The 72,089-nt window shown below is 44.2% G+C and overlaps 1 protein-coding gene across 4 annotated transcripts; it reads left to right on the forward strand.

Moving 5' to 3' along the window:
* Nucleotides 1-2,606: 2,606 nt before the first annotated feature.
* On the forward strand, nt 2,607-54,722 carry LOC147428848 (uncharacterized). 4 transcript variants are annotated; one of them, XM_086495464.1, is made up of 4 exons: nt 2,680-2,761; nt 2,928-3,073; nt 53,145-53,907; nt 53,991-54,722. In XM_086495464.1, exons 2-4 carry the CDS (start codon nt 3,071-3,073, stop codon nt 54,386-54,388), a joined length of 1,164 nt encoding a protein of 387 aa, XP_086351590.1. In that variant the 5' UTR covers nt 2,680-2,761; nt 2,928-3,070; the 3' UTR covers nt 54,389-54,722. The 4 variants fall into 4 exon arrangements, with proteins under 4 accessions (XP_086351591.1, XP_086351590.1, XP_086351589.1 ...); XM_086495465.1 differs by lacking the exon at nt 2,928-3,073 and having other exon boundaries at nt 2,607-2,761; XM_086495463.1 differs by lacking the exon at nt 2,680-2,761 and having other exon boundaries at nt 2,922-2,987.
* The last annotated feature ends 17,367 nt before the right edge of the window (nt 54,723-72,089 follow it).

Consider the following 72,089-nt stretch of genomic DNA (forward strand, 5'->3'; position numbering starts at 1 on the left):
AAGGTCACAAGGAACACAAAGATTGTATTGTAACAAAGTCTCTCTTGATGGGAGAATCTATAATACAAACGTCTTTTGGAGGGGGGACCGGCTCCAAGTAAATCCAGTCCTCATCTATTGTCATGTTCTCTAATACTCTCTCTTGCAAAAGTATTGTTTATGCCAAGTTAATTAAGTACTATGTTTATGTTGCTACCATCAATTAAGTTCACCCTCCAAGTTCTCAAAGTAATCTCACAAAAATGCTCACTCTAATTCTCTTAATTCCGCTATTCTCAAAGTTCATAGGCCATTCCCATTACATAATTTCTCTATAAATCGCCTATAGTAGGAACACATGCCTATAAAGCTTCTTAGCTCATGTAAGCTCTTTGCTTGTGGTTAGTTTTTTATCACTCCAATTTTGTAAGGATCCATACAAATTCCTTCTTTAGAGATAATACGACCCAAGTATCATCGTATCTCATTGAGAAAGAATTTACTTTTCTTTCCATTTACATAGGGCTTGTTAGCACACAACTCTTCAAAAACCGCCTTCAGGTGTTCTTTGTGCTCTTCCAAAGTCTTGGAGTAGATGATTATATGGTCAAAGAATACTCTCTATGGTCAATGATTTTGAAAGAGTCTTTCCATTAAAGATTGCAGGAGCATTGGTAAGGACAAAGGCATTATCAGGTATTCATACAACCCAAGTTATGTACGAAATGTGGTCTTTGTGTATGTCATGTCCTCTATGCGAGGAACGAGGAACCGATTGTCTATTGTGCTATTATTTAGTGCATGGTAGTCCACACACATACAATAGGACCCATCCTTCTTTTGCACTAGAAGCACAACAAGCAAAAAGGAGTTCACCTTGGATGTACCATTCCCTTTGCTATGAAATCATTCACTTGGGAGAGAAGCTCCTCGTGTTGTGCATGAGAAACACAATAAGAAGGTCTATTAGAAAGAGCAATTTTAAGCACTAGCTTGACCTTATGGTTATCATCCCCTCTGGAGGGACGTAATTCACTAGGGATAGAGTTTCAAAAGCAATCACTATATGATTCAAGGACAAAAAATTGAGGTTTAACCTTCAACTCTATGAGAAATACATGAAGGGTGATACAAAGAGGGAGATTCAACTGTCTCTCTATAAATTGGGTTGACAAATATGGCATTTGCTCAAGTGTGTGCCGTCGTGGTGGTTGAGTACGTATTGAGCAAAATTTATATGGTTTTTGTTCTTGTTTGGGGATAGCAACATTTGTGTCAGCTTTCTTTTGTATATATTATGTTTCAATCAATAAAATATAGTTGGAATATCTATTTGTTGCTTCACATGTGCTTGTTTCAATTTCTCTAGCTTAATACTTCTCACAACTAGAGGCCCCATACCTTCCCACCCCCTAAGTAATATTTAGTCCCCAACATCGTGTTCTCCCACATGCTATCCTCTCTCTCTCTCTCTCTCTCTCTCTCTCTTTGTTGTATACTTCAACTTGGTTTCATAACTCTATGCATGCTATCCGAGATTTGCACTGCAAACTCCCTTAGGCCTAACACCATCCCTTACTTTGATTGCACCCTCCTTATCTTTGTAGCGTCAGTGTTGATCTATTTGCAGGATGGTTTATAAAGGCCTTTAGTCCATCCTTTTTGCCTTACATTTGTTAAATATTTGGGCTATCATCTTTTTATCAACATCCTGTAGTTAAGTTTAAGCAAAGACCAAAGAGGCATCACTAGCTAGAGAAGGAGATTTTGGGGGTGGGGGGGACCTCGTGATTATTTGACACCACTTGTGTCAGGTGGGATCAATGGTCGCTATTAATTAGGGACGGCGGGATTGGTTTTGCACCATCCGATGGCAAATTAATCCCCAAGTGATCTTAATGTGATCACAATCGAAGTGACCCCAAGGAAACTCAATGTGAACATCAAGTGATCGCCAAGTGATCCCCGTGTGATTCCTAATTGAGATGTGATCACCCTGTGAACCTACCTATTCCAAAGTGATCATTGTATGACCCCAACCATTCTAAAGTGATCTCCAAGTGATCACCGTGTGACCCCAACCATTCCATAGCGATCTCCAAGTGAACATCGTATGATCCCCACCCCGTCGCTTTTGCCATATCATACTATGTTCTCACCCTCTTTTCAAGTGGCACGATATAGCTTAATGGGAGAGCCGACATCTCTAGTGTTGGAGGTGGTGGGTTCAAATCGTGGGGGCAGACTGATCGAAATCTTTTTATTATTGGGAATAAACGGATGGTCCACATCTTTAGAGATCCTAGATCGTCGATCCCATGTGACAAGGTGGTGTCAAATAGTTCCGTGGGTGGGGGGGGAGGGATTTCAAGCGCAAAGAATAAAGTATGAGAGGGAACATCCTCCCAATGTGGCTTCCAAAGATGGGTCCAAGACTGAGATATGCTTTATAGGACCAAACCACATCTCAACAACACTCCCCTCAGAAACATGCAAGTTTCACTTAACACCCGAGTAAGCGAAGTCTTGATTTTTGGCAGGAGGAGACTACGACGCTAACAACGCTAACAACGTTACTTTTGGGGAGTGGTCTGAACGCGCCCTAAGGAAGCAACAAGAAAATTTTGCAAACGCAGCAGAAGTCCATAGACTTGGCGGGGCTTTAAAGGTGTAGGCACCTACCACGGTCATTTAAGTGGATAATCTACTGACTTGTAAGTTCTCTAGGTTTGGAGTCATGGTGTTTAGTCGCAGATCCTGCTAATCTTCCCGGCTGCGCTCGGTAAGCTCCTCGAGGTTTTATCACGGCGATGTTTGTGTGCATCTGTGTATTTTCGGCGGTGTGTGCATGTGAGAGAGAGAGAGAGAGAGAGAGAGAGAGAGAGAGAGAGGGAGAGAGAGAGAGACCGTTTCTGTTTTGTTTGGTAGCAAAAGTAATATCTTTTCAGGCCATGGGTTTTTGATCGCTCACGATGCATTGCCTTGCTGATCATTGGAGCTTTGGAGCTGTGCGTCCTTTTTCTGTCAAATTAATAGGCTGCTTCAAATCTCTTCTTTCTTAGAAGCCGGATGTATTCTCCCTTTTACAGGAATGGTGTGTAGACATGCTATTACCTGATGTTGTCTAATTAGCTCACATCAGCAATTGCTCAGTTCTCCTGAATGATTTTTGCATCGTGCATAGCTCGTGGGTTGGCACGTTACATAATGTTTCATCAGTTGCTGCATTCCATAACTTGAGGGCATTCCAGATGAAGGGCTACCGCATTTTGAAGTTCTTGGTCTAGAGTGATGCTGTACCTTGGTGCACATGCATGCTACTTTTGAAACAAGGACTACCGCCATCAAAAGTGCCTTCGTGCGAAAAATTTTCAAGGTTGATTTTGTCAAAGAGACTTTACTTGTTTGGCAATTTTGTATGATGAGAGCTGAGACTACTTTGCGCACTGTTCTTTGGCTGTGTTGGGAAGCCAAGTAACTAGTATTTCGTGATTACATGGCCGGGTTTGAAATTGTCACATGCCTTTACTCTTGCTTTGTAAGCCAGCGTTGTTGACCAACAGTTTGATAAAGGTCCGGGTAGTAACCCTAACAACCTTTCCCCTCAGCTAGACAAATTGACTTTGGGAACATCACGTGCAATGGGAAAAATCTAGTCTTGTACCAAAAGAGAGTTCGAGACAATGAGAAGTAGCGGAAGATACGATTAGCCCAAATTGACATGATGTGCAATGTGAAAAATCTAGCCTTGTACAAAGAGAGGATTCAAGACAAGCGAGAGGTAGTGGAAGATGCGAATATAGGCTACCCGTGAAGAACACAAAGGTAATGTGCTAAGCATGCTGAGTGGTGCATTTTGCACGGCTTAGTTTTGTGTCATCGCGAAACGCATTTCACTAGCCTTGAAATGTGAAATGGCCAAAACGTTTCACTGTGTCTCTGAAACGCTTGGAGGTGAAACACTTGAAAGGTAAACAAAAATTTCACATGAAACTTAAACATGCCTTTATATTTGGTCTTCACATGCAGTGTGCCAACCTTGGCTTTAATATTGAACAGTCTTAAGAATTACTCTACTATTTAAAAAATTCCTAAAAACTCTCTTTTCTCCCTTCTAAGAGGTTTTCTAGAAGCATTGTATTTCCCTTTGTTTCTTTTTATGCCTTTTTGCTATGGATGCCTAGAAGATGTAACCAAGATGTATTTAATCTATCCTATAGTTTGCTTCTAAAGAACATTAACACAATCTCTCTCTCTCTCTCTCTCTCTCTCCCCCTTCTCTCTCTCTAGATTTAAGCTTTGCTTATTTGAAATAGGTTGCTAGTAGCTGAATTGCAGAACTTGGAAACATGTTGACTTGTTGGGGTGCAATATGTACATAGTTACCTTTGCAAGCTTGAAATTCAGAGATGTTAACTTTGTTGAAAAAAATCTTTTATATATCTGTTATGTCCCGCTGGGGATCTAGCCTAGACGCCGTCGGGATGGGCATCCAGTGTCCGGGCGGATGTAGTGTGAACTTGGTCAGTGTGGCCAGCCATTATCATAAAAGGGAGGCCAAGGTCTCATTTGCATTTATTGACCCCCACTAGCAGAGTGCCAATGGTTAGCCCGCGAGGCTAGGCGTGCGCAAGGTCACCTCGAGGAGGTGAGGCCGAGTGGTATGGGACTCTCGGTCTTACAGTTGCACGTCTATGTCTTCGGACGCTGTCCCCAAATCGAGGGAGCTGTTGAATGGTGGCTATGGTCTGGTGTTTCATCCGACGCGTGTTTATAGGCGGTTTGTGTAGCCGGGAGATCCACCCCGCGTGTTCCTTTCATGGTTTCAGAGCCGGCTTAGCTACGGAATAGATAGTGTGCACACCTATAGAGTAGTTCGAGTCGGATAATGATTGTTTCATGCAGTTTTTGATGAAATGGTTGTTTAATTAATTGCTTTTCTTCTCATGAGCGGGTGTGCATGTGAAATTTAATGTGCTTTTCGTTGATTTTGATAAAATTTTGCAATTTAGCAAGTGGAAGTGCTGAAAATCAGAGGATTTCTATTAATTTGACTGGTTTTCGATGAAAATCAATGTATTTCTCATTAACTTGCTGATTTTAGAGTAAATTCAGTGTATTGTACTTTTTAAAATCTCTCTGTAATGCCCTTCTCTGTGCGAAGCATAGAGAGAGAGAGAGAGAGAGAGAGAGAGAGAGAGAGAGAGAGAGAGAGAGAGAGAGAGAGAGAGAGAGAGAGAGAGAGAGAGAGTAGTACCTCTCAACGGAGAGAGCATGGAAGCAAGGGAGTTCTTGCGCTAGGAGGGAGTCCTTGCTTTGCGTGGAACAATAGCAGAGAGAGATCGCAGGATTTGTGTTGACGTGGAGGTTGCTTCCAACGTGGGCACTTCTTTCGCGTGTTAGCCACAAGCGGGCACAAGCCTTGACTCCTCTTTTCTCCATGCGTCACTTACTCTTGTTGCTTGCGTTCGATTTCTTTTTTCGCAGGTAGGTATGCGTCTAGTTTTTAAACTCATTTAAGAGTTTTTTTATATATTAAGTGTCCCTTTAATTGTAAAGTGGCCAGGACACATAAAGGTTTTTTTTGATAAGTATGAAACTTGCAGGTTATTAAAACTCACTTATGAAGATTGCAAAAACATATAGAGAACTCATTTTCAAGGCCTCTGCTTCTCTCCCTATGCTATCTACTCGCGCTTCCGCCATCACCTGCTTACCTTCGGACGCTTACGGCGGCGCATAGCGCTCTTGGGAGTTCAACTTTTCGCGATTGAAAAGTGTAGAAAAGACCTAGTTTCGCGTGAAATTTTCAGTTTTTTACACATTTTGCCATGGATTCCTTCAGCTTGGATGCGCAACGTGACGACACGCCAGGTAACATTCAAATTCTATTCATGCATGCTCTATACACATGGATTATGGACACTTGCTAGAGCTTCGACCAATGTGTTATCGCTCTGGAAAACGTGAACGTTCAAACGAACATTCGCTTGGTCTCTCTCGAAGGAGCCGTGCAAGGGCTTAATTCTTGGCTTACCGCTCTGAAAAATACGGCTCAGTCTACGACTGCGCGTATTTTCAAGGGCGAAATCGGGAAACCCATCTCCAACAATTGCGGACGCAGAGTGCTGCTTTTGGGCATTCACAAGGTGGTCCAACTGCCACGATTATGTACAAAACTACAAATTTCTCAGGGGAGAAGAAGGAATGTACGGAACTGGCCGTAAACAATTGGCTTCACCAGTGGACCACATATTTCAACCTCCATGGGGAGCATGACGAACTGAGGATTCAGATGATTCCTCTTTATTTACGCAGCAAGGCGCTTATCTGGTGGCGTGATATGACAGAGAAGCTTACAATATGGGCTGACTTTTGTGTGAAATTCAAGAAGAATTTACCTAAAGAAGTCCTTTGAAAGCTTACGCCAAATTGCTTTATTGGATTCTTTCGCAAGTTTATCAAGGATTACTCTAAAGTTGCTACTTTGCTCACGCAACTTCTAAAAGGAGGGGTGAAAGGACCGAACGGGTGAAAGGACCGAAGACTTCGGATCCTCACCGTAAAGGTAATCCCCCTGTTGTCTGGAATGAGCGTCTCGACGAGAGCTTTCGGACACTAAAGCACTTGGTGACTATCGCGCCAATATTGCACATTGTGGATCCTAGCAAATTGTTTGTGGTTGAAACGGATGCTAGCGATTATGCCATTTGTACGGCGTTATACTAGGATGGACGTCATGTTGCGTTTGAAAGTAAGAGAAGGAGCTTTACGTCATAGTCCACGCCTTGAGGAAATGGCGGCACTACTTGTATGGCTCTAAGTTTGTTGCATGGACAGACCATCACTCTTTGTGCTATGTCTGTGATCAGGGTGATCTCAGAGGCCGAAAGGCTAGATGGGTTGAACTTATGCAATATTTTGACTTTGAGATCCGTTATTGGAAAGGATCCAGCAATTGAGTTGCCGATAAACTCCTGAGGTTAATGCTTTGTCTATGGTTGAAATCTCAACGGATTTCTATCTCTCTCTCCGAGGGCTATGTCGTTCCCATAGCTATTTTGACAAGATATGGAACGAGGTCGAAGCAGGGCATGACTCGTGTACGGGCTTGGGTGGTTCGGAGACCCAAGTGAGTCGTGCTGGAGAGACGAGACAGCGACAATATTCCATTAGAGGTGGACTATTGTTCAGAAATGGAAAAGTCTGCATGCCGGAAATCGATAAGGTTCGACAAAGGATATTGTTTGAATGCCACGATGTTCTTAGCGTTGGACACCTAGGCATCCAAAGAAGTTTGGCTTTGGTCAAGCGATATTTCTATTGGCCAAGGATGCGCTCTTACATAGAGAGCTATGTGAAGAGATGCACTCAATGTCAGGTCAATAAGGCAGAGCGCCTTAAGAAAGCTGGCCTGCTACATCCATTGGAAATCCCAAATGCCAAGTAACAAAGTATTTCCATGGACTTCATCGTTGGTTTGCCAAATACTAGTTGGAGAAATGACGCCATTTGGGTTGTGGTCGATAGACGTATAAAAATGGCGAAATTTATACCAACGAAGTCGACAATAAAAAGCCATGAGTTGGCGGTTTTATTTGTCGATCAGCTTTACAAGCTGTATGGTCTGCCAGAGGATATCGTCAGTGATCGAGATACTAAGTTCACTGGTTGATTTAGGCGAGATGTGTTTGCTCATCTTCAGACGAAGTTGAGTATGTTGTCTTTTGACCATCCTGAGTCCGACGGACAATTAGAGAGGATGAACCAAATGTTAAGAGGACATGTTGAAAGCTTGTCTCTCACAGGCAGTCTGATTGGGAAAGGTATCTTCCACAATTAGAGTTTGCCTATAATAGTAGCAAGCTTTTTGTTATTGGATTTAGTCCAAATTCATACTGATGTATGGATTTGAGCCTAAATATCCGATTGCTATTGGCTTAGAGAAAGTCAAGGAACGCCAAGCTCGTGATTTTTTGTATGACATGCAAGAAATGTCCGAATTGGCTAAGGATAGTATAAGAACGGCTCGTGATTGAGTCACTACTTATGCTAATCAAAAGAGATCGCCAAGGACTCTAGATGTGGGACAATGGGTCTATTTGAAGATACCTAAGCATTCCAAGACCATGCGAACGGGAAAGCATTAAAAGCTTTCGGCTAGATATTGTGGTCCATTCTTGGTCACAAAGAAAATTGGCCAAGTTGCCTATAAACTCGCTCTTCCTTCGGATGTTAGTGTACATCCAGTATTTCATGTCAGTCGCCTTAAAGAAAAATTAGGCGAAGCCGACGTTGTTGTGCCTATTGAGAAAAATGTATGGCAAGATTTGCAAACTCAGAGGTGGTTTTAGATCATCGTACCCTGTCACTTGTGCCAAAAGGTTTATGATGAGCACCTAATTAAATGGAAGGGTCAACCTAAAAGGTTTGCTACTTGGGAATCGGTTAGAGCTTTGAAAGCTTAGTATCCACTTCATTGATGAGGACATCAATGGTTCTTAAGGGGGGAAGTATGTTATGTTTCGCTCACAGGAGAGGGGATCTAGCCTAGTGTCGTCAGAATGGGCGTCCAGTGTTCGTGCGGACGTAGTGTGAACTCGGCCAACGTGGTCGGCCATTATTATAAAAGGGAGGCCATGGCCTTATTTGCAGTTATCGACCCCCACTGGCATAGTGCCAGTGGTTAGCCCGTGAGGTTAGGAGTGCACGAGGTTACCTCGAGGAGGTGAGGCCGAGGGGTATGGGACGCTCGGTCTTACAGGTGCACGTCTATGTCCTCGAACGTTGGCCCCAACATGGGGGAGCTGTCGGATGGTGGCTATGGTCAGGTGGTTCGTTCGACGCATGTCTGTAGGCGGTCTGTGTAGCCGAGAGATCCACCCCGTGTGTTCGTTTCAGTATCCTTGAGTGCATGCATGCATTTGTGTTTGAATGTACATATGGGTATATAGATTTATGTAGATGCATACACATCTGTACTCTAATACATGTATATGCATCTCTCCATACATATGTATATATGTTTGCATGTTCATATATGTCCGTGTATATGTATGCGTGTGTGTTTATACATATAGGTGTATATATATGTGCATATTATGTGTGGGTTTATACATATAGGTGTATATGTATGTGTGTATACAGACCTACTCACGTATGCCCTTTTCTGTTAGATGTTTCAGTAAGTGAATTATGCATCTCAAGTGAATTCCTAGTGCGATCCTATTTATTTATTTTGTCATTTCTAGGTATTTTTTACCTATTTGACATGAGAATTGGGTTGGGCAATTCAATTAAGGGGGATTCAAAGGCCCCTAGTCCCCATTGCTATAATTATCTAATTCATTGTTGTGTGTGTTGGTTCGATGAATCTCTCTCTCTCTCTCTCTCTCTCTCTCTCTCTCTCTCTCTTCTCTCTCTCTCTCTCTCTCTCTCTCTCTCTCTCTATATATATATATATATATATAGATAGATACATATCCGACCTTGTTTGCATATCAGTCCACTCTACATCAGATTTTTGGGTCCAGAGACCAGCGACAGTTCGGCCGTTTCCTCGTAGAGGCACAACAACATTGGACTCCCTTCTATAGGCAGCATCAGGGGTGAGAGACGAGTGCTAGACACAGCTCATGGATTTTTTCCAGAGGACCATAGCAGCACCATCACTTTCGACCACCCAGAGAGGAGTGACTCTACAACAGGTTGAGGAGGTCCGAGCTCACAAACGCCAACGCACCCATGGACGTAGGGCATCGGGCACCCCGCCTACAGGAGAGAGAGATCCAGGAGATCCAAGAGCACTACTACAGATCCTTGGAGGAGCGACGTACTCGGGCTTTTGCAGATCCAGTCGCCATCTTACGCGGATTGTTCGCACCCTACCCACCCATGCATCATGTATTACACCTTGACTATGGGACTGGATGGAGCTAGAGATAGGATAGCATCTCACGTCCTTTACATCTATCTATATATATATATATATATATATATATATATATATATATATAGAGAGAGAGAGAGAGAGAGAGAGAGAGAGAGAGAGAGAGAGAGAGAGAGAGAGATTTTTTAATGTCTATAAAAAGGCCGAAGTCGGCCTATGAGACAAATCAAAGTACATGAGGTGGGTGTCCTCTGTGTATCCATAAAGAATAAAAGGTACAAAAGTAAGAATAAGCTATCCTGTGTAATGACTAGGGGAGGAGGGGGGGTAGGTGGTACAAGAGGGTGGGGGTGGAGCTCCAAGAAGACTAGGGGGAAAGATGCAATCCTATATGCTTCCACGTCCTTTACATTGACATGACATCAAAGCAAGTTGGCTTGTGATCGTGGGAGATGCGCGTGAAGGAGAAGAGGAGTTCAAGCACGACAGCGGGTTTGGAATTGGCGAGCACGATCACTTGGAGCAAGAACGTGGAGAGAACTTGAAGAAGGTTATTTTCATCTAGATTTACACTTGAGAGTTTTTTCATGATCTCAATAGTTCTTCCCATGTGACCTTGAACTTGAGATGGCTCTCCCTTGTTTGAATGCTAGCGACAAACTTATCGGAGACAACTATGCTCATTGAAATTGATCACGCAATTGTGTCTATAACGGTGTGTACAATGTAGAGGGTGGTACTATTTCAATTACCTGTTAACTTTACACAGAGCACTGAGAAGGAAAGAGAACACAGATGCGTCCAGCGACTAGAATGTCAGTGCGGACACGAGACCGACACCCTGAAGGCCCCAAAGACTGGCGCCCCTTTCGGTATTTCTTTATTCGATTTAAGGTAGATGATCCGACCACTTAGTACAAGCTTTCACAAAGCTGTCCAAACTTGGCGAGGGCTGAAAATGCAGGTTTTCGACCCGATTTTGGCAAAATAATGACGCAAAAACCCGTGCAGGTCAAAAGTACCTGTCTAGGGCGGATTCCCTCGCTATCTGGAAGCTTTTTGGTGAGCTGTCACAGAAATTCAGCGTGCTGTAATTTTTTGTTTTTCCATGTTGGGTGCCCAAAAGCTTGTACACGCATCCCAAGGCTCTCACGAGGCTCCCCTGGTGTTCCCTTGCAGTTTAGGTGCGAAACCCTAAACCTGCAGAAAAACATAGCAGGCTGTAATTTCCTGTTTCGGATCGTTTTTAGCGGAGCGAACACACCTATGCGTGGGCCTTGATCTCCGGAGTCATGATAGAAACTCAGTACGCTGAACTTTGTGTTGATGTATGCTCATGTGTGTGTGCGTGTGGTGTGTGCTGTGTTTGGGAGCATATGTTAGTACCTAGTTCTACACCCACTATTGGGCACTGACGACGTTAGTGGGGATGTCGTGGTATTTAGTCAATACTATGCATGATGGAGCTGATGGTTATATTGTCTTGTGGGTGACTACCATGGGTCTATATCTTGCACTTTCCTTTAAGGGTGAATCCGGGCTCATCCCGGATTCATCCAAGTATATAGAGTTTTCAGGAACTCTGCGTACCTATGGGGGATTAGCAATTAGCTAATCTGATTCCCGTTCAGAAGGCTCTTGCCTTGGCAAACGTGCATAAACCCCAGAACTGTACATATTCATCTGAGTAGCCCAACTAGTGGGGCATTACCATATGTGCCAAAAGGGGGAGAGAGCTGCACGAGAGCAAGTCATCGCGCTACATGAGACAGAGGAGAAGACAAGCGTTTCAATAAAGCTGTAGAGTTTCACCCACTACTCACACACACATTGTAGGTCACTTAATGAACCAAAAACCAGCCCCAGCCTCAAAATGGGCGCCCCCGTTTGCTGAGGTGTCCTGTAGGTTGCTCGCCTTCTGCCAAGTGTCCAGTTTGCCCCTTTTGAGTTAATTCCCTAGTTCCCACTGACTTATAAAGTTGTGACTTTCCGAGTGGGCCAGACTTCATTTGGCGCACACAGGCTTCCATACTCATCAGAATTCAGTGCTAATTGGCTCGACCAATCCGAGACTGACCGACCGAGACTCCCGATGTGAGAAACCTATTCGGCTGCAGCCGTTTCACACTGGCCATGCAATGTCCTTTTCAACGGTTCTGCAGAAATTAAGTAAAATAAAAATATATAGTATTTATTTACGGAAGGCAACATGAAAAATACACCTCTTGGTGACACACCTCACCCTTGAAATACTGCAAGCGACCTCGCTTACATGCCAATAATACATGCGGTATCTCCTGATATCACATATATTTTATGATGGGAATCCAAGGTATACATGCTTTCGAAAATGTAGCGTTGGACAATTAAACAATCACACCAACCTGGCTACGACACATATATCAAGCATAGAAGTCTACTAGTGTACTCTTGAGCACAAACTTCTCTAGCTAAGTTATGTATGGAAAGAGTAGATACAATTGCTTAACTACTCTGCTGAGCATCATGAACCATTCTCTTGCCTTGCTCCAAAAAGGCTACATCAAGTCACTGTGGGTTCCATCTGAAAGGCTTCAAGATACAATTGCAATAGCTGAGGTGAATCAATCAATTTAGACTCTTCCATCCATTTGGCATCCAACGATGGATAGTTCTTGAACTTCACCAAATAGCGTCTTGCAACCTTTCCTCTAACCTTTATTTCTTTATGTGCCAATATCTGTGCGGGAACAAGGATCTCATCCAATTCTTCCACTTCGGGTTGTTCCTCATCAAGCATATTCTCTTGCACATCACCAATGAAGGGTCTTAGAAGGCTGACATGAAAAGCATTATGTATTTTCCAGCCTTCTGGTAGCTTCAACATGTAAGCTATATCGTTGATCTTTTTCGAAATCTAAAAAGGACCATAATATCGCATACTGAGCTTAGGAAACAAACATTCCTTGCCTTTCCTTTTCCTTAACCTAGCCTTTTCAAAGCGCAAAAGCACCCAATCACCAAGTGAAAATACAAGTTCACGACGGTGACGATCAACAGCTTTCTTTTGCTTAGCCTGAGTCTTTTCAAGAGCAATCTTTATCTTCTTGTATGTTTCATCCACATCTTGTACATACTTGTCTGCCTCAAATATCTTGTCCTTAGTCTGCAAAATGGGCGGGACTTTCTTCCCTCCTTCCACTATCTCAAATGGTGCCTTACCTGTTGACGTATGCACAGTGTTATTGTAAGCATATTCAACCAATGGGAGATAGTGTTCCCAAGTTGCCTTGTGCCCTGACACATAGCATTTGAGCAGATCCACGACAATAGAATTTGCCTCTTCTGACTGTCCATCAGTTTACGAATGAAACGAAGAAGAGAACTTTAGCGTAGTACCCATGTAATGGAATTAGCCTTTTAGCTTCAGTTGGAGCGGAAAGTGAATAACATATTGAGCATTTCCTTGAGCATTTCTTTGTGTTTAGATGGAGAGTGAGAAGGAGAGTGCTTGGATGGAGAGAGCAACACTAACACGTTACTTCATTAACATGGCATGAACAATACTTGTAAAAGAGAGTGAGAGTTTAGAGAAATTGACACCAATAGAGGACCGGATTAGTTGGAGCCGGCCCCCCCTCCAATAGGCATTTGTATTATAGATTCTTCCATGATAGAAGGCTTGTTTAAAATACAATTGATTGTGTTCCTTGAGACCTTCTTGATGAGGTGAAGATGGCAAGCTTCACTCACCAAGTATAGCATGGTAACAACAATAAACATGATTATCATGAACTTGAAGAATGCCCAGCCTCAATCCCAAGACCTCAAACACCATGAAAGGTGAGGAGAGCTGGCAGGGAGTGAGGAAGAAGAGAGAAGTAGAAGTAGCTCTACGAGAAAGCAATAACCCCTTGCACATAATCACTCATAGCTCTTGTAGCATAGCTTAGCATAGTGATAATGGAGATAAGAGAGATTGATAAGTAAGCATAAGCATTCTCTTGTGTGGATTTGCTACCATAGCCAAGAGCTTGTTGTAGTAGGCACTCAACTTCTCAAGCTTGGAGAAGAAGATGCAGTTCTTGCTTCACAAGAGTGTGTGAAGAGAAGTATGAGAGAGAGAGAGGGCTTGTGGGATGCTCAAATGAGAGAGAGAGAAAGGTAGCTTGGTCGATCCCCCCTTTCCTAGGCTTCCCTTTAAGCTCATTGGGCCATGTAGCCCTCTAGGCAATGAGAGCTTGGCTCCCTTTGGGGCAAGTTGTGTAGTCTCTTGACAAGTGTTCTTCTTTCCCTCTTGTGAGGTTAAGCTAGCACCCCCATTGCTTAAGCACATCCCTTGCTTGCTTAAGCAGTGTGCCTCTACACCTGACATGTGGCCCCTTTCCTCTCATGAGAGTATGGGCCCTTGGTGAGGTGCACACATACTACTCACATCCCTCCTTTGTAGGGCTCGCCCTCTTCTTTGTAGCAAGTTCTTTGAACTTGGTAAGCAGGTAGTCCCCTTGCTTAAGCACAGCCCTTGCTTAAGCAAGTTGCCCCCTTGCCTGCTTGGACCTTAATTGACTAAAGTTTAAAAATTAAAGACTATGTCTTAAGGCTTTTAACACTTACCTTTGGAGGCTTTAATGAAGTCAACCCTAACGTCTTTTGCTCTATTGGCCAGCCTTGCTCTTTGATAGACCATTTCTCATTTGGGCCCCTTTACCATTGTCTGCTCTTTAGTCCATTTCATTCTCCCAAAGTAGAGTGACGAATTCTACTTGGTGTTTGAGAGACGTTGTCATCAATAACATTATTCTAAGCATGCATACTATTTAAATTTGTGCACAATTAAAAAGAGAACTAGTCTTATAAGACAAAAACATGGATCATTTAAAAGAACTTTGTACATTTGCTTACTCTAATGTAGCATTGTAAGCATTGACAAGATTCATACCATCCTTAAGCTGTATTCCTTGCATCTATCTAGCATCTTCAAAAGGATAATTTTTGAATTTAATAAGATACCGACGGATAATCTTACCATGTCGTAGTACCTTGTCTTCATGGCGAAGGATAGCTTCGGGTTGTAGTACTTCTTCTTGGTCTTCAACTTCGATAGGGTCTTCAATAATTGGTTCACTTAGTGGCTCTCCTTTGTAGAACTTGAGTAGGCTCACATGAAAAGCATTGTGGATGAGCCAATGGTTGGGCAATTTGAGTTGGTAGGCCGTCTCATTGATAGGCTTCAAAATTTGGAAAGGACCATAGTATCTTTTTGCTAGCTTAGCATAATACTTTTGATGGACCGTAGGATTTTTGTCTGTTGTTTGCTTTAATCGAGCCTTAGGAAACTTGAGTAAGACCCAATCATTTTCTTTGAACGTTAAGGCCCTTCTGTGCTTATTAGCAACAACTTTTTGCCTTTGTTGAGAGATGGATATAGCCTCCTTAATCCTTTGAAAAGATTCTTGTAGGTCACGGCTATACTCATCGGCGGCGAAGATCTTCCCATGTAATTTGAGTAGCAAGGGACTTTTAGGTCTTCCCTCAATGATCTCAAAAGGTGCTTTTCCCGTAGAAGTATGTACAGTATTATTGTAGGCATACTCTACAAGAGATAAGTACTTTTCCCATTGTGAACGTTGATCTACTTCAGTAATATAAGTCTTTAGTAGATCGAGTATCGTAAGATTGGCTATCTCACTTTGGCCATCCGTTTGTTAGTGATAGGCCGAAATTCAATCTTGTTCCTAGATTTTCAAAGAGACCCTTCCAGAAATTACTGGTCATTCTAAGATCTCTATCTGACACGATGGATGTTGGTAATCCATGGTGTTTGAAAATCTGTGATGTGAAGAGAGTTGCCATTTGGTGTGCTTTAATAGTCTCTTTGACAGGAATAAAGTGTGCTTGTCTGCTAAACCTGTCGACTATTGTCTATATTCTCGTATTCCCATGGATAGACTTGGGTAATCCAAAGATGAAATCCATGGATATACTCTCCCATGGTGAATTTGGGATAGGCTATGGTTGGAGTAATCCAGGTTGCTTCCCTCTATCATATTTAGTCTTTTTGCATACTACGCATTTTGAAATATACTCTTGTATGTCTACTTTCATTGTAGGCCAATAGAAATACGTCTCTACTCCTCAAAGAGTAGGTTGAATACCTCTATGCCCCGCATATGGAGGAGCATGGGATTCATACATAACTTTCTTACGAAGGGAATGGGTAACACATAGCCTATTGCCGTGGAGAAGATAACCATTCTGCAAGGTGAATGGTTCCTCTTTCTTCCCCAAAGTAAGGGCCGACATTGTGTTTCTAAAGTCAGGGTCAGTAGCATACTCATCTATCATAGAAGATAGATCATTGTGAGTAGCTATAAACACCGCTAAAAGCTCTTTCTCATAAATGCCAAAGACTCGTTCATTTGTATTGAGTCTGCCGCTCTCATATGCTATGGCATGCCCTTCTTGAAGCAAAACTGCTCTAAGGCAATGACCACAAGCATCACATTGAACCTCAAATGGTTTTGAGAGATCGGGAAGCATGAGGACTGGTTGAGAGGTAAGCTTCTCCTTGAGCTTATCAAAAGCATTTTGCTCTTTAGCTGTCCATATATACTTAACGTTTTTCTGAGTTAAGTCGTGTAGTGGTCCTACTACTTGAAAGAGAATTTTGCTATGAAGCGTCTTATCGCACATAACAATAAAGCTTCTTAGCTCATGTAGATTCCTTGGGTTAGGCCATGCTTTTATTACCTCTTAACTTTGATGGATCCATACGGATACCATCTTGAGAGATAATATGACCTAGGTATTGAATCTCTTGAAGGAAAAATTCACTTTTCTTTTGGTTGAGAAAAAGCTTATTCTCTCTCAATGCTTGAAAAATCACTTGGAGATGTTGCTTATGTTCCTCCAAAGACTTGGAGTAGATGATGATATCATCAAAAAACACTCCAATGAATTTACGGTACGATCTAAAAATTTTCTCCATTAGACGATTGAATGTAGCTGGTGCATTAGTCAAGCCAAAAGGCATGACTAGATATTCATAAAGACCAAACGTTGTGCGAAACGCGGTCTTTAGGATATATTCATCCACTATCCTCATTTGATGATAGCCACTCTTAAGGTCAATCCTATTGAAGTAGGTAGAGCCTTGTAGCTTATCAAACAGACCTTCTATCCGAGGCACGGGAAATCTGTTTTTGATAGTGATAAGGTTTAGTGCTCGATAGTCCACACACATACGGTATGTACCATCTTTCTTTTGCACTAAAAGGACTGGAGAACAAAAGGGAGAGGAACTAGGCCTCACCATCTCTTTGTCTACCATTTCCTATATTTGCCTCATGATCTCCTCTTGTTGAGCTTGAGGGACTCGATAAGGAGGCTTGTTAAGCGGTGAGCTTTCTTAAAGGAGCTCAATACGATGGTCATCATCCTCTCGTTTTGGAGGTAAGTCCATAGGGATATCATGGATGAACACATCTTGGAATCCTTTTAGAAATTAGACAAGTCTAACTCTTCTTGATTCCTACCATTTACATTTGATGAAACATTAGGATCAAATGGGCTTGCCATTCCGTCGAGCCCCTTGATGGATTGCTTCGCTAATAGAACCAGGCTGTTCTGAGTTGATGTATTCGGCCATCTCTTCAGGTAATCCTTTACAGAATTGCTGCCTTTGCTCGGCAAAGTCTATCTTTTGAAAGACAGTGGCTTTGAGATGTAAATCCCAAAACTTGTCTACATACTTGTGGATAGACTCACGAGAGAGAAGCTTCAAGCTGCGTCATTCGGTAAGCACTTTATCCTTTGCATCGCTTGCAAGGAATTGCTTCATGATGGAAACTCGTAGAGTTTTCCATGTCTTTGGGGCATCGCCGTTTCCTCGAAGGCTAGCCCACCATTGACGAGCTGATTTTTGGAAGTGCATAGCGTAGCTTAGAGGACTCCGTAAAGCCCTCGTCTCCAAAGGCCGCATCAAATTGCTGGATGAAGGCCAACACTTTGTCGGTAGCACCAAAGGTGTCATACAACTACTCGACCATTTTGCATTAGAACTGCAACCAAACTATGGCCACATGCATCACACTGAACCACAAAGGCTTTGAAAGATCTGGCAAAATGATTACCGGATCTCAAGTCAGCTTCTCTTTTAAGTGTTTGAAGGATAAAATCTCCTTGGTTGTCCACTTGAAAGTAACTTCTTTTCCTTGCAATGCATGGAGTGGAGAAGCAATCTCGGCAAAATTTCGGATGAACCTCCTATAGTAGGAATATAAGCCTAGAAAGCTTCGAATGTCATGTACGGACTTCAAGTCTGGCCATGACCTAATTGCTTCCACTTTGGCGGGATCCATGCGTATCCCATCCTTTGAAACAATGTGCCCAAGGAAGTGGATCTCTTGCAAAAAGAATTCACTCTTTCTTCACATCAATGAGGAGCCTGTTCTTACATAACTCATTGAAAACTGCGGTGAAGTGATCCCTATGCTCCTATTTAGACTTTGAGTAGACAATCATGTCTCAAAGAAGGTACCCACAAAGTTTCTATGTGGTCTAAAAATTATGTCCATTATTCTATTAAATGTGGCAGGAGCATTTGTGAGATCAAACGGCATGACAAGAAACTCATAGAGACCAAATGTTGTCCTGAACGCAGTCTTATGAACATCTTTTGGCCTAATGCGTATCTGATGGTAGCCACTCTTTAGGTCTATCCTTGTAAATAATGACGCTCCCTCAAGTCGATCAAGAATGTCATCTATCCTCGATATGGGGAACCTACTCTTGATGGTATTCTTATTCAAGGCGCGATAGTCAATGCACATGCGCTGTGAACCATCCTTCTTCTGCACTAGGAGTACATGCGAACAAAAAGGGGATGAACTGGGCTGAATCAACCCCTTCTCTAAAAGCTCGTCGACGTGACTCATAATCTCTTTCTGTTGGGCTGCACTAACCGTGTATGGTGGTCTATTCGGTGGACTAGAACCTGGCACAAGATCTATGGTATGATCCTCAGGTCTCTCAGGAGGTAACTCCCTTGGCAAAGAGTTCAAAAAACAATCACTGAAACCACTCAAAAAAGTTGACCTGTCTTTATCTAAGGTAGACAAATTAGATACAACTTCAGGTACTTCTTTTGCAAAGATCAAGTACGCAGAAAGATGATTCTTTATTACAGATGAAATAGCAGAAGCAGAAACAACTGGAACAGACTCGCCTTTAAGCTTTACATCAAGGACATGAGTCTTTCCTCTATGTACAAGGGTAATCTTTTTGTTGTAAGTATCCACCATAGCATGCAACCTGTAACACCATGGGATACCTAGTAACACATCACAACTCTCAAGTGGCATAATATGAAATTCTTCGGCATCCACATAGCTCTGAATGTGCAGACGAAGCTTCCTCAATATGGGAGTAACAGCTCTGAATGACCTGGGCATGCCAAACCTGCTTCCCCTGTCATACCCATCTCCTCTGCACGAATGCCCAACTATGCCAATTCTGGTGATATGAAATTTGCACGGGCTTTTGGATCAAAGAAAACCAGCGCTGTCTGGTCTCTAACTTTGCCCCAAGCTTTGCACAGTTCCATGGCATCTATGTTTGGCTGGTCTCCAGCCAAATCTGGGACAAGTCTTGCACTCGGCTTTGGCTTCTTCCCTTTATGGTCTGACTTATCAGCCTTATCCTGTGACTTCTTCTGTGGGCATTCATTTGCAAAATGTCCTTCCTCTTCACAAATGTAGCATTTCTTGGCCTCCCTAAGAGCTTTCCTTTCTTCGAAGGTTTTGCAGAAAAATGCCTTTTTTGTCCTTGTACTCGTCCCGAAGAAGGTTTAGACTGCTTCTTGGACGTGTCAGCTTCTTCATTGGAGGGCTTCTTTGTGAGAGGCACAAAAGGCTTTGCTGCAACATTGCCCTTGGCTGAAAACTGTTTGCCCTAGGACCCTCTCTTGTTGCTATTAAATCCATCGAAATCTCCCTTCGATAGATTGTTGGCCACTCTTGCATTCTCAATCAATTGAAATATATTCATGACAGTAGTCTTTGTGCAGTAGTCCCTGATTTTCTTGGGCAATCCGCAACAATACTTCTCAATCTGTGCTGACAATGGCACAAATGTGTAAGAGGTGACTGGCAATAGTGCGGCCCAAAACTGTTTATTGTACTCTTCTAGATTCGCACACTGTTTAGCATTCAACTCGTGCCATTTTGTCATCACATCCACTTCAAAAGTGTTTGTCAGCCATGCAGGTGTAAAAAGCTGTTTGAATTGGACCCACGTTGTTGGGGCTTGACCCTGGTTCAACAATGCGGTCCACCATTGAAGCGCATTCCCTGTCAAGAAAGTGGCAGACTTGCGTATCTTTCAAGATTCCGTGAAGTTTTCTCCAACATAAGCTACATCGAACTGTTGTATGAAGGTCAAAGACTTCAATTGATCCTCAGTTCCTCTGAAAGTTTCAAGCTTCACTCCCTGTCCACCTTCCTTGTAATCCTTAGGTTGACTCAAAGGAGCCACGTTGTCATAAACATGTGCCTGCAAAAGTGCTGCTCCACGATTGCCCATTCCAACACTCGCATCACCTCTTTTACCTGTCAAACTGCATTTTGGGCGTATAGCTGCGAAAAACCAACCATACCAAATTGTGTTCCAGGCTCCTGAAATGGCTATAGGCGCCCTAAAATCTTGGTTGGACACCCATGTTCGCGTACATAGGGTTACCCATGCCTGTTTGCATTGTCCCGAATACATTCTGTCACGTGACACATCCCAACCCTATGTGTCCGTGGACAAGCTACACCACAGCAAGGTTCAATCAGTTCAGTCAAGTCTAGATTAGCAGTGATCTGGCACTTTTGTGAGTCTATTCGTAGACTGTGCATGCCGAGTCACTTAGCATAGATGCCTATCCTCCGGTTGCACACAGCATGATCATTGGAATTCCCATCAAAATCCATTAGCATCAGTTAGGGGAATTTTCCAATGCATTTAGCCTATTTTCCAATGCATTTAGCCTATTTTCCTATTTATTGGGATTTTCACTTATTATTTTTAAGTGACTTTCCTAGAAAAGTAGGTAGGGCAATTTTGCTAAGTTTGTATATAAGCAAACTAGAGCTAGCACTATTTGGCAGAAGAGGCAGCAGGAGCTTCCCGCTCAACAAGCAACTTCTGAGCAGTACCCCCCTCAGCATCAAGATCCATCGCCATCCAAGGCCATCCTTGGCATTTTTCCCTCGACCAACCACCTTCAGGCCTTAGCGTTTTCAGCATTCCCTAGCGCTATGCACATCAACAGTTCCAGCGTTTTCATACATCAGCAGATCAGCGTTTTTGACATTAGCGTTTTTATTCCCAGCAGGTCAGCGTTTTTGCAAGGACTAGATCCAGCCGGCGTTTTTAACTTTCAGCCCTTATCGCATCAGATCCACAGCATTTCTAGCCCTACGACACAGTAGCAGATCAGCCCAAGAAGGTTGCAGATGCTCCCCCATTTTCAGCCATCAAAATGCAGCCAAAACAGTCATTTTCAGCCACCAAGAAGACCATGAAAATCAGCAGATAAAAGATCCCAGATTTCAGCCATCGTCGTCGTCGTCATCGTCGTCGTCATCGGCATAGACCAAGTTGCATAGTCCATTGCATACGCATTGTACACCTTTGTGCAATCAAAGAATAGACCACTCTTGCCGACGAGAGTGGGGCCTTCGGAGGAGGGTTTTACAACCTCTCGGGTGTCGTATCTCTTCTCTCTTCTCTCTCCTTCTCTCAGTCTCATTCACTTGCACGCACAATCCACTCACTTTGTTCGTGATCATAGCACTCTCCATAAGACGGAAAGCTCTCTCTTTCCCTAAGAACTAAAAGGAACCTTGAGCAAATAAAGATCACTAATCTTGAGAAAATACAACATTCATTCCGCTGCACCTAACACATTCCCTGGCATATAACTTGTGGAAGGTCTAGCCATAGCTTGAAACACTGAACCACCTCCAAAATAACCAGGATAAGTCATAGGTAATGGAAGGGTATGACGCATAGCCTGTTCATTACTCCCTTGACCATTCACAAACGGTTCTTGTCCAGCTAAAGCAAGTTGCTTTAAATCATTGGACACTGCTAGTTGCTCAACCACATGGGCTTTCCCTCGAGCATCGTGAGTCCTCTGCGCATTGGAAATCTCCTTTTCCTGCAATGGCTTAGTCATGCCCTGTATAGGAGGCTCAAAACCTTGTGTCAGAGCTTGTAAGAACTCCTGCATCCTTGGATTGCTAGCTAATTGTTGAAACATTTCCATGCAGCAACGCAGTTGAGCTCTAAACAACCTGTCCTCTTCTTGCCATAACGACAAGCTCTGTGTTGCTTTCACCCACAATAATCCACGCTGCACTTTTTTAAGAAAAAGTGACTATCCCGTCGATGGAACAATATAACCGGCCTGTACAACGTAGAGGGCAGTACTATTTCAATTACCTGTTAACTTTACACAGAGCACTGAAAAGGAAAGAGAACACAGATGCGAGCGACTACAATGTCACTGCGCACATGAGGCCGACACCTTGTAGGCCCCAAAGATTGGCGCCCCTTTCCATATTATTTTATTCGATTTAAGGTAGACGATCCGACCACTTACTACAAGCTTTCACAAAGCTGTCCATACCTGGCGAGGGCTGAAAACGCAGGTTTTCGACCTGATTTTGACAGCATAACGACGCAAAAACCCCTGTAGGTCAAAAGTACCTTTTTGGGCCGATTCCCTCCCTATCTGGAAGCTTTTTGGTGAGCTGTCACAGAAATTCAGCGTGCTGTAATTCTCTGTTTTTCACTGTTGGGTGCCCAAAAGCCTGTACATGCATCGCAAGGCTCTCACGAGGCTCCCTTGGTGTTCCCTTGCAGTTTAGGTGCGAAACCTAAACCTGCAGAAAAACACAGCAGGCTGTAATTCTTTGTTTCAGATCGTTTTTAGCGGAGCGAACACGCCAACGCGTGTCCCAAGGGCTCCCGCACGTAATGGGACAGTTCCCTTGTGAATTGGACGAGTTTTCACGCGAGAAAACTCTCCAAACTCGCAATCTTTCGCGATGGAACTGTGCGTACCTGTGGTGGATTAGCAATTAGCTATCCCGGTTCCTGTTCAGAAGGCTCTTACCTTGGCAAACGCGCATAAACCCCCAGAACTGCACATATTCATATGAGTAGCCCAACTAGTGGGGCATTACCATATGTGCCAAAAGGGAGAGAGAGATGCATGAGAGCGTCATCGCGCTACATGAGAGACAAAGGAGAAGGCAAGCTTTTCATTAAAGCTGTAGACCTGCACCCACTCCATTAAAGCTGTAGACCTGCACCCATTACTCTCTCACACACACACACACACACACACACACTGTAGGTCACTTAATGAACCTAAAACCAGCCCCAGCCTCAAAATGGGCGCCCCCTCTTGCTGAGGTGTCTTGCAGGTTGCTCTCCTTCTACTGAGTGTCCAATTTTCCCCTTTGAGTTAATTCCCTAGTTCCCACTGACTTATAGAGTTGTAAGTGACTTTCCGAGTGGACAAACTTCATTTGGCGCACATAGGCTTCCATACTCATCAGAATTCAGTGCTAACTGGCTTGACCAGTCCCAGACTGACCGACCCAGATTCCCGATGTGAGAAACCTATTCGGCCGTAGCCATTTCACACTGGCCATGCAATGTCCACTTGCACCTTTTCAAGGGTTCCGTAGAAAACAAGTAAAAATAAAAATAAATAAAAATATATAGTACTTATTTACGGAAGGCAACAAGAAACTCAAAGGCTTGGGGAATATTGTTGGTGGCTCGAAGATGAGACCTGTGCGGTCTGACAACAATAGGTAGACTCAACTTTAGAAGGACGAGTTTCTTCAATTATGCATTGCTTTGGAAGGCTATATGTCTGCTATTGGTCATGCACTCTCAAAGGAGATTTATCTAGTGGTACAAACTTTGAAAATTGCAAGTGAGATGTGGTCAAAGATTGGAGTGATTGGGGCTCTACGATGCAAGCGGTCACCCTTCTTGGACAGTTTTTTCCTTCAAGTTTGAAGCCTGGGCTTTCATGCAATTATTTTTTATGAAGGCAAAGGTCATCCATGATCAACTCTAGGCTATGGACACTGCATTGACTAGTACTCAGTTAGTTGCCTTGGTACTTAGGAGTACAAGATAGTGCCAAAGGCATTACACTTGCAAATCATGAAGGAAAAGCTGGTATTTGATCATTTTAGTTCTTTTCTCATTGAGAAGGAAGCGGTCTTACTTTATTGCCACAAACTGCTTACGTGTCAAGCCATTGAAGACCCGATCGGTTATGGATCCCCGAGCCTAACCCCAACTTACGGATCCTGGCCGAGGGGCCTAAAACCTAGTAGAAGCAGAAGAAAGAGAAGTTCTCACCAACTTATAGTTCCTCGTCGAGCGGCCCAATCATTAAAAATTCTTCTTGACTTATGATATTGTGTCTGATGGGGCCTAAGGTCATTTGAAAAAATAAAAGCGCGCATACACATCACTCAAGATTTGCGTAGCAAATTGATGACGTGCCAGACAGTAGTATGAATGCACGCATTTTATGCTGACATGTTGACGTGGCTTGTCGTATGGAAATCCAATGATTTACGGAAAAGTGTTGACATGGCGTTGTTGTACGGACAACCTTGATGGTGCTAGCTTGTGGGAGAACATAGCTTTTAAGTTTGATGCTTTTCATTTAAACTCCTTTTGAGCACCAAGGGCCTTTAAATTTGACATGAGGGCTCACTCTCTTGCATCCTGCCGCGTGGAAGGTGCAGGGAGGTATTGCTAGAATTGTGACGAGTTGAAGCATTATAAAGAAATACCGAAAGGGGCGCCAGGGTTTGAGGCTAGTGCTCTCTTGGGGTAGAACTCCGCCACTCCGTGTCTCGTATGCTGTGCATCTCTTTTTGTTCAATTGCTTTGAAGTGCTTAAAATTTTTTCGTTTGTTCTTTTCCGTTGGCATGTGGTGCCCTCTCATTACAGTGGTAATCTCAGCTCCAATTGTGTGCTTTTTTGAAAGCATACCAGTCCTTTCAAAGACCAGATAGAGTAAGATGGTGCTTCCATATTTTTCAAGAATGTTTTTTTATTTTTGAGAGAGAAAGATCCAAGGAAAGCTTTACAGCTCTGCACCAATTTGACAACATCTACGCCATGGGAAACTACTTAGAAGAAGTAAAGATGCCACAAACCGTTGACGTGTCAAAGCCCTGAAGAATGGAGCCAACTTACAAATGCCGGTCGAGGGGCCTAAACCCTAAGAAGGACAAGTAGTAGAAGAAGAAGAAGTCCTACCAACTTATGGGGACCCCGTCCGATGGGGCCCTAGTGATATAAAGGGATTAAAATAAAGCAAGACTCACACACACACACACGCAAAACTGATGACGTGGTAGTTGTATGGCACTCCGTGTTTTGCGTTGACTGATGACGTGGCAGTTGTACGGCATCGCTTTTGGACCAGAAGCTTTGAGTTATGAAGGCTTTTCATGTAAACTGCTTTTTGGGCCTAGGGTCTTTAAATATGTGCTAAGGGCTCATTTTTGGCATGCTTCTTGGAGAAGGTGCAGAGTCTGGAGTACTGGCTTGTACAATGTTAATGCAATATAAAGAAATATCGAAAGGGGCGCCAAGGTTTGGGGCCAATACTCTCTGGGGTGGAATTCCGCCACTCCGTGTTGCGTGTTGTCTCTCTCTCTCTCTCTCTCTCGGTTCAATTGTTATTGAAGTGCTAAAAGTCTGTTTAGTTTGTTCTTTTCTATTGGCAGGTGGTGCCCGTCTTGTGACAATGGTATCAGATCATCAGGCGTCTGCTTTTCTGAAAGCATACCGGTCCTACAAAAGAGCAGACATAGCTATTGGAATTTTACTTAAAGTATCTTCGGGTCTCGACCCCGGACTTATTAGCCACTCCCACCCTTCATCACGCATCAGGCGCGCTCTCGTCTTCATCGCTCTGTCTTACAGGGCATAAGCCATAAAGAACCCAAGATATGTGTTCAAGAGAATATTTGCAGTTTTTGCTCAATGAACTCCACGACATTCTTTCGCAGTATCCTCAGCAGAATCTTTCGATGCTGCAAAGTTTTCAACAATTTTTGAACTACATGTTACCTCCCTAATGCCCCAGGTGGTACCTCCTCCTTCGGCACCCGAAAGTACGAGAGCTTCCAACTGGCAACCTTCTCAGCTGTCTTTTCCAATCGGGGGAGTTTTCAGGAATATGGTGCAGCCATCTGACCCTGATCTAGTGCAACCGCCTTGCCACCGCCATTGCCCCCACCACCACCACCACCACCGCCGCCATCAGGCTACAATGGTTGGAGCCCATATGGATACCCTTAATATCCATACCCGGGATATGTGCCTAACCAACCCAAAGATTTCAAAGATGGCGGCTCGACGTGTAAGGTGCAGCGGAAGTGAATGTTAAACTTTGCTCAAGATGAGTGCTCCGAACTGTGCTCAAGGTTTCTTTTACTTACGGAAGGGAGAGCCTTCCGTTCCTTTAGTGAGAGAGTGCAATGGACACAAACAAAGTGGTGACCACTGTGAATGAAGGTGCATGAGACTGAGAGATAGAGAGAGAAGAGAATACGACACTAGAGACGTAAAACCCTCCTCCAAGGGCCCCACTCTCCATGGCGAGAGTGGTCTACTATTGATTGCACAATCTGGTACAATGGTTGATGCAAATCTAATGGGCTATGTTGAGTCCGACGGTGTGGACGACGAGGACGAGACTATGACTGAAAACTGAATGCTTCGAATCCAGACTTGCTACTGTTGCAAAATGCTGGTTTGCTAGGCTTCTTGCTGAAAACGCTGCCATGCTGATGTAAAAACGCTGGTATGGCTGGCTGAAAAACGCAAGTTGCAGGGCTGAGAAACACTGGCACACTGAGCCTTTTGCTTGCTGAAATCGCCAAGGGTGCAAGGTTGAAAACGCTAAGTAGCAGGGCTGAAAATGCTGAACAAAAACCCTCGCTGAGGCTGCTCCAAAAACGCCAGGTTGTAGGGGGGGGGGGGGTTGTCTTGCTGAGAAGGGTCTCCAGAGGCTTGCTGCACTTGAGTGCCTGATGCTCTCCTTCTTCTTCATGCAGATAGTGCTAGCTTTGGTTTGCTTATATATTATCTTAGCAAAATTGCCCTACCTAGTTCCAAAACAGCCACTTAATAAATAAGTGAAAAATGTCAAAAATAGGGAAAATAGGTTTTAATGCACTAGAAAATTCCCCTGATGGATTCTGATGGGAATGTTGATGATCATGCCGTGTGCAACCGGAGGATATGCATCTAATCTAAGTGTCTCGTCACGCACGGTCTGTGAACAAACTCACAAAAGTGCCAAAACACTTCCTATTCTAGATTGACTTGACTGATTGAACCCTGGTCATGCTGTAGCTTGTCCTCGGACACATAGGGTTGGATGTGTCACGTGACGCGACGGTCAAATTTTTCACTTTTTTTTGGGGTGAAGGATCGCAAGAAAGCATTGCAGTTCCTACAGCAATGCACACACACCCTATGTCACGTGACACATCCAACCCCATGTGTCCGTGGACAAGCTACAGCATGATCACGGTTTAGCCAGTCAAGTCAAGTCTAGATTAGAAGTGATCTGGCATTTTTGTGAGTCTATTCGTAGACCATGCATACCCAGTCACTAAGTGTAGATGCATATCCTCTGGTTGCACACAGCATGATCATCAGTATTCCCATCAAAATCCATCAGAATCAGTTAGGGGATTTTTCCAGTGCATTTAGCTTATTTTCCCTATTTTTGACATTTTTTCACTTATTAATTTAAGTTACTTTCCAACAAAAGTAGGTAGGGCAATTTTGCTAAGGAAATATATAAGCAAACCCAAGTTAGCACTCAATGGCAGAAGAGGCAGCAAGAGCACATGCTCAACAGGCACCTTCTCAGCAGAACCCCCCAAGTAACCTAGCGTTTTTGCTCCAACTGCCAACAGCCTAGCGTTTTTGGACCAGATCAGCCAACGATTTGCACTTGCAGATTCCGGCAACAATAGGACCTTAGATGAGCCTAGCGTTTTTGCATTTGCAGAATCCCTCATTTTCAGCCCTAGCGTTTTTGCATCTACCAGCAACTTCAGCGTTTTGCAGATCTATCGTGACAGAATCAGCCCAGCGTTTTGTATTTTCAGCCCTAATCTGCAGCAGATACACATCGTTTCAGCATTAGACACAGTAGCAGAGAAACCCCTTGAAGCATTGCAGAAGAACCACTATTTTCAGCCCATTAAAACGCAGCCAAAACAGTCATTTTCAGCCACCGAAACAGCCCCGAAATTCAGCAGATAGAAGACCACAGATTTCAGCCATCAAGTCGTCGTCGTCATCACTGTCGTCGTCATCGACATAGTCCAAGTTGCATCAGTCCATTGCATACGCATTGTACACCTTTGTGCAATCAAAGTAGACCACTCTCGCTGACGAGAGTGGGGCCTTCGGAGGAGGGTTTTACAAACTCTCGGGTGTCGTATCTCTCTTCTCTCTTTCTCTCAGTCTCATACACTTGCACGCACAATATCCACTCATTTTGTTCGTGATCATAGCACTCTCCATAAGACGGAAGGCTCTCTCCTTCCCTAAGAACTAAAAGGAACCTTGAGAAAATATAGATCACTAATCTTGAGAAAAAACAACATTCATTCCGTTGCACCTTACACCCACTTATAGCATAACTTTGGGGAAGGAGATGAGGGGGCTCTCGCACTCGCTTTACAAAGGGCTCTATGGGGCTATCAAGGAGCACTTCGAATTGATGTGGTTGATGCAAGAAGAAATTGAGTTCAATGAAATTAATTGAAGAGGTGAGCTGTGCAAAAATCAACACCAAAAAGCAATCTAAATGCAGATGTTAATTAAGACAAACACTAATTTGCTAGTAATCGCGAGTTACAATGCGATTGTGTAGCTTATTGCTTCTAATACTCAATGAAAAAGAAGAGAAATTAAGTGTGTAATTAGAGGAATTAATTAGAGAATGCTAATCACTAGCACACAAATGCATTACAATATTGCTAGCTAGCAAACCATGTAGCTCTGATACGTCACTTGATTGGAATGGGATCGTGTTAGCTAGGGTGGATGAAAGAGAAACATCGTGCTCACAAGTGAGTGTGTGTTGGTCAGATTATCACTTAAGCGAATTAGCTTCCAAGATCAATTAACTTGGCTACAGCCTTGCACCACTGCATGTGGGATAATTCCACCTTTCCTCTCCTTGACTTATACTCTTGTACTCTAGGACAAAGCTCACACTTTACAATTGCCTTGTCTGTTATGGCGTTGGTGGCGGCTAAAATAAGAAAAATAGGTTTTTTGCATTGTAAAATACTCCTGATGGAATCTGATGGTAATGCTGATGATCATGCTGTGTGCAACCAGAGGATATGCAACTACTCTAAGTGTCTGGACATGCACGGTCTGCGAATAGACTCACAAAAGTGCCAGAACACTTCCTAAGCTAACTGAACTGAACCCTTGCCATGAAGTAGCTTGTCCACCTACGCATAGGGTTAGATGTGCACGTTACATCCCATCCTTTTCAAAGTGAGGTATTTATACCCAACTGTATGGCGTCGAGGGAGATCGCCAACAGTGTGTGGAATCTTGGAAAGGACTCTTCGCCGGTCCACTCTAATGCATGGGTCATGCGATACTTGAACTTCATAAAGATTTGCAATGCTTGCTTTTTTGGGCCGCGCCGAAAGCGACACAAAGTCTTCTGTGGTTGCTTCAATGCTTCAACTTCGTCTATAGTCATGTGTCTACCTTCTTCAAGAATCTCCGAGGATGAAAATTCCTGAAACCACTTCCAACACAACAACATGAACAGGCCCATTCCATGTAAAGTGACTGGAAGAATTCTAGTTTCCTTTAAAGATTGTGCATGCAATGTAGACGAACATAGAGACGGAGTGCCAAACCGTTCATCACGCAAACAATGAGGTCGAATCTTGACTTGCTGATCTAAAGCAATCAACTGTGGCAAATCACAATGGAAATGCCGATGCTTGATGCTCAATCCCTCATGTACTCTTTCGGGTACTGTGTTATGAAGAGACATGGAATGTGGATTCCTTAAGTGCAAACATTTCATCTTTTCATGAGTAATCGGCATACATCCGTGCTCATTCATGAGTGAATCGTGTTCATCGTACAATACGTCATGCCTATGAAAAGGGATCACTTAAGGACGGTGACTAATATACAGGAAAGCATCACGAATGAAACGCTCGAACGATGCGTGCTGACTAATCATTCGAACACATAATACTTCCTGTGGGGGTTCTTTGGACCTCGACTCGAGAGCCAAGATCGGTTCGCGTGATTGATTGAATTTGCAACAAGGTTAGTTTCGCTAGAAAAAGCATCAACTAAACCATCATCCTTGTGAACAATCACATCATTATCCTGCAAATCGTCATGCTTGTGAATAATCACATCTTGATCATGCAAATCATCATGCTCGTGAATAATGATATCTTGATCATGCGAATCATCATGCTTATCATTGTCATGTAATTTATCATGCTGATTATTATCATGCAAATCATGTGTATTGCTTTGGAAAAGAAGAGATTGAGAGTCTCCTTCTCCTGATTCTTTTCAATCTGCGCTTGCACATTGGAAAATAGTGGGACCAACTCTTGCATGTGTTGGCGTCCATGCGCTTCACGCTAATCGTATTTCTTTGCGCTCGCGATCCAATTGGCTATTCTTTCTTTGGCCGCCATGTCCGCTTGCTCGCGCTCACGCTCATAGGCTACCATTCGTTCTTCGTGTTCATGGTCCAATTCTGCCTGTCTTTCTACGTGTTGTCTCATCATGTCTATCAACGTGTGGACCAAAGCCTCCTTAGGATTTGGTGTAGACGAGGAAGGGGGAGGGTCAGAAAAACCTCTTGGTGGGGAAAATTTTTCTTCGCCACTGCCATGCTCATCATCTCCATGCGAAGTATCCATTCCGCTTCGGATAATGACCATATTCTGAAGTCTTGGGTTCTTAAGTTCACGAGGAACTTGGGTTCTTGTGGTTCTTGGGTTCTTGAGGTTCTTTTGTAGCTTGCAATCTGTGTTAGAGAAGGATCTTCTCTTTACCCGAGCTCTTCTCTTTCTCGCGGGCGCACCCCTTGGCGGCCTTGCGCTCACACCAAGGTTGCTTTTTCCCACCTCACGTCGATTGGCCGGCCGCTAAGTGCACGGTCCACTCTCAATGACTGAAAAGAGGCACAAGGGGAGGCTGGCCACGCCCTTCTTTCTTGGGTTACCTATCACTCTTCAAAAGCACGATTAGGAATCGACACGCCTAAGAGGACTTGGGTTACGTGTGACCGCAGCAAGCAAAAAAATTCTTGTGGTTCTTTCCTTGAGTGATACAGAACACTGTCAAAGCTCTAATACCAATGTAAGGTTCAGCGGATGTGAATGTTGAACTTTGCTCAAGATGAGTGCTCTGAACTGTGCTCAAGGTTCCCTTTACTTACGGAAGGGAGAGCCTTCCGGTCATTTAGTGAGAGAGAGTGCAAATGATTACAAACAAGTGGCAAACACTGTGAATGAAGGTGTTGAGACTGAGAGAGAGAGAGAAGAATACGACACCAGAATGTTGTCAAACCCTCCTTCGAAGGCCCCACTCTCTATGGCGAGAGCGGTCTACTATTGATTGCACAAATCTCTACAATGCAATAGACTTGCCGACGATGTCGAGGACGACGACGAGACGGGATGAAAACTGAAAATGCTAAGGGCTGAAATCTGCAAATCTTGTATCTGCTGAATTTTGACTCCATGTCGGTGACGACGGCGCGACGACAATGCGCTGAAAACGCAGATGCTGAAATCTGCGAATAGCGGGCTGAATCTGCAAACGCTGGTTGATCTGACCGTGCGGCGAGTATCTGTTGCGGAAAGGTGAAATCCGCGAGGTTTGGGGGCTGGGGTATGGAGTCTGACTGCTGAAAACTGAAAACGCTGATGCATATGATGGTTCTGTCTCGCGGAGAATCTGCAAAACACTATGTTGTTGTACTGATCCAAAAACGCTAGGGTTGAATCTGTGTCTGATGCAAAAATGCTAGGCTGAATGTTGGAATCTGCTACCACCAGGGCTAATCTGCAACTGCAAAGCGCCATTGTTGTCTTGATGAAAAACGCTAGGCTTGATCTGGGGTCCACTGCAGAAAACGCTAGGTAAACTGCTGCGGGGGAGGTCGGGGGGTCTTGCTGAGAAGGTGCACTATCGAATGTCTGGTCCCTACTGCCTCTTCTGCCAGAAATCACTAGCGCTAGTTTTCTTATATAGTGGCTTGGGTAAATTGCCCTACCCAGTTAACCAACAAAAGTCATTTAAAAATATTAAGTGAAAAATGGCTAAAATAGGAAAAATAGGTTTTCTGCACTGTGAAATGCTCTTGATGGAATCTGATGGTAATGCTGATTATCATGCTGTGTGCAACCAGAGGATATGCATCTACTCTAAGTGTTTGGACATGCACGGTCTGCGAACAGACTCACAAAAGTGCCAGAACACTTCCTAAGCTAACTGAACTGAACCCTTGCCATGAAGTAGCTTGTCCACGTACACATAGGGTTAGATGTGCACGTGACACGGTAAGTCGGGGGTAGTCATGGAAGACTTGGGAGCGAAAGCCCCCTTTGAAGGTAAAAACTCGTGGAAGAGAACATCACGTCTGAGTACAACATCCTTCTTCTCTGGATCATAAAGTCGATATCTCTTAGAAAGAGAGTTGTAGCCGACAAAAATTAATCTTTGGGACTTGGGTCAACTTTTCCTCTTTGCTCCTTCGGTACATGGACATATGCATCGCTCCCAAAAAATGCGAAAGTGGGAGACGTCGGACTTCTTACCAAATTAGGCTTCAAATGGGGTCTTCTTAGGAACGGAAGAGGTTAGAGATCGGTTTACGGTATGGATAGCCGTCGTAACTGCCTCTGCCCATAAAGACTTGGGCAAGTCTTGATTCTCAAGCATGGTCCGTGCCATTTCTACCACTGTCCTATTCTTCCGCATTATTTGAAGGTGATCCGGTGTTTGCAAGCTCTCGTTTGATACCATGGTCCGCACAAAATTGAATAAAAGCATTGGAGGTTAGCTCCCCGCCTTTGTCCGATTGAATAGTCTTCAACGCTTGATTGCTTTCGTTGAAGAGGCCAAATGCCTCGTGCTTGTGTTGTAGAAAGTATACCCAAGTAAAGTGGGTGAAATCATCCACCAATAACATGAAATAAAGAGCCTTGCCGAGGGAAGGAGTCTGCATATGTCCACAAAGGTCGGTGTGAACCAACTCCAAAACGGCAATGGCTCGGCGTAAAGCAAGCCTTTGAATAGATTCTTGATGTTTCTTCCTACGAATGCAAGTAAAGCATTTTCCATGCTTACTCCCAACATCTGGTAAGCTTGTAAACATCTACTCACGAAAAGCAAGCCGAAGAGCATCTGTCATTAGGAGGTGTAATTTTCTTGTTGCTTTCTTTAAATATGTACTACTTATTTTTATTTATTTTATTTTTACTTGTTTTTCCCGGAACCTTAAAAAAGGTGCAAGTGTACATTGCATGGCCAGTGTGAAACGGCTGCAGTCGAACGGGTTTCTCACATCGAGAGTCTAGGTCGATCAGTCTGGGACTGGTCGGGCCAATTAGCACTAAATTTTGACAACATTTGGTCTCTATGAGTTTCTTGTTATGCCATTTGGTCTCACAAATGCTCCTGCCACATTTAATATAATGATGGACATAATTTTTAGACCACATAGAAACTTCGTGGGTACTTTCTTTGATGACATGATTGTCTACTCAAAGTCTGAAGAGGAGCATAGAGACCACTTGACAGCAATTTTCAATGAGCTACGCAAGAACAGGCTACTCATTAATGCGAAAAAAGTGAATTATTTTTGGAAGAGATTCACTTCCTTGGGCACATTGCTTCAAAGGATGGGGTACGCATGGATCTTGCCAAAGTGGAAGCAATTAGGTCATGGCCAGACTTGAAGTCCGTACATGACATTCGAAGCTTTCTAGGCTTATGTTCCTACTAGAGGAGGTTCATCCGAAATTTTGCTGAGATTGCTTCTCCACTCCATGCATTCCAAGGAAAAGGAGTTACTTTCAAGTGGACAACCAAAGAAATTTTGAAAGAGAAGTTGACTTTAAATCCGGTAATCATTTTGCCAGATCTTTCGAAACCTTTTGTGGTTCAATGTGATACATGTGGCCATAGTCTTGGTGCAGTTCTAATGCAAAATGGCCGAGTAGTCGCATATGAGAGCAAAATTCTTTTGAAGACCGAAAGGAACTTGCAAGTTCATGAGAAAGAATTGCTTGCAGTAATTCATGCTCTCACTAGTTGGAAACACCATCTCCTAGGGGCTGATTTTGTTGTCCAATAAGATCATCAAACCTGGCGATATTTTCTCACACAAATGAAGTTGTCTGAGAAGCACATGCGATGGGCAAACATCTTGTCAATGTTCCATTTTCAGATTGTGCATGTGTAAGGGAAAAAGAACATGGTGGCTGATGTGTTGTCACGAAAGCCCTAAATTTCAGCAATGTCAATTCCGTACCATTGTGAACTAGACAAAGTGAAGACACAATATGATGAAGATTCAGATTTTGCAAGGATTCATGATCAAGGATTCATGATCAGCTTGTTGATGGGCAACATCATGAGCAATATATGCTTAAGAATGACTTTCTCATGATGCATGGAAAGTTATGTGCTACTAAACAGTAACAGCCAAAGATTTTGATGGGAGGTCATGCTCCACCTTATGCTAGGCATCGTGGAATTGATGCGACAGTGAAAGGCGAGCAATCTTCTATTGGCCAGCTTTGCGTCAAGATGTTGACACATTTGTAAGATCATGCTTAATATGCCAAAAAGTTAAAATTGACAGACAAAAGCAACCAGGATTGTTGCAGCCATTGCCGATCCCTGATAGGCCATGGGAAAGCATAGCAATGGACTATATCTTTGATCTTCCAAGGACGCAAACAGGCAATGATGGGATTTGGACTATCATTTGTAGGTTCAACAAGCATGTCCATTTCATTCCTGTTAGGAAGAAGATAAAGCCAGAACACATGGTCAAGGTAATATCTTTAAGTATCACGGGATGCCTCAGTCAATTGTCAGAGACAGGGATCCGCATATGATGAGTCTTTTCTGGAAGGCATTGTTCGAGAACATGGGCACTACACTACTCTAAAGTTCTCTTCTTCATTTCATCCGCAAACTGATGGACAGTTAGAAGAGGCAAATTCTACTGTCCTGGATCTGCTCAAATGTTATGTGTCAGAGCACAAGGCAACTTGGGAACACCATCTCCCATTGGTTGAATATGCTTATAATAACACCTGTGCATACGTCAACAGGTAAGGCACCGTTTGAGATAGTGGGAGGAGGAAGAAAGTCCCGCCCATTTTGCAGACTAAGGACAAGATATTTGAGGCAGACAAGTATGTGCAAGTTATGGATGAAACATACAGGAAGATAAAGATTGCTTCTTCTCAGGTTAAGCAAAAGAAAGCTGTCGATCGTCACCGTCGTGAACTTGTATTTTCACTTGGTGATTGGGTGCTTTTGCGCTTTGAAAAGACTAGGTTAAGGAAAAGGAAAGTAAGGAATGTTTGTTTCCTAAGCTCAGTATGCGATATTATGGTCCTTTTCAGATTTCAGAAAAAATCATCGATGTAGCTTACAGGTTGAAGCTAGCAGAAGGCTGGAAAATACATAATGCTTTTCATGTTAGCCTTCTAAGGCCATTTGTTGGTGATGTGCCAGAGAATATGCCTGATGAGGAACAACCCGAAGTGGAAGAATTGGATGAGATTCTTGTTCCTGAACAGATATTGGCACATAAGGACAGGAAGGTTAGGGGAAAGGTTGCAAGGCGCTACTTGGTGAAGCTCAAGAACTATCCACCATTGGATGCTAAATGGATGGAAGAGTCTGATTTGGTTGATTCACCTCAACTATTGCAACTATATCTTGAAGCCTTTCAAATGGAACCCAGAGTGACTTGATGTAGCTCTATGGCGCAATGTGAGAGCATGGTTCATGATGCTCAAAAGAGTAGTAAGCAATTGTATCTACTCTTTCCATACAGAATTTGGCTAGAGAAGTTTGTGCTTGAGAGTACACCAAAGGACTTCTATGCTTGATATATGTGTGGTAGCCAGGTTGGTGGGATTGTTTAATTGTCCAACGCTACATTTCCAGAAGCATGTATATCTTGGATTCCGATCATAGAATATATGTGTTATCAAGAGATAACAACATGTATTATTGGCATGCAAGCGAGATCGCTTGCAATATTTCAATGGTGGGGTGTGTCACCAAGAGGTGTATTTTTCCTTTTGCTTTCTTTAAATATGTACTACATATTTTTATTTATTTTATTTTTACTTGTTTTCCCCGGAACCTTTGAAAAGGTGCAAGTGGACAGCGCATGGCCAATGTGAAACGGCTCCAGCCGATTGAGTTTCTCACATCGGGAGTCTAGGTCGATCAATGTGGGACTCGTCGGGCCAACTAGTACTGAATTTTGATGAGTATAGAAGTTTGTGTGCGCCAGATGGAAATTGGGCCCCCTCTTCATGCTGGAAGTGGTAAAGTCACCTGGAGCTGCCATGTGTCCAGTTTGCCCCTTTTGAGTTAATTCTCTAGTTCCCACTGACTTATAAAGTTATAAGTGACTCGGCGGGGCGCCCAATTTGAGAGAGGAGGCTGATTTTTACCATTAAGTGACCTACAGTGTTTGTGTGAGTAGTGGGTGCAGGTCTACAGCTTTAATGGAAAGCTTGCCTTCTCCTCTGTCTCATGTAGCGCGATGGCTTGCTCTCGTGCATCTCTCTCTCCCCTTTGGCACATATGGTAATGCCCCACTAGTTGGGCTACTCAGGTGAATATGTACAGTTCTGAGGGTTTATGCGCCTTTGCTAAGGCAAGAGCCTTCTGAACAGGAACCGGATTAGCTAATTGCTAATCCCCCATAGGTATGCACAGTTCCATCGCGAAAGATTGCGAGTTTGGAGAGTTTTCTTGTGTGAAAACTCGTCCAATTCATAGGGGAACTGCCTCATCGCGTGCGGGAGCCCTTGGGACACGCGTAGGCATGTTCGCTCGGCGAAAAACAATCCAAAACAGGGAACTACAGCTTGCTGTGTTTTTCTACAGGTTTAGGGTTTCGCACCTAAACTGCAAGGGAACGCGAGGGGAGCTCCTTGAGAGCCTGGGGATGCGTGTACAAGCTTTTGGGCACCCGGCAATGAAAAACAGAGAATTACAGCACGCTGAATTTCTGTGACAGCTCACCAGAAAGCTTCCACATAGCGAGGGAATCCATCCTGAACAGGTACTTTTGACCTACAGGGGTTTTTGCGCCGTCATGTTGCCGAAATCAGGTTAGAAACCTGCGTTTTCAGCCCTCGCCATGTTTGGACAGCTTTGTGAAAGCTTGTACTAAGTGCTTGGATCGTCTACCTTAAATTGACTAAAGAAATACCGAAAGGGGCGCCAGTCTTTGGGGCCTACAAGGTGTCGGTCTCGTGTGCGCAGTGGCGTTCTAGCCGCTGGACGCAAGTGTTGAGTCTCTCTTTTCATCAGTACTCTGTGTGTGTAATTAATAGGGTGTAGATTTCGTACCGTCCTTTACTGTGTACAGGCCGGTTATAGCATCATTGTTCAAACTTCAAATGACCAAATGTGTAATGCCAAAGATCACCTATGGGTATCCGATTCTGTGAAGAAAGAGCATGGAGCCTGTAGAGTTCGTTCTCCACCGAGCCCCCTCTAACCTATTCACCGGATTTCCGATCCCGAATAGATACCGCATCCTATGTAAAGATCACCTCCATGCCAAGCTTGCACACCTCGTGCACAGACATAAGATGAAATCCTAGCTTTGGAGCATCAAGTACCTTGGAGGTATGCATACCTCCTCTGCCGTCGGGATGAGCTCCATAGATCTCTCACTGTATAGGAATTTCAGATTTGTCGCCAATGAAAATAGTACCACAATGTCGTTGCATGTTGGACAAGAGATCTTTCGAAGGTGTCATGTGCAGTGAGGCACCACTATCAAGAATCCAATCACGATCATCTCGACCCGCAAGAGTTGACGCAACCTTCGATGTCCCTAGAGAGTCCTATGAAGGGAGAATCTCCAAATGAACAAAGGTTGGTGATTGTACCACTGCCGCCGAAGAAGTTGAAGCATCTCCAACTCGCTTTGGACACTTTCTCCAATAATGTCCCTTCTCACCGCAATTGTTGCAATACCGTTTTGCCTTCAATGCATCCCGTTTGGCATCATTCTTCTTGTCGTTGGTGTTGTTGCTTTTCTTCTTACCCTTCCGCTTCTTATTGTTGGAAGAATTGGTCAAGGCTTCGGAGCAAGGTGGAAAGGTACGTAGTGTACGGTACGATTTAGGTACGTACGGAACGTACTTCCGTATTGAACCAACCTTTAGGTACGTGATAGGTACGTACCATTTGTAAAAAAAGAAAATTACACTAAATTTAAGTTCGTAGACCTTTCAAAAGAGTCTTTTGTAATCCTGGCCAATTAAAAAAGCCTAAGGCTCTCTCCCCTTCACCCTATTATCCCAATTTGAAAACGCCCCTAGCGCGAGTGGTTCGTGGAGAAAACGCCCCAAAAAATACAAATAAAAAATAAAAAATAAAAAATAAAAAAATTGCCGTATTGTACCGTACGTACGTACCGTACGCCTGTACCATACAGAATCGTTAGGTACGTACGTACGGATTCCACCTTGCTTCGGAGCCTGACTTCTTCCTCGTAGTGAACCGCTCCTTCTGGTCGAATACCATTGAAACAATCTCGTCCCAAGGGATAGCACTTGTAATCAATGAAGAGTAAAAGTTGGTGTACCGAGGAGGTAATCAGACCAAAAGTTGGATGGCCATGGCCTCTGAACTGATAAGCTTTCCCATATGAAGTATCCCTTGTTGAAGCTCCTGCATCTTGTTGATGTGATCCCACATGGAAGAATGTTTTGCATGCATCCTCAACTACACCTTGAGAGGTATCCGCTTCATTGGAGAAACTCGATCATAAAATGAAGAAAGCCGATCAACTTCGCATCTTTCATCAATCGTATGTGGCTAAAAACAGAAGGTGTACTGTTGAGGATAATGAAAGACTGGATTGGAGCATTGAGACGCTCCCATAGCTTCGCTCCTGTAGGGTCCTTTGGCTTTTGAAAGTTGCTCGAGACAAAACCTCCAAGCTCGTAAAAGTCAAAGACGGCCATCATGGTGGCTTTCTAAATGGCATAGTTGTCTCTATTCAATTGCTGATGCGAGGGAAAGGTAGTGTAGGTATCTTGATTGGTTGATCACCTACGCTAGAGTAGAACTGGACCAATCTCCTCATTCGTCGTTGACGGTGTGTTCTCCGCCGCCGGTCTCATCCTCATGATGTAATTTGTCATCACGGGCTAAACTTGTTTCAAAATCATCACTTCCCTCCATGGTGTTGGAGAATTTAAGCATGTGATAGGGCTAGGTCGAGGTAGAAGATAAAATCTGCAAATCTGCCAAGAACAACCGAAATCAGCCCCAAGAAAGTGAAAAACGCAGAAAAACCAGCAACCTGTCTCTTTTTGTCGCACAAAATCCGCACCACAAACCACACAAACGACCGATCCTATTCAAGAGCACGTCGTCGCTTTGATACCATGTCAAAGGTGCAACGGAAAATGGTGAATTGGGTGATGAAATTGTCTACATCTGTAAGCAAACAACCTCTCCGAACTGGACAGCCAATAGATTATAGTTACAAGGAATGGCCATTTTCAAGTCTCTGTTCCCCGTTCCCATCCCCATTTCCCGTTCTGGATCCCCATTCTGTGTTTCAGACGTGAGTATCCGAAACAGGGAATGGCATTTCATGTATACTACTGTTCCGTGTTCCTCGTACCAATTTCCCTTCCGGGTTACTATGCGATAGATCTCGGACCTACCACAATGGATCTCCTCGTTACCAAGCTCCTAGCATGTACCGCCCATTAAACGGGAACGTGAATACAGTGCAGGCAATGGCACACCGAAGAGGGTGTGCACATGCTAGGAATGGGGAGCGCTAGCAAGAGGGAAGGAGATTGCAAGGAGAAAACGCCAGATGGAGAGAGATCGATGTGGAGGAGGAAACACTAGAGAGAGGAGAGTCGCTGCACACCAAAACGAGAGAGAGAGAGAGAGAGAGAGAGAGAGAGAGAGAGAGAGAGAGAGAGAGAGAGAGAGAGAGAGAGAGCCCAAACGTTGGATCTCTGCACTGAACACAAAAGTACAAGAGGGGAAGGGGAGCGGGGGGTGTTACATATATAGGCAAACCTCAGGTTTGCCCTACCTCCAACAAAACCCCAAGATCTTGATAAATGGCTAATAAATATGTAAACACACTAAAAGTGACCCGACACACATATTTAGTAGCATAACTGTAGAAGACTCGAGACTCTGACCCCGGGAAACCCTAGGAACAGGGGTCCCGCCTCTGAGATACTGGAGCTACCACCGGACAGGAAACTAAACTCTAATAGTGCCGTGCATCTCTTTCAGTTCAGTTGTTCAGTTGTTTTGAAGTGCTCAAAGTTTGTTCCATCTGTTCTTTTCCGTTGACACATGGTGCCCTCTTGTTACATTACTATCTCCCAAGGCAAGGTTCAAGTTTCAAAAAGTGACGAATTAGCATATACTACGTTGGAAACTTAAAAAGAAGTCTCAGAGCCGTTGTTACAAGTGTCGAAAGCAAGGTCATTTGTTACGGGATTGAACATTCAAAGGCAAACAAAGAGCTCTTAGAAGGACAAAAGTAAAGACAAGCTTGATGAGGACAATAGTAACAATGATTCTACCAAGGACTCAACAGAGTCTATTGGTGTGGTGCTCAAGTTAATAATGGTGGGTGTGGGTGTTGTTTCCTTGCCTTTTCCTTTCTTGGCGATCTCTATCCATTTCTTGGCAATCTCTATCCATTTCTTGGGCTTGTCCGCTTTCTGCCGAGTCTTTGTAATAACATCCACCCAAGAACTCCTCATTTCTTTGTGTTGCTCCTCCCCCTCTTTGATGGCCCGCACTTGCTCTTCAATCGAGTCGAGTTTTTCAATTACTGAGGTTGAAGCTCTCTCCTTCGAGAGTGTCTCCTGAGCAAGCTCCTTCTTGAGTAATGCGATCTCCTCACCTTGGGCAGTCACACGACGAGAGAGAGAGAGAGAGAGAGAGAGAGAGAGAGAGAGAGAGAGAGAGAGAGAGAGAGAGAGAGAGAGAGAGAGAGAGAGAGAGAGAGAGAATTGAAATGTTATATTAACGTCTTCAAAAGGCCATAATGACCTATGAGACTCGAAAGTTACAAAGTGGTGGATCTGATACAAAGTCAGAGTAACAAAATAACCTAACAACAGTACAAAACGAAGATATATACTATGGGGTCCTAAGTTGATCGATGTGAACCAAGCAAAAGACTAAACAAAAAATGGGCGGTTTGTTGGGATAGCTGAATCACAAGAGATCTAGCATCGGTCGTTGGTGAATCTCATCAATTTCCTCCATGGTTAGTAGTCTGATCGGGCGTCGTGCATGCTTGGCCAGCGTGCTCCGAATTTTCTGCCGTAGCCTCCGTCGATGCTGTGTAGTTCTTTGCAGTCGCGGGCGCCTGGATTTCCCCAATTCAATCGCTTGGTCAATCAGTGTGCCTCTAGTGTGAGACAAGGGGGGGCTCTGCTGTGGGAGTGGCTCATGCGGCTGTCCTGTGTCTGCTCTGAAGAAGTCTGTGATCCGTCTTTGAGACTGGCTAGCCTCGCCATTCATCAGGCTATCTCTGTGTCTGCGCAGCTTGAGCAACAACAAACCCAGACATCTCTGATCTTCGTATCCCATGACTCTTGAGAGTGGTCCAAAACCTTCTCTGAACAAGCAATGGAAGCGGCCTCGTATCTCGTAGTAGACGGGGCAGCGACATGTATAGTGTAGCTCTGTCTTAGGTTCCATGTTACACAAGGGGCATGTCCTGTCCTCTGCTGGTACTCCGCTGTATCTCCCAGTCTCAATCCGCAACTAGTGAGAAGATGTGCGTAATTGGCCTATAGCACATCGTATCCCATGAGACAAGTGTGTATCCATGTATCTGGGTCTCGCCACAAAACCATTTTCCGTAAGCTGGAGAAGGTAGTCTTTGTAGAAAGCCATCTTCGTGCCCAATTCCTGTGCTGGCTGTATCCATGTCCTTCTGGTGTCTAGCTGCGTCAGGTCTTGGCGTATGAGCATGGTGATCTCTGACTGTGTAAGAGTGAGAGATGGTGCATCCAATGAGTAATGGAATGGTGGCAGCCGGTGAAGGGGATCGGGGAGCACCACAGACGGAGAGTGAGCGAGAGAAGGAGACACACGACACACAGATATGGGTGGGGAGACTCAAAGAGTGGCAGCTCCCCCTATACAGTATACTCACTATAAGTATAGGGTAATAGTGGGCGGGCGCCCATGACCTAGGCGACCGGTCAAGGCACATAGGCCTTAACCCCAACAACCTCCCACTTAAAGGCCAATGTGCCTTTAAGCAAGATCTACTAGTGTACAACTAATAGAAGGTGAGATATTCTCTCAACCTATGCCCATGGACTCTCGATGAGCTAGTGAATCCGGCTCTACTGATAGACAAACATCCCGTTGCGGAAGCCACACAGAGCTAGCTCCAAGCTTTGCAAAGAGTCTACAAGAGCTCATGCACTCCTGCAAGTATCTGTCTAATACCTGCAAACCTCCCCTATGCTCTATGCCGAGATCAGTCATCGAACAACTAATCAACCCTGTTGCAAATAACCATACATACTTGCAATACACTCTTCCCTCAAGCTTGGGATTGCCCCTCAAGCTTCCATGAACACAGATCTGGTGGTTGCTCACCGATCTCAAGCTTCCACCTAAAGCGAGCTCACCATAGCTGAAAGCTCACTTCTCTGTAGCACTCCATCTGTCGCGAAGCCAAAGCTCTGATACCAATTGAAGGGGATCGGGGAGCACCACAGACGGAGAGTGAGAGAGAGAAGGAGACACATACACGATGTGGGTGGGGAGACTCAAAGAGTGAGCAGCCCCCTATACACTTATGCTATGTATAAGGTATACAAGTCAGTGGGTGCCCAAACTCTGGGCGGCAGTAATTCGGTCACGGTTTGATAGGCGTACAGTTATCTTGGCACACTCACAGGAGTGAGTATTGTGATGTATGCTTGTATGGCTACGAGCTAGGTAGCCGGATTCGAGCACTAATGGCTTGAGGTTTTTGATGGCTCGAATGGCTTCGAAAGGGGGGTAAAACGTAAGGACGCCTGGTGGAAACGCTCTCGGAAAGCTGAATTTGCCGATGCTGAAGTCGAAACCCTGTTTGCACTCTTGAAAGTGCGCGCACGCGGACGCGATTTCGAGAATGAAACTGGCTCTCCGCTGTCGTCGTGATTGTGCACACACGCGCTCCCTCCGCACCTACGCTCTGATACCAATTAAAGGGGATCGGGGAACACCACAGACGGAGAGTGAGCGAGAGAAGGAGACACACGACACACAGATATGGGTGGGGAGACTCAAAGAGTGGCAGCTCCCCCTATACAGTATACTCACTATAAGTATAGGGTAACAGTGAGCGAGCGCCTATGACCTAGGCGACCGATCAAGGCACATAGGCCTTAACCCCAACAACTATTGAAGGGGATCGGGGAGCACCACAGACGGAGAGTGAGAGAGAGAAGGAGACACATACACGATGTGGGTGGGGAGACTCAAAGAGTGAGTAGCCCCCTATACACTTATGCTATGTATAAGGTATACAAGTCAGTGGGTGCTCAGACTCTGGGCGGCCGGGCAAGGCATAGGCGCCTATACCCCAACAACCTCCCACTTAAAGGCGACTGTGCCTTTAAGCAAGAGAACCTAGTCTAAAGACTACAAAAGGCGAGAGAAAATCACTCTCAACCAATGCCCACTGGCTGGCTGTGATCGTGTGCGTTCGGCTGTCCTGCTCCCGTGTATGTCCATACACCACCAGACGTACCGCACACGTATTGCAAGTATGTACGCAATACCTGCATATCTCCCTCGTGCACTATGCCATCATCAGTCAACAAACGACTGACAACCCCAATTGCAAATGCTCCCACTGTAGCTGCGATATCCGGTCTCAAGATCAACATCTCATACATGAGACCACCGAATGCCGATGCAATGCTAGCGGGCCTTGCTAGCTCTACGGAGCATGCATCAACATATATATCCCTGGCAATAGGTATCTTTGACTTATAAGGCGTGTCAGCCACATGCATCTCTTGACTGTCCGCAAAAGACGCATCAACCTGTTGGCAACCTCAGAGCAAACCAGCTGCTCTAGGTGTCTCCTGGAAGACACATCTTGCACAACTATATCCCTATGCTCACAGAAAGGAATGATTGCATAATCGCTGACATCTCAGCCTCCTCTGCAATCATCCACTGCAAACATGACCACTCAATCTATTGCGACTCACTAGAGCTCTCATGCTCTAACTCCTTATGCATAGACTCTTGCACAACGTCCTCCTGTCGTGACTCACTAGAGCAAGACCGCTCTACCTGTCTATCCTGCATAGAAGTATCTCGCACAACTGACTCTCTACTTTGCTCGGTCACTAGCAAAGCATGCATGTCTGACTCTATCACCTCTCTGTGTGACTGCTCAAGTCGTGCCCCAGCTGTGTGCACAACGAGCTCACTACTCTGCACTCCATGAAAAGCACCCTGCAACCCATAAGCAAAAGAGACTGTCCGGGTCTCTCGCTCTCTGCATGGCTGTAACAAGATTGAGACTCGACCATTTCGCACCAGTACTACGTGCAATGGGTAAACCGTAACCTGTACCACTCCTGGAACCTCTCGCAATCACTAGCGAACCCAAATGCATCACAAAATCTCGCTCTCGTAGCGAAATCTGACATCCACTATCCTGTAACTGTCTGACTGAGATCAAATCCCGTCTCAGATCTGGCACATAACGCACATGACGCAGGCTAAATCTCATACCGCTAGGCAAGGACAAACATATGTCTCCTGCACCCTGAATGTCATACACAAAACCATCAGCCATGTGCACACAACCAAGTCTCCCACTAGAAAACGTGCTAAACCACTCACGATGCGACGTGACATGGAAAGTAGCATCTGAATCTAGTAACCAAGGTGAAGACAATGTGCAATCCGATATGCAATCCATAGACATAAGATCGTCTGAAGACAAGCTAGATGTAAATGTGACATTGCCGTCACAAGCATACTCAGTAACCACCGTACTGATCTCACTAGCATCTGTCGTGCCCAAATCTGCATCACGCATCTGTCGCCTCCGTTGTCTCAAATGCCTGAAACATCGACGCCTAATGTGCCCTCTATGTCCACAATGCCAACATGTCAAGTCTCTATGCCGTCGAGACTTGCGTGTGGGACCAATCTCTCCCATGGACATAGAAGTGGGACTAGACTCCCCAGTAGACATGGATGTCGCTTACATAGCATGTAAACTCTGCCATAAAGCATGAGTTGTAGTCTCCCGCGAGACCTGCCAATAAACAGACTCAACCAGATGCAAATGAATCGTAGACATGGCTAACTCATCAAGATCCTGCCAATCATCATCATGCATAGACTTGGGCTTCGCCGATAAACCACGCAAGGGTTTATCCTGCCCCAAATCCGCCAATGCAACAAGCATATGCTCCTTCCAAGCAACAAAATCTGCACCATCAAACTGTGTCAGACCATAACGCTCGAAGTCAAATGAAAAATCAGCCATAATGCTCGCAAAAGAGCAACCAACAATGAGTAGCAAATGTTAACCAAATCAGCCCTAAACTGGCTCGAATCGCATCAACAAAAGTCTGCAAATATGGCTGTAAATCAGCCCCAAAACAGCCCCAAAATTCAGCTCTTAAACAGCTGCATAAACAAGTCACAAATGTGTCCCAGATCAGCCTACAACTGAGCCATACATGGACACCTGCAAAGAGGAAACAATGGCTGAAAATTCAGCACCCAAATAAGCCCTCAAACCTACCTGTAAACTTGTAAACCTGTAGTTGAAACCTGCTGAAAAACCTCAAGCCATTAGTGCTCAAATTCGGCTACCTAGCTCGTAGCCACACAAGCATACATCACAATACTCACTCCTGTGAGTGTGCCAAGATAACTGTACGCCGTGAGCGAATCACCAAGCCCACACTGTGCGGTATTGATGCATACACGCACAAATCTCCCACTTGTAGAGAACACCGCACGCAAATGCTGAGTGCAACCCGCAATCTCTACCTAGATCGCATAAATGATACGCATAAAACTCCTAGGAAAATTTCGCCAGAGTTTCGTCAGTAAAACGGCCACAAAACCAGTAACCAAACTGACTGCACGCTCAAAACCATGAGCAACCAAAGCGCATCAAACCGCACTCCAAATGCATACACCAATCTCCAGACTTTGCATACATCATTGCAAACACCTGCAAATCTAGTACACAAATATTTGCTCTACCTGTGACTGCCAAAAAAACATGCTCGAGGCATGCATTGTCGAGCTCAAAATGCAATCACATTAGTCTCCCTGAGCATCAAACCACATAACGCATACATTGTATCCTCCCACCTATGAGGAAACTTGCAACAAATATCACTCTCACATTTGAGAGCAAACCATGTGTGGAATCCTAGACACACAATAAACAACTGCTGCTGCAGAAAATTCAGCGTTCAGAATTTTAAAATTCTGATATGACGAGCGCGTCCGGAGCATGCCAAAACCCCAAGGTAGACTCCTAGATCACATGTATCCGAGTTTGGGTGTGAAAGCTATGCCAAAAAAGGCTGTTTTCGGCCCAAAAACGCAGCAAAAACTTGCTGCTGCTGCAGAAATTTCAGAGGTCAAAATCAGCTCAAATAGACATCACCATTGCGTCCGGAGCGTGCCAAAACCCCAAGTTACACCTTAACCTTGCATAAATCGCATTCCGTATGTAAAAGTTATGCAAAAAACACTGTTTTTGGGGCCCGAAAAATGACCTGCGGAAATGAAAATCTGCATTCTTCCTGCAAGTATGGTTGCAAATAACCATACACACTTGCAATACACTCTTCCCTCAAGCTTGGGAATGCCCCTCAAGCTTCCATGAGCACAGATCTGGTGGTTGCTCACCGATCTCAAGCTTCCACCGAAAGCGAGCTCACCATAGCTGAAAGCTCACTTCTCTGTAGCACTCCATCTGACGCGAAGCCAAAGCTCTGATACCAATTGAAGGGGATCGGGGAGCACCACAGACGGAGAGTGAGCGAGAGAAGGAGACACACGACACACAAATATGGGTGGGGAGACTCAAAGAGTGAGGAGCCCCCTATACACTTATGCTATGTATAAGGTATACAAGTCAGTGGGCGCCCAGACTCTGGGCGGCCGGGCAAGGCACAGGCGCCTATACCCCAACAGCCGGTCTATGCTGAACCCATGTGCCTGAAACCATGATGTCATCTCCCCATACCAGCATGTTGTATCTCCTTGTATGGCTAACTGTCGAGAGGATTCAAGTGCTATGCGAGCATATCTGTCTCTAGGAAGTTCCCATGTGCGGTTTATGAAGGAGACTGATCTGGTGAGCGCCTCCACCACAATTGGAGGGGCCGCTAGCTCTGCTCGGATAATGGCCCGTGGTATTGATGCCTTGGCTCTAATGAGCCGCGAGATCATAGAGACGAGAGGTTTATCCATGTTTCCCCATCCGTCTGAGCGACCCGTCCTCCCGTGGTGATCCAGTGAAGGTCCCCATATCTCGGTTCCATAGAGCAATGCTGAAGCCACCAAGATGTCAAAGAGCCAGAGCTTCGTCCGGGGTTCCTGAAACTGAACTTGCGAACACATCCTCTCCAATCTACCCAATGCTGCGTGGGCTCTAGTAAGTCTGGTTTCTGCTGCTCTTCTGAGTGAGAATGTAGGTCCGCTAAAAACCACTCCAAGGTAAGTGCAAGCGTCTGTGTACTCCACAGTCTCCTGGCCGTATGTGAGTGTAGGTGCTGACCTCCTGATCCACTGTGGGGTGGTATTAAACACCATAACCTTGGTTTTACCCAGGTTGACAGACAAACCACTTTCGTGGGCAAACGTATGCAGAGCATCCAATTGATGTTGCATTCCCTCTGGGGATTCGGAGATCAACACTATGTCATGAGCATATAACAAAAGTGGAATCCATATCCCTGCCAACTGAGCACCTTTATCCCCATCGCTATCAATGTAGTCAGAAATCTCATCCACATACATACGGAAAAGAGTGGGAGAGAGCGGGCAGCCCTACTTCACCCCAATAGTGGAGTGAACCGGTGTAGAAAGTCTCTCCGGGGTGCGTACATGCCCTACTAGTGATCTGTACAATGCCATGATCCCCCAAATGAGTTCTGTGGGTACTCCCATTTCCTGTAATTTGCGCATCAGTCTAGCTCTGGGTACCGTGTCGAAAGCTTTGCGGAAGTCCACAAAGCTACAATAGATCTGTCTCCCATGAGATCTGCCTTCCTCGATGATGGCCCTGAGTGTTAGGATATGGTCAAGAGTAGAGAAGCCTCTCCTGAATCCTGCCTGCCTAGTTGCACGTATTCCTTCCCTCTCTGCCCATCTACTCAGCTGTTGCTCAAGAATGGATGCATACAACCGTGCCAGTTTGTGCACAATCATAATAGTGCGATAATTCCCAGGCTCCATGGGCCCTGGGGTCTCCTGATTTGAAGATAGGTACGATTGTAGATAGGCTCCAAGTGTCCGGTAGGCCCTCACACATGGCACGGTTAAACATAACTGCTAGAAGCTCTGCTAGTAGGTCTTTGGCATGCTTGAAATGCTCAGCTACTAGGCCCTCATGATCATATGCTCTCCCAGTCTTCATCCTGTCAATGGCTTTCTTCACCATTTCAGCAGTGAAAAAGACACATGTATGTGGGCATGGGTCGGGGGGGTTGGGGAGGGGCGGCTGTCCAGGTACTGTGTACAAAGATGATGCGTACTGACCCCATGTCTCTGTGGAGGAAATAGTAGGGGGGGGGGGATTGCTCATGAAAGAGCCGCCACGCCTCACGCGAGTCTTGACTCAAGAATAGCTGATATAGATCCTGCTCGAGTCTAGCCAAGAAAGCCCTCTTCTTCCGCCGCACCAGGCATCGGAAGTCCATCTGTGACTGTCTGTGAGTGACGTCCCCCAATAGCACCTCCCTCTGAAGTCTGGCTCTAGTCTGGCGGCACTCCTTATCGTACCAGCTGTTCTGAGGCATGCTCCCAAATCGGCGGCTCTGCTCAGGCTGGGTTTGTGGGTATGCTTCAGCTGCTGCCTCATGTAATGTCTGTGTCAGTATAGTAGTTAGCTCCTCCAGAGGTCGCCCCGGGTCCTCAATGCATAGGCGTTTGTAGATTCCGTCCATGTATACAGAGTCCGTCTCCCTCGTGAATGTGTAGCGAGTAGGGGCTGCTACTCGTGGCCTATGTGCTACATTGAAATGGAAGGAGATGGTCATTGACACCAGAGCATGATCCACCGCCACCCTGACCGGTCTCGGCCCAACTGTGAGATCGTGGATACTAGAGATGAGATTCGGTTGTGCCATGACATAGTCCACCGTGCTGGCTCCATGTTTGTGTGGGAAGCATGTAAAACCTCCCGCAGCAGGAAATCTCTGTAGGCCGTTCAAGATGGCCAATCCATGTGCAGTGCCCATGTCTATCAGGTGTCGCCCATACTCAGTATATTCCATATCGTGTGATAGTTTGGAAAGACCCGTCTCTGCCACATCTATCTCTCTTAGCATCTCCTCTGAAGTATCATAAAACACTGCCTGGTGATGGGCAATCCTAGCATTGAAGTCCCCGAGGATGATAATGTCACCGTCCCTAGAGAACTCCCATATGTCATCATCCAAAATAGAGAAAGGGGACCGTCCTCTGGGTGGTGCATAAACTGATGTACTCGGGGGAAAGTAACAAATAGCTAGATAGAGGTATCTGCCTGTCTCTGCTTTTCAGTCTCACCCACATGTAGAGAGAGAGAGAGAGAGAGAGAGAGAGAGAGGCTATATGCATCTGGATCTTTGTTCAGGTCTCATTTCTCTTATTCCGAAAGGGGGTGACACCACTCAGCTTTGCAAGTGGAGACCGATTACCCTACTCCCTTCGGTCTATAAGATATTAGCGTTGCTGATCAGCCATCGCTTGCGACCGTTCTTACCAGATATTATCCACAGTTCTCAGACGGGCTTTGTCATGGATCGATGCATACTGGATAATATCTTTACTTTTTATGAGGCAGTAGAGTGGGCCAGATCATCTTCTGAACCTCTCGCTTTCTTCATCCTTGACTTCGAGAAAGCATACGATCGTGTTGAGTGGGACTTTCTCGAAGGATCATTAGCCAGGATGGGTTTCCCTTCGAGATGGATATCAGGCATTTCCGCTCTCTTCAGGACTGCCAGCAGTGCTATTACCATTGGTGGTCGTGTCAATCGCAGTTTTGAGCTCTCTCGATCTGTCCGTCAGGGATGCCCTTTAGCAGCATATCTGTATCTGTTTGTGGGAGAGACTATGTTTGACTTTCTTCGTGCTCAGAGTCATGCATTCCGTGGCTTGACCATGCCAGTACCTTCAGCTCCGGACCTTATCGATCAAGAGTTTGCTGATGACACTATGCTGATGTTGCGCTATTTGCTAGCAGCTCTTGATGCCATGCGGGGAGCCCTGGAGGTTTTTTGCACTGCCAGTGGAGCACGCATTAATTAGCATAAATCCTATGGGTTATTGGTTGGCAGTGATGACATACCTACTTGGGGGGTAACTGATGGTTTCACATGGCTGCAGCCAGGTCATACATGCAGATATTTGGGCTTTCAGATTGGATTAGACGTTTCCTCACAGTAGCAGTTTGCACCCGTGCTGCAGTCTATTCGCAGGAAGCTTTGTCATTGGTCTTCACGTCACCTGTCGTTGGCTGGCCGTGCATTGGTCGCCAACCAGGTCATTTTGGCTACAGTATGGTATACGGCCTCCTGTTGGATGCTGCATTCTAGAGTGATAGCTCAGCTCCGCAGACTCGTGCGGAATTTTTTATGGAGTGGCACAGATGGGACTACTGATACTCGTGCTTGAGTTTGTTGGTCTACGATTATTCGTCCTAGATCAGAGGGTGGCCTTGGCATTATTGATCCAGAATTACAGAGCCGCGCCCTTCTTACCAAGCTTATTGTTCGGGGTCTTTTTCCCGGCCAAGAACCTTGGAAGATTCTTCTTCTGGCCGCTCTTTCCACAGCGACTCCGCGCCACGGCACTAGAGATGGCCATACTTGGCAAGCAGGGTATCGTTTTCTCTTTACGGATGCCCCCTTGTGCACCAGCACTCGCTCACCCTTCATCCGATCGCTCCTTCAGATTTGGGTATCCATGCGACGAGCTATCAAACGCTCACCTCTCTCATGCCGTGAGGAGATTGAGCGCCAGCCTCTCATTTGGAATGATGCAGTTCTTGATTCTTCGGTTAATCCATCCCGTCAGCTTGGAGAGCGGACTCACATAGATTGGGCTGCTTGGGACACTGGCCCTGCTGCCTCTATGTGGCTATTTCATGAGACACGTATGTTGGATGCAGATTTTGTGGCGGAACATTATGACATTGGTCGCGGGGTAACAGACAGACTGCTTGAGATTGGCTCTGCCATTCCTTCACATTGGGACGCAGTCATGCGAGGCACAGCTCAGATGCCTCCACATTGTGGCTGGGAAGGCCTCTTTACTCAGAGCACTCTCTTATTAGTTCGTTTCGACACCATGCTGTTCACAGTTGATACTGACTACTCTTCGGGGATGCATGCTAGGTTGACATATGCTCCTACCTCTCCACGCCTTGTCTACCCCGGCGCTCTATGGGAGGCCATACGAGTAGTTGGCTCCCGCGGGAAGCGTCGTCGTGTTGACCCCCGTTTTGCTCCCGCTCATGCTGCACTTTGGAGGCTTTGGGTGTGGGAGGGTCGTGCCCTATCTCAGCTTTATTGGGACCCAGGAGAGTGGCATTGGCCTCACTCTAACCCCACCGGCGTAATTGGAAGATTCGCTTTGATGAGACAGCACCCAGAGCAGCCCACTCGTATGCGTTTCTGGTTACATTCAGGTCTCTCCCATGCCTATCTACAACAGTTTTGGTCAGCCATCTGGGATTTACATGTGGCTCGTCGTATTTCCTTTTTCCTGTGGATGACTGCACATGCGGGACTTCCAGTTGGGACTTGATTAGCTTCTATGGGTCATGATCCGTTATGTACTCGTTGTTCTTTGCGCCTACCTGAGTCACCTGCACACTGCCTTTGGTCATGCTCGTCTTCTCATGCAGTTTGGCTAGCAGTTTGCTTTTTACTTAGCAGAGCTGGTGTTCATCATGGATTTCTCACTTGGGGATCTGTCTCCTGGTTGATGCCGATGCCCGGACCGCATCTTTTCTATGAGGGCTCAGACACAGATCCAGCTCTTATGCTTACCATGACTGGTTACCGGCGAGGGACTTTGGCTATGTTACCACAGATTGCTTGGCAAGGGGATCCTCAGACACGAGATGAAATCTTCTCAGTCATCACTAGCATTGCACTCTGGAATGTTTGGAGAGCTCGTTGTCTTCATATTCTCAGTGCGGCTTCCCAGCTCCTACCAGTTACCCTCACTGCCATTTGGCTGGACATAATTCACACCCTCATTTGGCAGTGGGATTCTTCCTCAGGTACATCTAGAGCAGCCGAGGCTCGTCGATTTGACTTCCTTCGGCGTTGGGCCCGATCTCCACTCTTCTTCGCACTTACAGGTGGACAGATTACATGGCATTATGCACCTCCTCAGTGGTTTCTCCTCCACTCCTCATACAGACCACCATGAGCTTGTTCTAGTCGAGTTGTCACTATAGTGGCTCTCAACCTTACATTCAGCTTGTACACCCCACGTGATAGGCTATTTTGGCATCCGCTGGGGATTATCTTGTACTCAGTAATATATAGCCCTGCTTTTTCCAAAAAAAAAAAGAAAAAAGAGAGAGAGAGAGAGAGAGAGAGAGAGAGAGAGAGAGAGAGAGAGATGGGCTCATTTTTGCAGGTTTGGTTGGCACTATCTGGCACAATGAATCATCCTCACTCTGTCATGAGCTTCGCTTCACTCACAGGATCTCCTACAGGCCAGACGTTGCACCCCAGCCATTTTTCCTCGGTGTTCCCAGACTGTCCTAACGAGCCTTCGCTAGACTTGAATTTTGTGCAAAAGCTGTCACAGAATAGCCAAAAGGCACAGAATGAGTTTGAGCTAGGCCACAGCTTCCATCCTCACCACAATGAAAACAGTCCAAACTCTCAAATGGAGATAATAGCAAAGGTTGTACCTGAGTCCGTTGTATTTAATGATGGCCAGGATAAGATGGCTATTGACAGTGTGCCTGTCAAAGCGGCACCACGGTCTCGCTGCCACTGGTCTCATGGTGAAGTAATGGCCCTGTTTGATGCAAAGAAAGCAGAAGCTGATAGATTTGATGTTGAGATGCCTGGAAAGAAAATCAAGTATTCCTCTGAACGGTGGGATGAGGTGGCTGCCTTTGTAAAAACTAGGGGTTGCACTAAACTTGCGTCTCAGTGCAAGGATAAGTGGGAAAAGATCTGGCCAGCTTTTAGGAAAATTTTTGACTGGGAGAAGCAAATACCTGTTGGCAAAGCAAGCTTCTGGACAATGTTGGGTGATGAAAGAGAGCAGGAAGGGTTTCCTCGTGGTTTTGACAAAGAGCTATATGATGCAATGGCGGCTCGGTTTGGCTACATCAAACCTATTGACCTGGCATCGATCGTGGTTGACTCATCTAATGAAGACTCAGGTTTGTGAATTGCTTGTCAAAAATGTGTCTTTGCATTGAACATTATCAGATTTTGTGATTTGTCTCTGCTTTTGACTTCACAGTGGATGTGGCAAACTTTGGTAACGATTCTGCGTTTAATGAGCCTGAAGTCTTTGAGGATGGCCCATCTGTGGTGGATGACTTAGCACCTGTGGCAGCTGGCCAGAAGCGAAAAAGTCCCGCTTCTGGCTTCAAAAATCAGGGCGACACTGGTATAGATGTGAGGAAGGAGAATGGGTCTTCTGCGAAGGTTCCAAAAGATCCTCAGCTAACGAAAAAGTTAGCTGAATTGGCTGAACGCAAGCTTGCATTAGAGGAGAGAAAAATCAGGCTTGCGGAGAAGAGGTTCCTTCTTGAAGAGAAAAAGCTAGAAGCGACTATTGAGATTGGCAAAGGTTTAATCACATCAATGGAGAAGATGACCCAGACAATCTCTAGTCTGGGAGCTCACAAACGGTGACACAACCTTGTGGTTCTCAATCATATAGGTGAATTTGGGCTCTTCCTGGATTCATCTAGGTATATCTGTCATATAGTGCTGATTACGTCACGGCAATAGAAATGAGGGCCTTACGCTATTCATTGGTTTGTAAGAAGGGGCTCTAGAGCAGCGTGGTGAAATCAGTTACATAGCATAGCAGCTAGTGTAGTGTTTCATGCTGGCCCTGATGTATGTAGATTGAATCGGAACCAAACCCTGGTTCCTTGTGCTGTAATGTGAAACCAGCTAAACCTGCTTCTGCGGCAGTGTGTTGGTGCCTGTAAGGCGGAGACGATGGTCTCATTTTGTGGTCGTCACTTCTTTTCTGCCGTGCCTGATGTTTAGTTTCATTTATGCGTAAACTGCACTTTTTTTCATCCTTCTCATTGTTAAATGGTATAACCACGGATTATACTTTATTGATTGTTTTGTTGTTTCATGTAATTACATGTCCTACTTATGGTGGTCACGTCCTTTGTGCAATCCAACAGAACCATAGATAATACAGGAGGACCGAGCATGAACACAATGTGTAGTAGATATGCGAAGTATGCAATAGGTAGGTGTGGTAGCTTTACACCATGAACATATTACAAACCATGGCTTGAGAGAGCAGTAGTAAGTGGTTGTTCTTGTAGTGGTTGAGCAAGGTTGTATGAAAGTGATGGTGGATCTTGGAAGGGGGATGGTGTGATCATATAGATGTAATTATTTCTTGTGATTCTTTGTTATGCTGTTGAGTTGACTAATGAAGTGTATAGCTGTCTTTCCTACATATGTGTAACTGTACATGCTGCATGGCTTTAATAGTTGGCAACCACGCAGAGGGGATCTCCTCTTTAGATTAAGGTTCAATGTTTGTGCAGCATTATTTTAGACAGCCTCTCTTAGGTTACTTTAACTTGCTTTCTTTAGAGTAGGATGTTGCCCATTTGCCTTCTGCTCAACTTGTGATGCAGGCAGCTTACAGCCTCTGGCCGATTTTGCTTAGCTTAGCTTGTCACAAGATCTATCGCGTTGAGGAGCTTTGCTAGTGCTTGTTGACTTTTTTAAGTACACCAGGTTTGGATTGTGCCTGGTCTTTTGATGGTGAGATTACATGTTTGGCATCTAGGAGTGCAGTTTACTTTTAAGGAGGTACTGCTAACAGCGATGAAAGAAAGGGTGAGGGCAAATCTTTGAAGGAGCCACCTGTAGATTTTACATGCATAGTTATCATCTTGTACATAGACGAATGTACAAGGGAACACATGTATATAGTTGCACATGTTAACATGTGTAGTATGTGCATGTATATGTGATGGTGAGAAGTAGCATAAGGCTATGTATATTACTCGAGCTTGAGACAACTGTAAACTGATGATCCTTGATCTATAACTTGAAGTCATCGTTGCAAGTCTCATCGGACTCGACTAGTTAATGATGTTACCTCTGCCTTCAAAATTTCTTTCTTTCTCGTCATTTCCATCTATTATTGTATTTTTTCTCTATCCTTGTCCATCTTCATGACTTCAAGTATGTGGTGATTTGTAGCATTGATATTGCTATTAACCAGCTTTCTGTAAAGCTTTGTGTTGGTTGCTTCAAATGCTTTGGAAGCCATACTACAATTTCTTGAAATAAAACCTTCCAAAGCCTCTTGATTTCATGCATTAGCCGTGTAGGGCTCAATGGCCTCACATGTATGGCAGTGTTGGGTTGTCTACATCTATATGTGTGTGTGTGGTTTTGCCGGGCTTGGGTACTAGTGTTTTGGGTTGTTTGAGTCCCCAAAACATGGTTTTCAATAAGTGTGTGTGTGTGTGGCATTGTATGGATGTGTATGCTTGCCATGAGTGAGTGAGTGAGTGAGTGAGTGCATATGGTTGTTTATGAGGCTTGTAGATAGTGGATCTGCCCCCAGTCGGGAACTCAGATTAGTAGCAACATTGGTAAATATTGAGCCAATTATTGCGATAATTGCATAGTGGATAGTCAATCAGAGGCCTATCCCTAATTAGGACCCATTACTCTTTTGACGGGATCTAATGTGATTTATTGGATCTATTGTTGTCTATTGCTAATCTTGGTGCTCGTCGTGGTGAAGTTGGCTTGCATGAACTGGTTTAGCTGACTCTACCAACTCAACTTGGAATAGTTGTTATAAGGGATCAATTGATTCCATTTTGGCGTTCATGATGGTTGAGCAAACTAGCTCTTGATAGTGAATGTATCTTCCCGTTGGGTTTTTAAAGTTAGTTGGATTCAATCGTGCCGAGCATCAGACTGCGACATGAGTGGAGAATATCCAAGAGACTTATTGAAGATCATGATAGAGGTTTTGATACTGGAACGTTACTATGGATATGCTAATGTTCAATCACAAAACCAGCATTCTCCCAAATCAGTATCTGACTTCATGATTTGTCAGAAATATGTGGCATGGTCTGGTTCCTCTCAGGCTGTGCGCTTTTTCCAAAGTATCCAATCACATTGGAATTCTGGTCTACCTTCCTTCAATTCAGGAATGGTGAGTTCAACCAGCATCAGGATCTTGATGCTGGTCTTTCCGGGTATTATGATGTTGCAACCTCAAATCAGAATCTGAAAAAGAATCATTAGAAGCGTTGCATAATTTTATAACTTCATTCGTCATTGGTTCTGAACTCACGTCTGAAGATTCACCACAGTTTGAAGAACAAGATATGGACAATCCTCAGTATTGGAAACCTTGTGACCTCGCTTCTGACAATGATCACATACTCTTCGTGGCCGATTATTCTCAATCAGAGATTACTGCCACAATTCTTTGACAACTACTAAAATTGCAAAGACATTGTCATACGAACAAGTATAATGCCTCTCAAAGGTCCTCCAATCACTATATTTGCCGAATAGTGGTACTTTGAATGGTTTTCGGAATGACAATACTTGCATTTCTTAAAAGATACAAAATCAGTCCATTTCTGAACAACTCGTCTCAATAGTTCTTGTTCCCATTATTTTTGCATTATGCTCCATGCTTTGAGCTACTCTCTGATACCTATTCCCCTGAAGGATGTTTATATTGCATGACGGAGGATGCACCAGTTTCATGGGTGATGGTAGTTCTAGAGAGGATGGAGGCACTCATTACAGAGGTTATGGTGATCCACGAGAAAAGGAACGTTCTGGTCACGAGTGAGGAACGGAGGGTGCAAGAACAGTGCATTATGGTACAAATGTGTAGTGATAATGAAATCTTGAGGGAGACTCCAACTTCCGCAGTCGACTATTGGGACATGATTTTTAATGAGAACAGCATACGGTTAATCAGGGTTTATGTTTTCTGACGAGACACTGGTCAGACCTTCATGTTTTCAAAATCCAGAGTTTGAACAAAGAATACATTCCATTGAAATGACAAAGACGAGTGTCATTGAGAAACTTGAGAAGGTCAATGATAGGCAAACATTGAATCAAATTATGCTTCAAAGAAATAGTTTAGTTTTAGATAGGGAGGACCACGACAATCATCTGTCATGGTGTCTGCCCATGTCAGCAACACCAGTTAAAGCGTTCAGTTTAGGGTTGGATGATGAGTCTTTGAATCTATTGCAGGTCAGACCACTTGAGGTAGCAGGGGAGGATTTTCGAAAACTAGTGGATTGCTTGGGTATGATCCCAGTTTAGGTTCAGAATCCAGAACAACCAGTTGAGATTGAAAAGCATAACGGTCACTGGCAAAGTATGAAGGACCAAATCATCAGTAGAATCTTGCTAGTAATGACTTTGATTACAAGGACCAACCACATAACCCTAAGGCAGGAAGGGAGTGGAGCATTCATGGTGTGCGTGCATTTAACTATGAGAAGAGTGTGCAATCCATCACTTTACCCTCAACAACTTGTGTGTCTTGCTCCTTGGCCTCCAGAGCTCCCTCAGCCATCGACTATGACATCGCCTTCTACACAACAAGCTTCTTCGCTCACGTCCTCTCCTTCGACTGTGTTTGCTGTTCCACCAAAACCCTCTCGCTTCGACTCACCGACTTCAACAAGTGAGTACTCTCCCTACTCAAGATTGTTCATAGGACTCCGACTTTAGATGAGAAAGCTACAGAAGTTCAAGCACTTCTCAACCCAGTAGCAAGCACACCGGTGCTTGGTGTCGCATTATAAGATAGGCAAATATTGTTTTTAGCATAAGGAAAAAGAGCTTCTTAGGCTATGGAGCATGGAAGACGTGCTTAAAGCCATGAAGGTGAGTTTTGATGTAGAGATGATTCATAAAATGGTTGACACGTTTCACACAAACAGAGGTACTACTGAGATCCATGGCAGACCAGTTTAGACTATGGCCGCAACGCTTTCTTATGTCCTGTATGTGCCGTTCTCAACCCTGCACTCTCGATGAAATAAGCCAATTTTTGAAAGAAATGCTCGAGGAAAAAAGAAGTGAAAAATTGGTGGACAAGGAATCCCAGTTGCATCACTGGAATGCAAGCCAGCATACAAATTTGTCATTGAAGACATCAGTCTCAAGAACAATCCCACGTCTGTCTTTGAAAAGCTATTCTTATGTTACTAGCCAAGATTAAGAACCTTGAAGTTGAGATCAACATTAGCCAATTTCTATACCGTAGCCTCATGCAGCAGATTGCCAAGGTTAAGGCACAAAATCTCTTTTAAGGCATGGTATAGCTGGCAGTTTCTAAATTGGGCCACCTACATACCAACACATGTCAATGAAATTGTATGGAAGAAGGTTTTGGGTGATGACACTAAATAAAAGCAGACCAATCAACAAGAGACCTCGGAAGACAAAGAAACAGAACAGACTCCAGAAGGGAAAGGAAAAGAGTTGGCTATTGTAGGTTCAAAAAGACCAGCAACATATCAAAAGCAGGACCATTTGAAAAGAAGAGAAAAACACTGGATTTGCTGTTGCAATTCCAGCCAAAATTAAAGATGCCAACAAAGAAAAAGACATCCACTGATATTGACCAAACTAAAGGGACCTCAAAAGATAAGGCAATTGAGTTGCCTAGTACTCCACCAACATCCACGATGGAAAAATAAAAGAGCAAAGAAGAAATTGTACTTGTGCACAAGCGTGTTCAACAAATTTGACTCAATAGGTTGCAGTGTTTACAGAAGAAGCCTCTACAAGGCAATCTGGTTTTTAACAAAGCTGACAAACCCTATCATACTCCTATGCTGCTATATGAAATTGACCAAAATGACAGAGACACAATTACTGAAGGATGTGTTGATACCATCCAAGAAGGTTGGAATACAATAGCCAATGCAATGGGACAGATGATGGTGAAACAAGGATTTGCTTCCACTTCAGACCTAATTGCCTTGCAAGAGGAACTCTAGAAGGCTAAGATTGAAGCTAAAGAGTCGAAGAAAAAAATTGCTAAGCTAAGAGCTTTACTTTTGGATCATCAGATCAATGCGAATAGGGATGCACAATTGCTGACTTCACAACAGAGGTAGATAGAAAGACTGATAGTCGACAATGTTGTTCTGGAAGAAGAAAAGAAAGAGGCTATTAAGGCGAAGGACACCGTGAAAATAATACTAGATCGGAAGAGAGCTGTCCTTAGTACATTGAATGATAATCACAACGTTCTGAAGAAGGATGTAATGGATAAATATATCTATCGATCTTTGGTAGATATTTTTTATGGAGATGGTGACTTGACCTTGAATCTAAGTGATTTTCAAAGTCTTGTAGATTCCATCAAATTTGATTTGGAGATTCCATCAAATTTTCAAAGTCTTGTAGATTCCATCAAATTTGATTTGGAGGATAAATTAAAAAAGTACACAACTACTCTAGTCAATGAGGCACTTGTGGAATATATAAAGAATCAAGACCAAAACGATGATGACTATATAGATGAGCACGAGGATAATGGTGAGGGTCCCAACAACAACAAAGGAGATGATGCTGATGATGATGATGGTGATCATGATAATCATGATACCCCATCTTCTGGGCCCGCACTAGGCTCAGTAGTAGGTGGATTGACCAACGTTGGACAAGGGATATATAAGAAGAAAGATGGGGAAGCTAGTGATCAGACACAATAGAAAGATCATACTTGATGTGGTCCATTCCAACAGCCAACCTAGCAAGGAAATCACCAGTAGTAGTCAATTAGACAGGGCCGGTTAGCAGGTGAAAGAATAGGCAAGGACAAGAAATTGTTGTGGATTCAGATTCAAGTTCAGACAAAGATCCAAACTACTCTACTAAGCTGCTGACACTAAATAGAAGAATGAGGAAGCAAAAGTCAATGCAGATTCAAGAGTTCCTACATGATGAGATAGCATACTCTGCTTTAGAATTCTTCCAGATGTTGTACGTTGGAGCTAGAGGGATAGTGGAGCAGTGGTAGATGATTAAGTACCATGACCAAACCACTTGCTACATCCTAGTTGCATTTAGGTATTGGAGAGGGTACCAAAATGGTTCCACATGCTGTACGTTGGAGCTAGAAGGATGGTGGAGTAATGGTAGATGATTAAGTACCATGAAAAAACCACTTGTTACATCCTAGTTGCATTTAGGTACCGGAGAGGGTACTATAATGGTTCCTGACAAATGATAATGTTATGGTCAACCTGCATGTAAAGGATCCATCCATGGTTAATCGTTAGAGCATTGGGTTACATTTGGAAATGCTACTAGGAGACAAGCCCACATACAAATGCATGAAGGAGATCAGGACCCAGATCAAAGGTATGTTAGTCAAAATGTAGATTTTCAGAGGGGTCATGGATTAGAAGGTGAAGCTATTGCTGGAGAACAATGCGACCAATAGCAAAGGGTGTAAGACACGGATGGCACTTAGGGAGAAAGAAATGAATTTTAAGAGTTTGTATCATCTCATCAAGAAGATGCTGCAACAAGAGAACGAGATTGTCATGAATTTCATTGAATTTGTCCCCGATTCACCAATCCTTATGTATGCATCGCCAATCAAGGAGGATGAACTTCCCATACTTTTTCCTCCTTTGTACCCAAAGTATAACGAATGAGCTGATCAACAGTGCTACATCAAGATCGTAGATGCTGCAAGTATGGTATGAAGAAAGTAAAGTAGAGTGGGCATCCTCGACAAAGATCTCGAATGAGGTCGAGCATAAATTCAATGTAGATAAATTGAAGGCCGACTTGCAGATTTCAGAAGTAAGATGTACCAATGGAGGAATCATCTCAGGCAATTGTTAAAGATTACCAACATGAGTTGCTGCAATTATCAATTGAAGCTTTGAAGATTCCAGAGAAGGAATCAAAAAGCAAGGCTGCATCAGAGCCTCAATTTAGAGAGATGCTTGAATTCCTGGTTGAAGCCAAAATCAAAGCAAATCAGCCACTGCGAGAAGGATGGATTCACACTGCTTCAGTTTGTGATAAGTTGCCCAAGGCTAGGCTAGCCAGAGGCAGACAAAACTTTGTATGATGCTGACACCGAGACTTGGAATGCCTTGACACCCTAGGAAGTGGAGACGATGACTAATTGAAGGGAGTAGTTGGAGTAGGAAGAGATTTATCCGTGATTCAAAAGGAGAGTGCTAGTAGCATGCTCAAGGTGCGAGCCAAGAACTGACCATTCAGGCTCCACATCGGGTCACGTGGAAAATGTCATAATAATCAATATCTAATTCTCCTAAATGATTTTCTCATATTAAACTGATCATTTAATGTGGGGAAGTGCCAAGGGAGAAAAAGCTAGAATATTGGTTAAGTTAGCAGACCGGCCACAGTAGGGATCCAAAGGAGGGAAAATAGGGATCCAAAGAGGGGGCCATCTGCAAAAGAGCCATGTGAAACAACGGGCTAAAAAGACCCTAAGGTTCAGCCCATTAAGACTTCCAAAATGCTAAGGTTCCAAAATTCAAAGGTTGTGTCCAAAGGTTAACCTTAGGGAAAATTGGATGCTTAGTGTGTACCCAAAAAGTCTTTCTGCATCCCTACATGGGAGGGGGCGAGCCCCAAAGCTAGGGGATGAGAGAGAAAACCACACACACACACACAGGCTCCCTTTACACAGAGGGAATGAGGGACACATGTCAGCTTCTTAGGCCAGATGCCCACAAGGTGTGCCCAATTCCTATTGGAAGACCCTTGAAGTGGACCAATGAGAATTAAGCTAGAGTAAATCTAGTTTAATTAATTTAAAAACATTTAATAAAAGAAACCAATAAGAATTAAGTGTCCTAGAAGACTATTGGGCAGTCTCCCAAGGGGTCCAATGAGCATTCAGAAGCCCCATGGCTTGCCTGATTCCTATTGGCCAGGAGGCAAAGGGGTCCAATGAGAGTTTAGTTTAATTATTTAATTATCTAAAGCTCTCACAAAAGGGGAAAGGGGGACACATGTCAGAAGGCTATCACTTATGCTGCTTAATTCCTATTGGCTTGACCTGGGGAGGTCCAATGAGGAAAAAGCCAGCCTAACTTAGCAGCTAGGGCTCTCGCCCAAGAGAGAGAGGGGGCTGATTTTTGCTTGGCATTCACTCACACACTCTCACACTTGACCATGTGTGAAGGGAAAACACTCTATCTCCTCCCAAGCTTTAATGGAGAGCTCATCACCTACTCCAAGCTTGTGAGATAGAAGCCTACATCAACACCCTCTTGGCATGTGGATGCAAATCCAACCAAGAGCCAAGCTTCAATGCATGCTCATCTTCTCTACCAAGCTAATTACTAAGCTAAGCTATGCTAATATGAGTGATTATGTGAGGAGATGTACTTCTTTCTCGTAAGATACTTCTTTTTCCTCTCAATCTACTCTCATACCCTGCTAGCTCTCACCATCTTCGAAGGTGTGTGAGGTCTTGGGTCTGAGAACGGGGATAATTCAAGTTGTGTTTGATTAAGTGTTTTTTGCTTGGTGTATGAAGCTTCCATCTTCATTGCACTAGCTAGTCTTGAAGGAACACAAAGAATTGTATTGTACAATGTCTCTCTTGATGGGAGAAACCATAATACAAAGCCTTTTGGAGGGGGGACCGGCTCCATGCAAATCCGGTCCTCAACTGTTGTCAATAGCTTAATTGCTCTCTCTCTTTTGAAAGTATTGTCGATGCTATCTAACTAGGTGTTATGCTTTTTGTTGCTCTCTCCACCCAAGCACTCTTGTAATTCTCATTAGGAATCTATTCTAATGAAATGCCCACTATGTTCATGCTAATTTCCGCTCCAAATAAGATTTTAGGCCATTAAATGTTACATTGGTATCAGAGCTCAAGGTTTCTCTTTTCTTGCTCAAGAAGGGAGGTCCTCAAGCTAGCTACAAATGGTTGGTATTATTAATTGCCTGTGAGTAAGTAGAATAGGGATTTTTCAGCCTTGCAGTGCGCCTGCCTTTGTGCAGTTAACGGGGCATCACCGTCGAGAGCTATGGTCTTAATAGTGGAGTCCTACGGGGCTTGCCTACGGCTTAACCACTATTGAGCTATTAGAAGCTTGACAGGAGCCGGTGCTGTTTTGGTGTCGAAAGACCCTCTCTTCTATTCCTTGCAATTAATGGTATTCGAGCCGCGGGTACAGTAGCTTGAGTGCTTTTTCTAAAGGGGTAAAGAGGAGTAGCAACTAGGGCTTGAAGTGCCAAAGTACACCTAAAAAGTTTACACCTAAAAGTTGTTAGAATGGCTGACAATATTAAAGAGAGTGAAATTAATGTTGATAACTTTGATTTTGCTCATGAGCAAGCTACTAATGATGCTTCAATGCTTGTTAATTATCTTGTTTCTAGGCTTCAACAAGCCATGGGCAATCCATCTCTCCAAAGTGAAGTGCAACGGCAGCTCCGTGCTCACGGGATTCTCCAAGTTCATCACCATGACGAGAGAACACCTAGGAAGCCTCCTTGTGAGACTACCAAAAGAGGTCTCTCTCCGATTCGGGAAGAAGAAGAGAATCCATATGAAGGGCTCAAGAACTTACTTCTTGATGATGCATCTCCTTCCCAAAGGAGAACTCAAGAGCCTCCACCGAAGGAACGAGAAAGAAGCGAGTCTCCCGCCACCTCGGCGGAGATGGCTCCACGAAGACGGCGGGCTAAACGCTCTCCATCACCACCAAAGCGGAGAAGACCATCACACTCTTCTCCACGCCATAATTCAAAGAGGGATGATAAAAAGCAAGAGAAGAAAAAGGCGAGAAAGAGGACACCCTCTTCTCCATCTTCTTCATCCTCTTCCTCTTATGAAAGCTATGGTGAAGATGACAAAGATCAAGACAAGAAAAAGGCGAGAAAGAGGTCACCCTCTTCTCCATCTTCTTCAAATTCTTCATCTTCTGAAGAAAGTGATGGTGCAACTTTTGAACCATCAAAAAGAAGAGGCCATAGGAAATCCTATGCCGCATGGAAGAGGTCGTCCAAGCTGAAGAAATTCAAAGAGGGAGGGAAGAGCATCTCTTTCCTTACCTATGATGGCACCTTCGGTGCTACAGACAAAGTTTTGGCCTTTATCCAGCAATTCGATGCGGCGTTTGGAGATGAGGGCTTCACGGAGTCCTCTAAGCTACGCCATGTAGCTATGCACTTTCAAAAGTCCGCCAGACAATGGTGGTCTAGCCTACGAGCCAACGGTGAAGCTCCACGAACATGGAAGGCTTTAAGAGCTTCCATTATGAAGCAGTTTTTGGCCACCGATGCCAAAGACAAAGTACTCACCGAATGGCGAAGCTTAAAGCTCTCTCCCAATGAATCCATCCACAAATATGTAGACAAGTTTTGGGACCTACAACTCAAAGCCACTGTCTTCAAAAAGTTGGATTTTGGAGAGCAAAAGCAACAATTTTGTGCGGGCTTAACCGAAGAAATGGCGGAGTATGTCAACTCCCAAAGGCCACGTACCATATCGGCGGTAATACACCATACTATGGTGGCCTCGCGAATCAATTTCCAAACGGGGGGTAAAAGAAATAATAAGCCCCCGGAAAACAAGGGTTCCAATGAGCCTAAGGGGAAGGACAATGTCCAAAAGTCTCCTAAGGGCAATTCCAACAAAGCTAAAGAGAAGGGAGTTTACAAAGGAAAGAATAAACTCTCTCCTGAAGAGCTTGAGCGTTATCGTAAAGATAACCGGTGTTTCAAGTGCGGCGAACAAGGGCATGCGTACCGCGCTTGTCCCCAAAAGAACAACCGCCAAGATCCTCCTAGAGCTTCTTTGGTTGAAATCCAAGAGGAGGAGATTCACCAAACTCATCACAAAGGATCTCCTCTATGCCATGCTTGGGGAAAGGTAAGAGAACATGATGCTTTTATTCTCTTTGACCCTGGTTCTACTCACAATTTCATATCTATGGAGTTAGCCACCAAGCTAGGCATACAATCCTACGAGATGGGAGATATCCTACCCGCAGACAGTGCCTTCAAGGGGCAAGAAGCTTCAGTCACTCCCTTAATCGGGAAATTGAGGCTTCATGTCCAAGGCTATGTGGACAAAGAGGATTTCTTTATCTCTCCTCTCAAGCATGAGGATGTAATCCTAGGGGCACCATGGTTTGACCGTCTGGCTGCCCATGTTAAATTTCCTGAAAGGAGAATCTCCTTTAAGTTCAGGGAAAAGGACATGTATATAGATGCTAGGGAGATGGGTAACACCATCCCCATTGTACATACACCAGCTTTCAACAAGTCAATAAAGAGCTCTATTTCCGTGTACATGATTTTTGTTAAAGATTCTCAAAATGAACCTAATGCTTTAGCAAAAGAAAATAAAAGTAACCAAAAGGAATTAGAGTTATCCAATTTTCTCAAGGGGTTTCAAGATGTCTTTATTGACGACATCCCTTGTGAGCTACCTCCTAAACGAGGTAATGACGACCATGCAATTGAACTTCTTCCAGGAAGTTCACCGCCTAACAAACCTCCTTATAGAGTTTCTCAAGCTCAACAAGAGGAGATTATGCGGCAAGTGCATGAGTTAATTGAGAAGGGCATGGTTAGGCCTAGCTCATCTCCATTTTGCTCACCTGTGCTATTAGTGCAAAAGAAAGACGGCACATATCGTATGTGTGTCGACTATAGAGCACTAAATAGGATCACTATCAAGAATAGGTTTCCCGTTCCACGGGTAGAAGACCTATTTGATAAGCTACAAGGATCGACCTACTTCAGTAGGATTGACCTAAAAAGTGGCTATCATCAAATAAGGATAGTTGATCAAGACATTGTAAAGACCGCATTTCGTACTACATTTGGTCTTTACGAATACATTGTCATGCCTTTTGGCTTGACTAATGCACCAGCCACATTTAACCGCTTGATGGAGAAGCTGTTCAGGCCTCATCGAACCTTCACTGGAGTGTTCTTTGATGATATTATCATCTACTCTAATTCATTAGAGGAACATAAGCAACACCTCCAGGTAATATTTCAAGTTTTAAGAGAGAATAAACTTTATGTTAATCGAAAGAAAAGTGAATTTTTCTTGCAAGAGATTCAATATTTAGGTCACATTATCTCTCAAGATGGAATCCAAATGGATCCATCCAAGTTAGAGGTAATAAAAGGATGGCCTAAACCAAGGAATCTTCATGAACTAAGAAGCTTTATAGGTATGTGTGCATACTATAGACGCTTCATAGAAAAGTTCTCACAAATTGCGGGACCATTACATGACCTAACAAAGAAAAATGTTAGGTATACGTGGTCTGCTAAGGAGAACAATGCTTTCGAAAAGCTTAAAGAAAAGCTTATCTCTCAACCTGTGCTTACACTACCGGATCTCTCAAAACCATTTGAGGTCCAATGTGATGCTTGTGGTGATTGCCTTGGGGCTGTTTTGCTCCAAGAAGGGCACGCCATAGGCTATGAGAGTCGAAGGCTCGACCCTGTTGAGCAAGCTCTAGGCATATACGAAAAAGAACTCCTTGCAGTTCTACATGCCTTAGACTCATGGAAGCACTATTTATTGGGGACTCCTTTCATTCTGCGAACGGATCACCAAAGTCTTAAGTACTTCATGACGCAGACCAAGCTCTCCGACAAACAAATGAGGTGGGCAAATTTCCTTTCGCAATTTCATTTTCATATTGCTCACATTGCTGGCAAGCATAATCAAGTAGCCGATGCACTCTCAAGACGACCGAGAGTGAATGCGGTTTCCATAGCAACTCACAATGATCTATCTTTAATGATAGATGAGTATGCTATTGATTCCGATTTTAGAGATGTGATTTCAGCCCTTGCCTTAGGGAAGAAAGAAGAACCATTTACTTTACAAGATGGCTATCTTCTCTATGGCAATAGACTATGCGTTACTAACTCACTACGTGAGAAAGTAATGTATGAATCTCATGCTCCCCCATATGCGGGGCATAGAGGGATTCAGTCTACTCTAAAGGGAATTGAAACATATTTCTATTGGCCTACCATGAAAGTGAACATACATGAGTATGTTTCCAAATGTGTGGTATGTCAAAAGACAAAATTTGATAGAGGGAAGCAACTTGGATTGCTTCAACCCTTGCCAATCCCTAATTCACCATGGGAGAGCATATCCATGGATTTTATCTTTGGATTGCCTAAGTCTATCCATGGGAATACGGGAATATGGACGATAGTAGACAGGTTCAGTAAACAAGCTCATTTTATACCTGTCAAAAAGACTATCAAAGCCCATCAAATGGCAACCCTCTTCATTTCGCAAATTTTCAAGTACCATGGCTTGCCAATGTCCATAGTGTCGGATAGAGATCCTAGAATGACCAGTAATTTCTGGAAGGGTCTCTTTGAGAATTTAGGAACAAGGCTAAACTTCTCTTCGGCCTATCATCCACAAACTGATGGCCAAAGTGAAATAGCTAACCTAACTATTCTCGATCTACTAAAAGCCTATGTAACGGAAGTAGATCAAAGATCCCAATGGGAGAAGTACTTACCCTTAGTAGAGTATGCTTACAATAACACTGTACATACTTCTACAGGAAAAGCACCTTTCGAGGTAATTGAGGGAAGATCAAAAAGTCCCTTGCTACTTAAGGTACATGGGAAGATCTTCGCTGCAGATGAGTATAGCCGAGACCTACAAGAATCTTTCCAAAAGATTAAGGATGCTATCTCTATCTCACAGCAAAGGCAAAAGGCTGCTGCTGACAAGCACAGAAGAGCCCAAGCCTTTAAAGAAAACGATTGGGTCTTGTTAAAGTTTCCCAAGGCTCGATTAAGGCACACTACGGGCAAGAATCCTACGGGCCACCAAAAGTACTATGCTAAACTAGCAAAAAGGTACTATGGTCCCTTCCAGATTCTTAGGCCAATCAATGAGATGGCCTATCAACTTAAGTTGCCCAATCATTGGCTCATACACAATGCTTTTCATGTGAGCCTCTTAAAGCCTTACAAAGGAGAGCCACCTCAAGAACCAACTATTGAAGACCCACCGGAGATCGAGGACCACGAGGAGGTGCTGCAGCCCGAGTCCATTCTCCGACATGAAGACAAGGTATTAAGAGGCGGTAAGACTATCAGACGATATCTTATTAAGTTTAAGAATTATCCTTTTGAAGATGCTAGATGGATGCAAGGCATACAATTAAAGGATAACCTAAACCTTGTCAATGCTTACAATGCTTCCCAAGAGTAAGCAAATGTACAAAATGTTAAAAAAAAATGAACAAAAATTTTTGTCTTATAAGACTCTCTTTTTCTTGATTTGTGCACAAAAATGAAGTAGTATGCATGCTTAGATCAAGTTTGCGGGGACGACGTCTCCCAAACACCAAAGTAGAGCTTGTCACTCTACTATGGAAGACTGATAGGACTAATGTACAGACATGCTTGCGGCAGCCTCAGGCTCTCAAGCGCCAAATGGACTAGTCATCCATTATGGAATGATGTCGTAGGGTAACATAGGGATCCTCTACCCGCTAAGAAAAGGACTCATGTATATGCTTTATCTTCTCTACACCATAGTCGAGGACGACTATGATTTCAAGAGAGAGGTAATGTCATAATAATCAATATCTAATTCTCCTAAATGATTTTCTCATATTAAACTGATCATTTAATGTGGGGAAGTGCCAAGGGAGAAAAAGCTAGAATATTGGTTAAGTTAGCAGACCGGCCACAGTAGGGATCCAAAGGAGGGAAAATAGGGATCCAAAGAGGGGGCCATCTGCAAAAGAGCCATGTGAAACAACGGGCTAAAAAGACCCTAAGGTTCAGCCCATTAAGACTTCCAAAATGCTAAGGTTCCAAAATTCAAAGGTTGTGTCCAAAGGTTAACCTTAGGGAAAATTGGATGCTTAGTGTGTACCCAAAAAGTCTTTCTGCATCCCTACATGGGAGGGGGCGAGCCCCAAAGCTAGGGGATGAGAGAGAAAACCACACACACACACACACAGGCTCCCTTTACACAAAGGGAATGAGGGACACATGTCAGCTTCTAGGCCAGATGCCCACAAGGTGTGCCCAATTCCTATTGGAAGACCCTTGAAGTGGACCAATGAGAATTAAGCTAGAGTAAATCTAGTTTAATTAATTTAAAAACATTTAATAAAAGAAACCAATAAGAATTAAGTGTCCTAGAAGACTATTGGGCAGTCTCCCAAGGGGTCCAATGAGCATTCAGAAGCCCCATGGCTTGCCTGATTCCTATTGGCCAGGAGGCAAAGGGGTCCAATGAGAGTTTAGTTTAATTATTTAATTATCTAAAGCTCTCACAAAAGGGGAAAGGGGGACACATGTCAGAAGGCTATCACTTATGCTGCTTAATTCCTATTGGCTTGACCTGGGGAGGTCCAATGAGGAAAAAGCCAGCCTAACTTAGCAGCTAGGGCTCGCCCAAGAGAGAGAGGGGGCTGATTTTTGCTTGGCATTCACTCACACACTCTCACACTTGACCATGTGTGAAGGGAAAACACTCTATCTCCTCCCAAGCTTTAATGGAGAGCTCATCACCTACTCCAAGCTTGTGAGATAGAAGCCTACATCAACACCCTCTTGGCATGTGGATGCAAATCCAACCAAGAGCCAAGCTTCAATGCATGCTCATCTTCTCTACCAAGCTAATTACTAAGCTAAGCTATGCTAATATGAGTGATTATGTGAGGAGATGTACTTCTTTCTCGTAAGATACTTCTTTTTCCTCTCAATCTACTCTCATACCCTGCTAGCTCTCACCATCTTCGAAGGTGTGTGAGGTCTTGGGTCTGAGAACGGGGATAATTCAAGTTGTGTTTGATTAAGTGTTTTTTGCTTGGTGTATGAAGCTTCCATCTTCATTGCACTAGCTAGTCTTGAAGGAACACAAAGAATTGTATTGTACAATGTCTCTCTTGATGGGAGAAACCATAATACAAAGCCTTTTGGAGGGGGGACCGGCTCCATGCAAATCCGGTCCTCAACTGTTGTCAATAGCTTAATTGCTCTCTCTCTTTTGAAAGTATTGTCGATGCTATCTAACTAGGTGTTATGCTTTTTGTTGCTCTCTCCACCCAAGCACTCTTGTAATTCTCATTAGGAATCTATTCTAATGAAATGCCCACTATGTTCATGCTAATTTCCGCTCCAAATAAGATTTTAGGCCATTAAATGTTACATTGAAACCCACGAAGGAGAAGGCCTCAAATAAAAGGAAACGATGACATCCACATAATGTTCAGATATGCAAGCCAATTCACAAGCACAAAGCGTTGGCAAGAAGTAGGGTGCACCCAAGCTAGTTGGTGACCCATTCTAGAGGAGGGATGGAAGGGAAGTGGCTGGATTCCAACCCACTTTCAGTAACATACCTAAATTTTTTGGAAGGAAAATGGGTGGATTCTAACCTGGTTTCAAGAATATACTTGAAAATTTTAGCAACATACCTGAAATTTTGGAAACATTCCAAAATTCAAGAAAATGGGAAGGAAATGGAGACAATGGAAACAACCCCAAATTGGGAAGTCAGACTAGCAGCGGAGCTAGTAAATACCGAGCCTAGTTACTGCAGTAATGCGCAGCGGACAGTCAGTCAAAGGCCCAATCCATCAGTTATAAATATGACCCATTACACATTTGATTGGATCTATAGTCATCTATTGGATCTATTGTTGTCTATTCCTATTCCTGGAGCTTGTTGTGCTCTTGTACTCTCTTGTCATTAAGCTTAGAGAATTCTTTTGACTCATGCTATTGTACTTATTACCAAATGTACTTATCGAAATATATTCTAGTTCCAGTTCTAGTATCAATCTCACGTTTTCCTTTCAGTTCTTCCTTTGTCTTTGTTTGATTTGGTGATTGAAGTCTGCTTGCCTGAAGAGGTTTAGCTAACTCTACTAACTTAACCTCTGGAATAGCTGTCAGAAGTGCAACTCAATCCAAGGCCTACTAAAATAGAGAGGGTACAAGGTTTTTGATGTTTGGGGAGGAGGGGGCAAGGCTTTTGGACACTAGTGCGAGAGTGGGCACCTTGTAAACGCTAAACGCTCTACAATTTGCAATACAAACATGATGTGATTTGTTGACAATGTAGCATAGGGGCTACTCAATGAGAGAGAGAGAGGGAGAGAGAGAGAGAGAGAGAGAGAGAGAGAGAGAGAGAGAGAGAGAGAGAGAGAGAGATGTGATTTGTTGACAATGTAGCATAGGGGCTACTCAATGGGGGATGTGTCCACGAAGATCAGATATGACCCATGGGACCAAAAACAAAGCATAACAATCGCTCCAAGTATGTGTGGACGTTTGATACATATTAGTT

Source organism: Adiantum capillus-veneris, chromosome 22 (genome assembly GCF_014529385.1).
Source record: "Adiantum capillus-veneris isolate H3 chromosome 22, ASM1452938v2, whole genome shotgun sequence".
NCBI lineage: Eukaryota > Viridiplantae > Streptophyta > Polypodiopsida > Polypodiales > Pteridaceae > Adiantum > Adiantum capillus-veneris.

Excerpts from the sequence above, each read along its gene's own strand:
- LOC147428848 (XM_086495462.1), top strand. The coding sequence starts at position 3,290 with ATGCATGCTACTTTTGAAACAAGGACTACCGCCATCAAAAGTGCCTTC. Across the intron at positions 3,356-53,144 it reads TCGTGCGAAAAATTTTCAAG|GTTTGGTTGGCACTATCTGG; the intron begins GTTGATTTTGTC and ends TCATTTTTGCAG. Across the intron at positions 53,908-53,990 it reads CTCATCTAATGAAGACTCAG|TGGATGTGGCAAACTTTGGT; the intron begins GTTTGTGAATTG and ends TTGACTTCACAG.